Source organism: Miniopterus natalensis, chromosome 4 (assembly GCF_054644295.1).
Source record: "Miniopterus natalensis isolate mMinNat1 chromosome 4, mMinNat1.hap1, whole genome shotgun sequence".
Taxonomy (NCBI): domain Eukaryota; kingdom Metazoa; phylum Chordata; class Mammalia; order Chiroptera; family Miniopteridae; genus Miniopterus; species Miniopterus natalensis.
Window position 1 is genome coordinate 21,478,523 of NC_142084.1, and position 70,646 is coordinate 21,549,168.

At 46.9% G+C, this 70,646-nt stretch overlaps 2 protein-coding genes across 2 annotated transcripts; both read left to right on the forward strand.

Annotated features, from left to right (window-relative positions):
• Positions 1 to 3,303: 3,303 nt before the first annotated feature.
• On the forward strand, positions 3,304 to 27,033 carry VDAC1 (voltage dependent anion channel 1). Its single transcript, XM_087816383.1, has 9 exons — positions 3,304 to 3,318; positions 13,117 to 13,189; positions 13,705 to 13,754; positions 14,417 to 14,569; positions 14,661 to 14,713; positions 20,369 to 20,596; positions 23,413 to 23,563; positions 25,310 to 25,367; positions 26,095 to 27,033. Exons 2-9 carry the CDS (start codon positions 13,123 to 13,125, stop codon positions 26,184 to 26,186), a joined length of 852 nt encoding a protein of 283 aa, XP_087672509.1. The 5' UTR covers positions 3,304 to 3,318; positions 13,117 to 13,122; the 3' UTR covers positions 26,187 to 27,033.
• A 2,669-nt stretch (positions 27,034 to 29,702) lies between these two features.
• C4H5orf15 (chromosome 4 C5orf15 homolog) lies at positions 29,703 to 43,404 on the forward strand. Its single transcript, XM_016197560.2, has 3 exons — positions 29,703 to 29,852; positions 39,394 to 39,926; positions 41,938 to 43,404. Exons 1-3 carry the CDS (start codon positions 29,714 to 29,716, stop codon positions 42,067 to 42,069), a joined length of 804 nt encoding a protein of 267 aa, XP_016053046.2. The 5' UTR covers positions 29,703 to 29,713; the 3' UTR covers positions 42,070 to 43,404.
• Positions 43,405 to 70,646: the final 27,242 nt, after the last annotated feature.

The window sequence follows — 70,646 nt, forward strand, 5'->3', positions numbered from 1 at the left end:
CAATTCCCGGTCAGGGCACATGCCGGGGTTGCGGGCTCAATCCCCAGTTGGGGAGCGTGCAGGAGGCAGCCGATCAATGACTCATTATTGATGTTTCTATCTCTCCCTCTCCCTTCCTTTCTCTGAAATCAATAAAAAATATATTAAAAAAAAAAAAAGAAGTCACCCTGAGCCCTGGCCAGGTAGCTCAGCTGGTTAGAATGTTGTCCTAATATGCCAAGGTTGCGGGTTCGATCCCTGATCAGGGCATATACAAAAATCAACCAATGAATGCATACGTAAGTGGAACAATAAATCGATGTTTCTCTCTCTCTCTCTCCCCCCTACTTCTACTCTCTCAAGTTAATAAAAAATTTAAAAAGAAAAAAATCATGTTGAGGTACATCCGGTCTTGAAAAGTATGGAAAGTGTTTCAACTTAGGCTCTTAGAAAGGTGACTGGCTGCTTTCCATCTAGATATCTATAGTAGAAGCCCCATGGCTGTAAGTCAGACATAAGAAAGGACTTCCCTAAAATGAAACACTCTTACACTGTTTGGCCATCCCAGAATTAAAAGACAAATCTCATCTTCCCCAGATGTTTTATATTGTCTTGCTTGAAGGGAGAGCAGAACTGAGTTAGGACCTGGAAGAAAACCTAATCCAGTCTGGACTATGTAAAAAGGAAACTCTTCAGCTCGGACAGCTGGAAAGCACAGAGGGTGGCCTGCGGCATGACTAGATTTAGACGATGTCCCCGGAACCTGGTAGAGTCAGCTCCAACAAAGTTTGTGGACTGAGAAGGGGAGAAAGGTCATTCCCTCAAAGAAAAACGGTTAGACCTGACCTGCGTTTCTTAATTCACATTTACAAGAGAGGCCCTGGCTGGTGTGGCTCAGTTGGTTAAGCATGGTCCTGTGCATGGAAAGGTTGCAGGTTGGATTCCTAGTCAGGGCACACGCCCAGGCTGAGGGTTCAACCCCTGGTCAGGGTGCTTTTGGGAGGCAACACATAAATGTTTCTCTCTCACATCCATGTATCTCTCTCTCTGCCCCTTTCCTCTCTCTCTCTTAAAAAGTCAATTAAAAAAAGTGTTAAAAAACTTTACGAGAGGACCTGATCGGAGGTCTCAGTTCAGGTGCCAACCCCCAGCCCAACCAGCTGTGGCAGAGGGAGTGGAGGTGGGGCTGGGGTGGGGTGGGTAAGCCTAGTATGGCTGTTGCCTCAGCTCAGCTCCTCTTTCAGGGTTGCTGGGGGGAGGTCAACACTAGGGCGTGAGGGCTTCCACGTCCCAGTTGGTTTCTTCACCATTTTCTGAGTGCTTACTTGCTATGTGACCCATTTTAAACTCACAACCCTCTGAAGTTGAAGCTGAGGCCTGTTGCCCAGGGTCACACAGCCACTAAGTGACTCAAAGGGTGCTCAGGTGATTAATCTGGAAGGAGCACCTTGGGGAATCTCAGAAGGGACTAGAGGAGGGTGGGCAGGGGGAATTATCCCCACATTGGGGGGCGTGAAAGGGAGGTTGGCAGGGAGGTGCTGGAGGGGAGGGAGCACCTTGAACATTTGGTTCAAGCGCCACACACACCTGGGCTTCACTGACCCCGGGCATGGCATCTGCTTCTAGCTCCAGTGAGGTTTCTAGAGCTCCATGGTCCGTCAGAGCCACCTGGTCCTGCCCTGCCTCCTCGAGGTCCTGGTCCTCCTAAACTCGTGGGTGACTCAGTAGTTTCCCTGCCCCATCCTCTCCAGGAGTGGGCCTTTGTGTGCCCAGTGGGGATGGCCAGGTTGGGAAGCCCAGAGTCCCCAGTCAGGCATGGAGCAGCTCATGGGCCTGAGGAGAGCTCTGGCCTCCCTCCTCCACTCTTCAGGATTGGGGGGGGGGGTCTCTTCCTCACATTTTCAATCAGACCTGAGCCCTCTACAGGGCCTAGGGCACCCTGTCTGCAACCCCCTCCCCCATAAGCTCCCTTCTTCCTCAACACCCTGTCCTCTCCTGGAACACCAGTTGCCACTTTCCCATTTAAGCTGCCACCTCTTTCCAGCAGCCCGCCCTGATCGCCTCTTCACAGGCCCCAGTTGCCCAGTCCTTCCATTTGTGCCACAGCTGGCTGTGAGCTCCCGTCCTGTTTCTGTTTCTGCGGCCCCCGAGCCCCCTCTACCAGGCCCTAGACGCCTCAGGCCTTGGAAAACGCAGGCTGAAGGCGAAGGATATGCAGAGTCTTTATCCAGGCACGAAGTCATCACTTCTTGAAGTTGGCTTGGAAAAGTCAGCCTGGGGTGGGCCTGGCGCGGGATGCCCTCGATGCGATCATCACCTGCTTAGGCCGTCGGGTGACTCCATGTTCTTTAGCGGAGCTCCGCGGGGAGTCAGGGCCGGGGTCCCCGAGGCCCCGCTCCCCCCCCCCCCGCACGCGGGAGGGAACCTGTGGTTCCTGGGCGCGCCGTGAGACCCTTTAGACAACCTTGCAAAACACAATTTTTTCACTTTTCAGTTGCTCCGAAAATGGCTGCTAGCAGCTTCGCTACCGGGGAAAACTGCTGAAGCGGAGGTGCGGCCGGAGGAAGGGTCGGCGACGCCGGATACATGGTGTCAAGAGCGCAGGAGCAACAGGCGTGGCCGCTACTTTGTATCCGCGCCGCCTGGGAGCCCGATTCAGTGCCCCGCGCGGGCTTTGCCGGGGTCGGGGTCACCGCATGCACCCGGCTAGGCCCCCGCGGCCCAGCGCCGCATCAGCTGCGGGGGGAGAGGGGCTGTGCCAGTCGCGAGGCCGAGCAGGAGCCCCGGGACCCCGTGGCCTGCATCAGCGCGGGGCATCCCGGGGCCGCCGCTCAGCAACCCGAACACTTCCCGCCTCCGATGCTTCAGCCCCAGGGGATTTCCAGCAGAGGCTGCCCGGCTCCCGCGCCCCGCGCGCGCCCGTGTCCCAGCGCACGCACATCCGTGCGCTTACCAGCCCCGCCGCCCCGTGTCCGGGCGCACGCACACCCGCGCGCTTATCACCCCGCCACCCCGCGTCCCGGCGCACGCATACCCGCGCGCTTATCACCCCGCCACCCCGCGGCCGGGCGCACGCACACCCACGCGCTTGCCAGCCCCGCCACCCCGTGGCCGGGCGCACGCAGCGCGGCTGGGGAGCGGAACCCGGACCCGGGCCGGGCCTGGGCGGTGTCCGGGGCGGGCCCCGGGGCGGAGCTCGCTGGGCCGGGCGCGCAGGGTCGGGGCGGGTCCGCGCCGCCGCCGTCGGCGCCGCCCCGCCCTCGGCCCCGCCACTCGCCTGGTTCCTCGCGCCGCGGCCCCGCCGTGCCCGCCGCTGAGCCCTGCGCCGCCGCCGCTGAGGTAGGCGCCGCGGAGAGGGGCCGGAGCTCTGCCTGCGTCCGGGGCCGGACGCCGGGCCCCGGGGGAGCTGAGGGGAGGAGACGGGGAAGCGCGGGCGAGGGCGAGGGCCAGGGAGGGAGCGGGGCGGCCCCGCGGGCCTGCGGGGTGAGCGGCGGGCGCGCGGAGCAGGCCGCGGGGCGGGTGGCGGACGGGCCCGGGTGGGAGAGCGGGAGGCCGGACGTCGGCGGCGCCTGGGCCGGGCCCGAGCCCGCGGGGACGCGCCGGCGGAGGCGCACGGGCCCCGCGTGGAGGCCCAGCCGGCTGCAGGTCTAGGTGACCTTCTCCGCCGGCGCCCTCTGGCCCTCGATCCAGTCGGCGCGGGCCAGGCTGGCACCCGCCCGCCACCCACGCGCGCCGGGCCGAGCCCTCGGGCCGGCGCGGGCCACTTTGTCGCTGGGGGGTGAGCTCCTGGGACCACCGTGGCCCCGGCGCCCCGGCCCCTCGCGCTCTGTCCCGCCCGTGCCCGGGGGAGCGGGCACCTTGCGCTGTCGGCGCGTGCCAGCGCCATCGGGCGGAGCGGGAGGCTGAGCCGACTTAGGCCACAGGGGCCGCGCCAGGGCCGGTGCTGGGGTAGGAGCTGGGGCCCGGGCAGGAGGTGAGGCCTGGAGAAGGGAGGCCCCGCGGAGTGATGTAGCCCCTCTGTCCTCAGGAACGATTCCTGTTTCTGTCCCTCATTCATTAACCAAATGCGGCGGTGCTTTTACCAAACTGGTTCAGAGCCCTTTGCATGCGAGGCCCGCGCCCTGGTGACTTGTCCAAGGTCACACAGCCGGGAGGACACCACGACTCAGTTTTTCCATACGTGGAGTGGGGGTAATTGCACCTCTTCTTCCTTGGCTTTTTTGGGAAGAATAAAATGAATTGATGAACGTGAAACCTTCAGAACAGCGCCTGGCAAGGAGAGGGCCTCGTCAGAAGCCATGACACTTAGCCTGGAGGCTTTTTTTGGGAGGTTCTGGCCCATCCCTAGTAGGTGGTTTGCTCCACGTGGTGCTCTGGACAGGGTTCAGTAAACATCGTGCCAGTTGCCCTGGCTGGTGTGGCTCAGTTGGTTGAGCGTTGCCCAGTGCACCCAGTGGTTGCCCTCCCCCTGGTTGGATTCCTGGTCAGGGCACATACCCAGGTTGTGGGTTCGAGCCAGCTCAGGGTGTGTGCCAGAGGCAACCCATTGATGTTTCTCTCTCACATCTATGTTTCTCTCTCTTTCCCTTTCTCTCTCAAAAAAAAAAATAAAATAAAAAAGTTAAACATTAAAACAACAATAGCAACAAAAAAATGTAGTCCCTGTTATAGTAAATGTTAGGTATTATTAAGCGTTTGTGTGCCAGGTATTGAGTAATTTTCAGGATATCCAGGAAAAATCCTTTTAAGTTTATAGACAGACAGGGTCAGGCTGGAGCAGGAAGTTCAATGTGGGTGCTAAGACCTGGACTAAGCCTAGGCCTGTTCCATCTGAGGCCCTCATCCCCTTGACCAATTCTCTCCAGAGGAGATAGGGAAATGGGTTCCTTTGCCTAATGTGCTGTTGGCAAGGCCAGGGCAGACTGCCGAGGCCTGTCTTATTTCTCTCTACCCCAGCTCTGGACTGAGTTCCTACACCGGCAGGCTTAAACCCTCTGCAGCTTTGTTTTCAGTGCTTGGGGTGGTGCCACCTGGCACACAGTAGGCACTTGAGAAGGGTCTGTGGGATAAATACAGTTGCTTTTTATCTGTGAGTTGACTTACCCTTATTGACAGGATAGTTCCAGAACATGGCTTATAGTAGGTGCTCATTAAGTATTTGTGGAATTGTTGAATGGGCATTTTTAGTGGCTGCAGGTCCAGGCCATAGTCCATGGATCCTAGATATCCTTTTTGAGGGACACACACAGCTCACTTCCAGAAAATAGCCTTGTGGAGCAGAGAGTCCCACAAACAGTATTTAAAGAGCTGCAACAGTGTGTACAGCCCTAGAGCAGTGAGAAGCAAAACTGTTCCTTATTTGAAGTAACTGCTCTGAACATGTTATCTTCATTCTGTGACTTCCCAAGTCCTGTAGAAAACTTGTTGAACTGGTGTTTCTGGGCTTTCAGGGGAGGGTAACATGGGTGCATGGGAATTCTCCTAAAGGCCTTGGGCCTGGTACCTCTTCCCTCTCTGAGTACTTCTGCTGGAGTTGACCTGAATAAAGAGCTTGACCCTGGGGAAGGGGGTGCTGCTTTCAGTTGATTACTGTACTTAGTTTTATTTCTGCTATTCCATAGGCACAAACATAGGGGCTCAGGAGTTGCTGGTGGGCCTCTCTGGTCCTGCTGAACACTAGGCAGATGTGGATAGTGCCCTCCAAGTTGGTGGTAATGGGCTACCTTCACCCCCAACTTTACTGGTAAAATGCTCCTGAGGCACTGACATCCACTTTGCCCTTGATGGCATTTCTCAGGATGTGACATCTTTGGTGGTAGTGACAGAGAGGCATGCAGGTGGCTGAGAGCCAGCCAAGCCTGAAGGCAGACCCTCAGTGCTCAGAGGGTCTGTGGCCTTGGGCTGCCCCCGGACTGCTCTGGTAGCCACCGAAGAAAGGTGAGCAATGGGCTCCTCAGCTGGGCCTGAGAACAATGCTCCATTTCCCTGCTTGCTCTCGGGGCTGAGGGTGAATGGGCATCTAGGCCCTTTAACCAGAGCTGTGCTGGCATTCCAGAGAGCAGATTGAGCTCACCACACAGCTCCGACATGAGTCACAGGGTCTCATGTGCAGGTCAGGTCACTTTTCCTGTTTCTTAGTTTCTCCTCTGTAAAAGTGTGATCTTCATCATCAGCGTCATTGTTTATTGAGGGCCTGCTCAGCAGTGCTCTGAGGGCTTGTGTGACTTTGAATCCACCATCTTACAAGCCTTAGGGGAGAGAGATTATTGTTTTCATTTCACAGGCCAGGAGGCTTGAGCACAGAGAAGTGAGGTAAGCATTCGAGGTCACACAGCTCAGCAGCAGTGGAGCTGGGATTCAGGGCCCCTCTGGCTCCAGTGCTAGTGCTCTCACGCCCCAGTTGTCATTCCAGGGACCATTGGGAGGAGCTAATACATGTGAATGCCTTTTGAAAAGTAGAATTAATTTGCTATTCAGGGAGGAAGTTATTCTTTTACACTGATCAGAGTGGGCGTGCCCATAGCTGCGTGTAGGCTAGCTGTCAGAGCACAGCTGTCGGTGGAGTCACCCTTATTTGTTGGAAGGTCAGTGGTACTGGGTGTCTATCAGAAGGGTCGGTTTTCCTGGGATGAGGTGGGAGGCATTTTTCCAGGACCTGGCTGGGCGGTATTCAGCTAAACAATACCTCATTATGGTCGGGGAGGACTCTGGTTCAGGGTGACCTTTTGGCATCCTGCACAGCAGCCCTAATTATAATAAGAAATATATAAAATAAAATACCTGTGTTTGTTGTATGCCTCTCAGGTACCACCCACTGTGCTAACTGCTTTATATTAATCTAATTTAGTCCCCACAGTGATGCTGAGTGGGGTACTCTTTCCCCATATTAGAGCTGAAGAAAAATTGAGGTGCAGGTCTAGGTGACCTTCTCTGGCAGTGCCCTCTGGCCCTCGATCCAGCCAGTGTGGGTGGGGCAGGGAGGTGCCGCTAGGTTGGGACTTGCCTGTGGTCACATCTGGAGAGTGGTAGATTGCAATTGGAACTCAGGGCTGCTTGACTCCGGAGCCCACCTGCCCAAGCATTGTTGATTTTAATCCTGGTGAGTCAAACCAGGTGTGAGGCTCCAGGGAACCTGAGGTGCCTGAGATCAGGCCGGAGCCCTGGGTGCGCCTGGGACCCAGACCCTGGCATGCTGCCTGCCAGCCCAGGCCTTGTCTTGATGGGTGGGTGGGCAGGCTGCCCCCTAGTCGGCTACATTTTCTTGAGGCTTGTGGAAGGCTGTGCTGGTGGTGGCCCAGCTCCCAGTGTGTTTTAAAATAGAAGCAACAGCTTTGCTTCCCTGCCTGAGACTGATGTGGAAGGGGGAGGGGAAGACAGCTGCACCGAGAACACAGACCTGCTCCCAGGCAGTGTGGGGTGGAGTATGTGGGGAGGCTCCCGATGGTGTTGACCCCACAGATTGGCTTTCAGAGCTGGGCTAGCCTCCTGCTGGGGAAGTTGCTTTTCCTGGTCTCCAGAATTAGGGGGAGGCACTGATCCCTAGTTGGTCTGATGTTCCTCCTATAGGCTGGTGCAGTTCTGCCCTGACAAACCACCCGGAATAACAGTGTTAGAGAAACAGCAGAGCCAAAGGCTTTCCTACAGTTCTCCCTTCCCAAGGGGAATTTAGGATGGTGATGGTGATGGCGATGATTGCCTTGTTGGTCCAGGTCCTTGCAGGAATCAGATACGCATACAGGGTGTAAAAAAACAAAAACAAAAAAACCCCATAACTATGGGATCCTTTGAGAAGGTGTGGGTAGAAGGTGGGGGCACCAGACAAAGGGTGTGGCCCCAGGGGTCCTTTGGAACTAGGAGGGGCCTCTGGGCAGGAGCTGTGAGCTTGGGTGGAGGAAAGTAGTCACTGCCTACCCCGGGTCCAGCAGGGAGGGAGCCTGGGGCTGATGAGTGCCCTCACCTCACTCCCATATTTTGCTGATGCCTCCTGTTGGCCAAACCCCACCATAGCCCATTGATAACAGTTCGTAATGACCAGGTGTGGGGGCACAGAGCAGGGTGAGGAGGAAAGTGGATCGGGAGGGCCAAGCAAAGACCATCCACAATAGAGGATTGTGGTTACCGCTACTGTTTACTGAGTGCTCACTGTGTGCTGGACCCTCCTGCGTGCTCTACCTATTAACTCAGTCCTTGTAGCGACCCGGTAGAAAGGTACTATCGTTAGACCCAATTTATAGATGAGCAGAACGCGACCCTGAGAATGTAAGTTATAAGCGGCTTGTCCGGCGTGACACAGCTGGGAAAGGCCGGCACTGGGTAGAACCCCTGGAGGCTCCTACCCCTTCCAGCAGTCACTGTGTCCTGCTGCCCAGGTACCCTGATGGGCTGGGAAATGCTGTGGCAGGGTGGCTCCTGGTGTTTGTCCTAGCCCTGGGAGACCCTTGCTCTTGAAGACATTGTCTTTCAACCCATTGGGTGTTACCTGTGTTCAGAAGCCTTCTGACTGAGCTTTGGGGACCGTGGCTGCCCTGCTCCCTGGGCCGCCCGTGGCAGTGGCTGTTGGCCCTTTGAGGGCACCAAGGCCCCGCTGCCTGGGTCTTCCCGAGGGCCCTCTGCCGAGAAAAGAGGGTACTCCAAGTGGGGTGCTCCGCGCAGGGAGTGAGCCCAGTTTTCTCGGTGGCACCTGCAGGCTGCCCTGCCTGTTTGTTGGGCCTCGAAAGGCTGAGAGGGAGGGAAGGAGGCTCTTGGACAAGGGCCTCAGGCGAGTCCCGTGCACACTAACGTCAGGTCAGGGTGGCCAAAGCCACAGGTGGTCACCTGGGAGTGGAACGTGCCCCGTGCTGGCCTTGCCTCTTGACCCTGCCATCCCATTGGGGTTTGAATCTGTCCTCGCGTCCGGCGTCGACACCTTTTGGGCCGCTTTTCCTCCTGGCTAAGGCAGCATGGCTCAATTTCAGACACATTGGTTGGAGTTTTAAATTTTCTGTCCTTCATTTGAAAAAAAATCAACATATACAAACAACTACTGAAGTAGAATGAAAAGTGAAAATCCCATTTAACTCCATCCTGCCTTCAACGCTCTTTCCGTTCCGGAAGCAGCTCTGAGGCAGCCACCTTAGCGGATTGGCTCGGACCCGTCCACGGGGCCTCCCACTCACTCACAAGTGCAGAAGGATGTGTATGTGGAAAGGTTTTCCTCCAATTCCATGGAACTGCAAGCGACTTGCTTTTTTCATTAACTATAGCGCAGGTAGCTTTCTGCGCCACCACATATAAATTCACCTCATTCATTTGGCAGGTATCTTAATTTTTATTAATTCATTTGCCTGTTGATGGACATCTAGGTTGCTTCTGGGTTGTGTTACAAATAAAACTGCAGCGAGCATTCTTGTGTACCCATCTTTGGTTGCCTTGGGGACTATGGTGGGTGAGTCCCTAGCAAGAGAATTGCCCCTAGGGTTAATACATTGCCTCCATTAAGGGGCACTGCCAGCAGTCGGCTCCGGAAGGGCTGTCCTGTCCCTAGTACTCCAACTTGGCATGAACGGGAGTGACCATTTCCCACACCAATGGTTGATATTTCACTTACATTTTTGCTAATCTGTTGGTTGAGGGACCTTCACAAACACAGGTGTTTCCGTCACTCTAAAGTGGCTCCCCCAGGCCCTTAGAATAAAGTCCATGCTTGGTTCTGCGGTCCGAGTGGCGGTGCCCACTTCTGCAGGCACTTGGTCGCCTTAGTTCAGCTCTCCTCAGGCCAAGGTGGGGGCAGGGGTGCCCCTCGCGGGTCTCCCCACCCCCTATCCAGGTGGCGCTGCAGTGGGAGCTCCTGCTTCCTGGCTACATGGCCATCTACTTGTCGGATACTTAGTTTCTGTTTTTTTCCTACTAAAAAAACACTTGGATGCTCATGTGCGTTTAATCATTAAACAGACATTTGCAATAAATACCTACTATGTGCCGGGCCTTGGCAACTTTGTACACATAGCTTTTTCCATGTTTTGGATACATTTATGCACGACAGGCTCTAGGATGCTTTGAGTTCAAGGGTGTGATTTTGGGGTAGCTGTGCATTTGTGGGGGTACTAGGGGGCTGGGAGCAGAGCAGCTGTCACTGCCATGCAGCTGCCAAGTCAGGGAGGATGTCCCCCCGGGATGGAGGTTATGTAAGTGTTATGCAGACCATGCTGGGTGATATACTATCTCTGCCCTCTGAGCTTCCAGTATGGGCTGGATTTTCATTCCTGAGCTGGAGTGGATCTTGCATAATTGTTCAAGGTCAGCCAGGGAATGGTTGGGTAGGTAGGCTGGCAGGCAGTGGAGGGGAACCAGGGACTCCTGTCTCCTGGCATGATTTATTGGTCCTTCTCAAAGTCATCAGTGCCTGCAGCCAGGTCTGCTCAGCTGGCCCTGCCCATCCCTCACTTCCCACGTATCCTTAAGGGGGAACTGTGCTCCTAAGGTTGTGCCTTGAAGCCATCACCCAGGCACAGACCTGGGTCCGGCCGTCCCCAGACAGCCTTCTGATTTCCATCTGTCCAAGGCTGCCTGCTTTGCCCAGGTTGAGTCCCTGCTTCAGGCTCAGCCTCTGGAGGCCGGGCTTCTGAAGACACGTGGTGGATGCTGCGGGGGACGGATGGTAAGCTGATTGGGGCGGTAAGCTGATTGGGGCGGAGGGAGGGCCCAGGGCCAGGGTTCAGCCTCCTGGCAGGCAGGGAATCAGATCAGAAAGCAGAGGGTTGAACTCTCTTTCCCTCCAGCACTCGCCTGAAAGACACGGATGGAATCATTATTTCTACAATAAAATTTGGTTTTGAAGCAGGTGCTGAGGACTGTGTAAAACGGGCATTTTTCTGGCTGGTGTTTGCAGTTGTGAAAAAGCTGAGCTTCTCTGAGAGGCAGAGCGGCCTCAGGCCTTGCCTTAGATGAATGCGGCCGGAGATGGGGTGGGGAGAGAGGAAGACTGCACAAAGGGGCGGGAAGCTACACAGGGCAGTGGGGGGCCAGGGCCTTCGTGAAGGGGAGTCATCCTCCTGCCACCTTGGTGGGTGTTACCTGGTCCAGGAGTGGGTTTGGTGCTGAGCTGGAGCCACGAGGAGAGCCTGGCCTTATCCGAGCCCCCCCTCTGCTATCCAACTCCCTTGTCCTTAGAGGGTGATCTCCTTAGTGGCCCTGTCCTTAGGTGATGTTTGCTGTGCTTGGAGTGTTTTTTTGACAGGTGGCTTTGCCTGTTCGGTTCGGGGGATTAGTGATGTGAGGGCATTTGGGGAACATGAAATGATGAGTGTTTTGCCTTTTCTCCGGGGGGTGGGGGGGACACGGACCTGTCCCGATGCGAAAGCCGCTGTGTCTGGTGAGGCTGGTCCTGGAGCCAGGGGAGGGTGCTTGGGAAGGCCCTGGCCTGCGGGGTGCAGGGAGGTCTTAGCTGACCCAGAGATAATGCCTCTGGACTTCTCTCCCCCCCCCCCCCCCAGGGCTGAGTTTGGGGCCCAGCTGGGGAGGAGCGATGCTCTGTCTGCTGAAACCTGTTAGTGCTGCTGAGGGTGGAGAGGGCTCTGGGAGGCTTGCTGAGATGTGCCCAGGGTGGCTTCATTGCTTCTGGGAGGGGGCCATGCTGAGGCCTATGCCTTAGCCTGGGGGTACTTTGGAGGACCTGGGGGCTGGTTTCCTGGTCTGCCCCTGGGATCTTCCCCCGTGTTCTTTGTGCCCTGACCCTAATGCGGACTGAGCTGCCCATGGTCCCGGAGCGGTCATGTGTAAGAAAGGACAGCAACAAAAATAGGATAGTGTAAACAGCTCGCTGCTGCTCCCTGCTCTGATGCAAAAGTGGGTTGGGACGGAATTAGCAAAACCTCTGAAAGGAGTAAAATAGGACCCGGACCACAATTTTATAATGTAAAATTGTGGAAGTTTCCAGTTGTTTCTTTTACAAAGTGCTCATTGGTTTTGTGAGCTCCCCGCAATGTCTTTGAAGTTCGCTTTGGCCAGGAATGGGACTATGACCGTGATATTGTTCCCCACCCCCGGGATCCCTTGGGCCACTTCTCAGTGGGATCCCCCTTACCAGGAACATGCCACTTAGGTGTTAATTTGCGCGTATGTGACTGAGATGGGGTGTATGCAGTCAGTGTGGTAATTTAGGTATGCTGTATTTTACAAGTTAATGGAACCAGCCTCTGGTTAATTGAATTCCTGGCTAAAGACTGGAGATGGAGACATGCAGAAGATGATGCTGGCTGTCTTTAGGCTTTTAATTCTGTGTCCATGTGTCCAAGCAGAGCCTCCTAGGGACGCAGCGTGATTTTCGAGGCAAGGACTGTTTGAGTTACTTGCCTTCCGTGAGTACCGAGGTGCTTAATAAATGCTTGTCGACTGACTTAGTGACATGCAACAATCCCAAGTAGCGCCTTGATAGTTGGTTTTAAAAAAATGAAGTCACACTGGAGCTCAATAAATGTTTGTTTGAATTAAAATATTTGGGGGAGATGTGCCTGCATTGCCTTTCGCGTGAAGAGCTGCCTGATCAGTTGGGTTTACTCTGTTCCCTGTGAGGAGTGTGATGCTCTCAAAGTGGGTTCCCCTGAAATGCAAAAGTTTTGTGAACAGTTGGGTCCATTCTGGCACACGCTAGGTGCACCGTAAATATGTGTTGGAATTAATGAAAGCAGACCCATATGGAAAATAGGTTGTCATGGGAAGCTCTGATTTCTATTCCGTGCATTCAGTGCCCTAGCAGTCGAAATTTTGTAAGACGATACCTTGTGTTGGCAAGAGTCCTGCAGCTCAGTAAAGTAGCTGGCTCATGGGAATGTGTCTTTGACAATTAATTCATTCAGCAAATACTTACTGACTCCTGCTATATGCTGGGCCCGTGCTCGGTCCTGGGCTGCCAAGGAGAGGAGATCTAAAGTCAGGCTGACCTGCTGTCAACAAAAACTTACTGGGTGTCTCAAGCTCTGGCCACAGAAAGCAGCACAAGACAGCAAGGGCTTCTCTGCCCACACCTGAGAGGACAGGGTACCTGGAGTTCGGTGCTGATGCTTTTTACTTGTTAATTATACCTAATAATTTTTTTTATTGATGGAAAACTAATTTCTATAATTAGCAGTGTATTTATTCCAGTGGTTCTTTTTATTGCAGCAGAAGATGGCCGTGCCTCCCACGTATATTGATCTTGGCAAACCCGCCAGGGACGTCTTCACCAAGGGCTACGGTGAGTGTTGCGTGGCGTGGCCTTGCAGCCCACAGGCTGGATTGGCATGCCTGGGGTTTTGCCCATCCACAGGTTGAGAGACCTGAGTCAGTCAGCTCTCCGAACTTGCACATCAGGGAAAAAAAGATAAGCTTTCTGCGGCTTGGAAAGCAGTTTTATCCACGCACCCAGCAGGGGCGGGTTGATGAGATGCCGCAGAGAAGTGGCCGTGCGGTCGTCCCCCCAGCTGTGGAGAGCTCCACGGAGGCTGCCACGTGGAGCGCGAGTTATAAATGTGGCCCATCCGTAGGCAGGTGCCAGGCTGTCGGGCGCTTGTTTCTCAGTCCCTGCTGGCAGCGCGGGTGGGGGCCGGGCGTGTGCCTGTTCTGTCTGCCCCCGCGCCCGGGCCGCGGAGCTCTGTGCCCGGGCCGCGGAGCTCTGTACTCGGGCCATTTTGAAATAGCGTAAGGGAGACAGAGATGCTACTCTCCCGTCACTTAGCTGACCTAATAACAGTTACCATCTTCTTTCTTTAGGGTTTGGCTTAATAAAACTTGATTTGAAAACAAAATCTGAGAATGGACTGGTAAGTTTTCTGACCCTCGTGGAGCATGGGTATTTATCGTAGATCGACGAATGACTGCCGTGTCCTGGGTGGCAGGGTCAAAGGAAGGGACCGTTTCGTTTGTGGCAGTTGGTAGCAGTTGCATTTATTGCATCCTCCGTGGGACGCGTGGCCCAGGGGAACCACCCTAACAGGTCCTCCGTTCAACAGCTGTTAATACTCATAGGTATATGGGGGCAGGTGTCAGTTTTATTTGCCCTTGTGTTTCTTATTTCAGAATCGATCTGTAGTCAGTGCCACATAATTATTTTTTAAAAAAAGCCTTCGTAGTGTGTTTTAGGTGGTGCATGTGGTGGTTGGGAGGAAGACGTTTTGGGGTTCAGTGACTGCAGCGTCGGCTTTAGCTCAGTGCTGCTTCTCTGCCCCGGGCTGGAGGCCGGATGGAGGGAGCGGTGCCTCCCTGTGCACGCTCAGGAGTTACAGGGGAGGAAGGACCCTGTCTGCTCATAAAGAATTCCCCATGCAGAGTCCTTTAGCCCCCTGTTCTTGAAATATCTAAATGAATGATAGAATGAGCTCTTGCCCCACACATTCAGGGAAAAGGGAAGTGCGGCCTGTTTAGGGTGGAAGGATGCAGAGTTAGGTGCCGGCATGCAGGCTGTGACCCCCCCTCCCCCTTAAAGGAATTTACAAGCTCAGGCTCAGCCAACACTGAGACCACCAAAGTGACGGGCAGCCTGGAAACCAAGTACCGGTGGACTGAGTATGGCCTGACGTTTACGGAGAAGTGGAACACCGACAACACGCTGGGCACGGAGATCACCGTGGAAGATCAGGTAATGGTCCCCGCGGAGAGGCCGTTGCGTTGATTCACATCCGCCGGCCGGCCTTGTACTAAACCTGCCGGCAAATGTCTTTTCTGTCCAGCTTGCACGTGGACTGAAGCTGACCTTTGACTCGTCCTTCTCGCCGAACACCGGGTAAGGATCCCGCCCGTTTTCTCTGCGGGGACGGCAGGCAGTGTTTTGTAGTGAGATTCTGCGCTGCGCTGTCTCGGCCTCGGCTGCCGCGTCTCTGGCCCGGTCACGCTCCGGTGCGTGCGAGTGCGGCTGCCGGTGGGGAAGTGGCCGAGGCTGTGGGGCAGCCGGTGACGTTTGCAAGCAGGGACTAGCTGGTCTCTGGTGCCAGCCCCATTTTTCAGGCTCGGGGGGGCCCTTTCCCCGGCTTCCTAGGGACACAGGGTGTGTGGCCTTAACTGTAAGGTGGCTCCTGAGGTTACACTTTTTTTGCCCCAGGCTTTCCAGCCACAACAAACAAATGAGGCTTGATGTGTCCTGGGTGCATCGGGAGGCAGGATGCTGTGCTGGTCTGCCTCGCCTGCCGGGAGCTTTTCCCAGTGGCTCCAAGGAAGTGTTCTCTTCTAGATCACAGTCTTGTTTTCTTCTGCTCAGAGCAGCGGCTCTCCCAAACCTGGGACCCTTCAGTCCGCAGGCTGACACTCTAACCAATGAGCCAAACCGGCTAGCGTGCCATCTTTATTTATTTTTTTAATATACATTTTAATTTATTATTTTTTGAAAAATTTATTGATTTTTTTTGAGAGAGAGGAAGGGAGAGGGAGAGCTAGAGAGAAACACTGATGTGAGAGTAAAACATCCATTGGCTGCCTCCTGCACACCCCCCTCCTGGAGATGGAGCCTGCAACCCGGGCATGTGCCCTGACTGGGAAATGAACTGGCAGCCTTTTGGTGCATGGGAAGATGCCCAGCCAATGAGCCACACAGGCCAGGGCTTTCCGTTTCATTTTATTTCTCCCTTCTTCCTTTTTCCCCTCTGACAAGTTTTTTTTTTTTTTAATATTAAGTTTATTGGGGTGACATTAGTTAGTAAGATTATTTAGGTTTCAAGGGTACATTTCTGGGATACGTAACCTATATATTGCATTGTGTGTCCACCTCTCAAAGTCAAATCATCTTCTGTCACCATATATTTGGCTCCCTTTACCCTTTACTACCCCATAACCGCCGGACAAGTGATTATTAGAGAGAGGATCTCCTGAGTTCAGACCCTGTACTGGCCCTGGCTGGTGTGGCTCACTGGCTAGAGCGTCGGGACGCACACTGAAGGGTCGCAGGTTTGATTCCCGGTCAAGGGCATGTTCCTGGGTTGCAGGTTCTATCCCTGGCCAGGTTGGGGCATGTGTGGGAGGCAACCAATTGATGTCCCTCTCTTATATCTCCCTCCCTCCCTCCCTCCCTCCCTCCTTCCCTCCCTCCCTCCCTCCCTCCCTCCCTCCCTCCCTCCCTCCCTTCCTCTTCCTTCCTCCCTCTGTCTCTCCCTCCCTTTCATTCTCTCTAAAAATCAACAGAAAAAATATCCTTGGGTGAGGGTTAACCAAAAAACCCCCCAAAAACCAAAAACAGACCCTGTACTGGGTGCAGGGTGGACAGGGGTCCTGCCTCTGGAGGTTACAGTCTTTTTATCACTTGGTTATGGATGACCTAAAGACCACTGGCCAGGAGCTGAATTGACTCTTGCCCTCATCTTTGCTGGAGTTTTCCTGCTGGAGTATTGCCTTCCTGCTTGTCCGCTTCCTGCCCAGGCACCCTGCCGTGATGGGAGACGTTATCCAGAGAGAGCCTCTGCTGGGATGAGGGGCTGCTGGATGCGCCCACATGCTTGGCGTTGCTGCTTCGGACTTTGCCCGTTGCCCTGGGTGGCACACTAAGGAATTTATAAGGGATTTCCCACTACCTTTCGGAGGTTTGCAGAGAAGTGTTTGGGTCCTGCAGTAATACACATAGAAGGAAAGGTTTTTTTTATTTAACCTTTTATTTGGAAATATTTTGTATTTAACATATACAAAAGTGTGGCACAAACAGGGCCTAGAGTTTTCTTATATCCTTCCCCCAGCTTCTCCTAATATTAGCGTCTTACACAACTACGGTGATCAGAACCAGGAAGTTATGTCGCTGTCAGACTGCTAACTGATCTCTTGTCCTACCTGGTGTCTTATTTGTAGTCCGTGATCCAGTTTAGGGAACTGCATTGCATTTAGTTGTCAAGTCTCCCTTGTCTCCTCTAATCTGGAACAGTCTTTCTTTGTCTTTCATGACCTTGACACTTTCAAAGAGGACTGGCCTGTTATTTTGTTGATTTCTCCAACTTGGATTTGTCTGATGTTTCCTCATGGTTAAGCTGAGGTTTTGCAGTTTTGACAACCTTTGAAGCTCTGTTGTGTTGTGTCCGTTGTGGTGCATGATGCCAGGAGGTATATGTCCGTCAATATGCCTCACTACCGGTGACATTGACTTTCATCACTTGGTTAAAATGGTGTTTGCCAGGTTTCTCTATAAAGCTACTGTTTTTCTCTTTGTAAATAATAAGTATCTTGTGGGGAGATACTTTGAGACTATGCAAATATTCTGTTTCTTATACTTTGACTCACAAACATTAGTATCCATTGGTGGTGCTTGCCTGCAACAGTTACCATTGGCCAAAGGTGATTTCCTGTTACCATCATTCCTTCTACATTTTTAAATTGGGATTCTACTGTGAGGAAGAGCTTTTCTTTTCCATTTATTTATTTTACCAATTGTTTAGTTGTGTCAATATGGCTTCATGGATATTTATTCTATGAGTTATAATCCATTACAATAATTCGTTTTCTTGCTCATATTGCCCCCAGATCTGGCCATGGGGAGCACCTTCAGGTTGGCATCCTGTGTGTTTTTGACAAGACTGTCATTTTTTCGAGCACTTCTTCAGAAGATGTTCAGTTTTAGCTTCTTCTTGCTCTTCCCTACTCCTGCTATCGGCCATTTCTCCAAAAAGCCTTGGTTTCTTGTCTTGAAGAAGGGTGTTTTAAAACCACGATTGGGTGCAAGGCGTACATATTCTACTGGGCATTTGAGGAAAGTTTGGATGACTTGATGGAGATTGGAAATGAAAGCTGGCCTTCCAAAGCCACTGAGGGGGATAGTCTGGGAAAATATCCTGCTTCCATAAGGAGCTGAGTAGAGACCGTGTCTGGATGAGGCTGCAGACTTCATCGAGGGACCAGCACCCACACTGAGTGCCTAACACAGATAAAGCCAGCTTGTTAACCACAAATCAGAGTCATGACTCTCTCAGGTGCTTGTCAAATTAGCACCATTGTTTAAATAGCTAGCAGTGGAATGCTACATTAGATCAGAAACCTGGAGAGAAACCTGAGCCACTGCCCCAGCACCGCCATTCTCTGGGGACCTTGTGTCCTTGGCCAGAACCCAGTGAGACACTGTGGAGGTGCCGGGTACACTGTCCGGGGCAGCTGGTGCGCGCCAGTGGTCAGAGGCCCTGCCACAGGTGTTGCACTTTGTGGTCAACAACAGCTTTTCACCTCGTTGCTACAAGATGCCCACTTTTTACACTTATTGGGCTCCCTCTCTTAATAAACGTCAGCCTCTGAGCAGCTGTCTTTCCATCAATCATCCTACCCCGCCTGGTGCCAATTAGATGCTTGGCCAAAACCCAGGCTTCTTCCTGCAAAGAGCAGGCAGGCCAAAATTGGCTTGAGTTTTCTTACTGAGAGATAATTGGTCTTCCTTCAAAGCTTGTGAAAATGTGCAGAAGCAACTTGAACAAAAGTCACAGGTTTCGGTGTCACTTGGGAAGGGTGCTGGCTTTATTTTCAACTGTGACCTCTGGAATTCTTGTCTCACTAAGGACTTGGGATGGTTGACCTTCACATTTTTTATTATGAAAAATTTCAAACATAACAACAGAATGCAGAAAAGTATATTAAACTCTCATCATGTTCCTGTCATCCAGCTTTAATAATTATCAACCCATGGCCAATCATGTTTTATTTATACATCCATAACTAATCCCTCCCACCTGCAGATTATTTTGAAGTAAATAACATATCATGTAATTTCATTTGTAAATATAAGATTCCTTTTTACAAAAGCATAACCATAATATTACATTGTAAAAAAAAAAAAATCACAATTCCTTAATACTGGCAAATCTCTGTTTAAATTGCATGATTTCATGGAAAATTTTTTTATAGAATAAAAAATTGTCCATGCAAAATTGCAAAAATTGGTTGATATGGCTTAAATCTCTTAATTGGTTCTCTAGCCTCTAAAGCTGACTAATGTGTGTGGTTTTTTTGTTATGAATTCACGGCTTATATTTGATATGTATCAATCCATTGCTGATATTATTTTTAATGATGCTCCCATTGCCCCATGTTTGAAGCCCTTGGGAGGCCCTTCAGGTTAGCTGTCAAGTTCTTTTGCCCCAGTCCCAGTACATAGTCTTTGAAACTTTGATAGATGCCTCAAGCTCACCGTGCACATTTCCTGCCCTGACCTATAATCAACTATTTCTCGGAGGAGCACTGGTTCCTTTGAGGAGGGAATGATATTTAGGACCCACAGGCTGGGTGCTGGGGAAGCGTCAATCTCAGTGTGAATGCAGCTGGGTGGACAGGGCTGTGCAGCCCGTGGGCCTCTGAACAGATCTGGTTTCTCCTCTGGTCTCTGCTGAGAATGCAGCTTGCTGTCCTTGGGAGATGCCCATTTTGTAGCTCAGTGACAGAAAGGATCAGGTGTAAATAGTCTAAATATTATTTGATAGATGTGATCATGTCTCCAATGTTGACTTTTGGTAAAAGGCATGGTGATAATATATTTGCAGGTGACACAACTCACCTACCCTTCCTGAGGAATGCTGGGTCTGAATCAAAAGCAGGGGAGGCCCTGATCTGGTCATACAAGTCTGGGCTCTTCCTGGCCCCTGTGACGGCAGGGCCCTAGGTTCCGTATCCGTACCAAGTTCTCGTAAATACCTACTCATCGGGATCTCGTGACTGCTGATTGAAGGCTGTCTAACTGTTGTATTTACTTGGACAAGATCTAGTGTTTGTTACTTTTTCACAAAGTAGGAAGATGACCATCTCCTTACGAGCTGCTGTTCAGATGGTGCTTTCATGACCAATATATCTTTACCACAGTCTTGGAAACCAGCAGAATGCATCTGTTTCCTAATTACATGGTGGCGCCCTACCTAGTAAATGCCTGTGTAGCGCAGGCCACTACACGAAACGCAGGGAAAGTGGACAGTGAAAGAAAATGACTTCGTGCTGTTCTCAAGCTTGAGCGCTCACTTCGTTATTGTCCATTGCTGCAGCCCGGATTTGGTGGAGGGGAGGCTGTGTTCTGCCTCTTGTGGCAGCAGCTGCTTATGCTTAAGGGAGATTTGGGACCCTGACTGTGCCCACCCTGCTCCCTATTTATTTATTTGTTATTTTTCACCCGAGGATATTTTTTCCATTGCTTTTCAGAGAGAGTGGGGGCGGGGAAGAGAGAGAGGGATGTCGATGTGAGAGAGATACTTTGATTGGTTGCCTCCCATACGCGCCCTGGCTGGGGCTGGGGATCAGGTCTGCAACCGAGGTACATGCCCTTGGCTGGAATCGAACCCGGACCCTTCAGTCTGTGGGCCAACGCTCTAACCACTGAGCCAAATCAGCTAGGGCCCACCTCCCTATTTAAACTGGGATTCTTTTTTTAAATTTTGCATTTTTTGGCATGGTTGTCTCCCGGTGAGTTAGCTTCTGACTTTTAATACAATTTCTTTTCCTTCAGGAAGAAAAATGCTAAAATCAAGACAGGGTACAAGCGGGAGCACATCAACCTGGGCTGCGACGTGGATTTTGACATCGCCGGGCCTTCGATCCGGGGCGCTCTGGTGCTGGGTTATGAGGGCTGGCTGGCTGGCTACCAGATGAATTTTGAGACTGCGAAGTCTCGAGTGACCCAGAGCAACTTTGCAGTTGGCTACAAGACGGATGAATTTCAGCTTCACACTAATGTGTAAGTGTATGTGAGTGTGGGTGTGCGAGTGTGTGCAGCAGGCGGATTGTTCTTCATGGTTGCTTCTATGCTCAGTTTTTTATTTTTATATATCTTTATTGATTTCAGAGGGAGGAAAGGAGAGGGAGAGAGAGAGATAGAAACACCAATGGTGAGAGAGGCATTGGAGATCGAGCCCTCAACCCGGGCATGTGCCCTGACCAGGAATCGAACCTAGATCTCCTGGATCCTAGGTTGATGCTCAACTGCTGAGCCACACCCGGCTGGGCGAAGCTCAGTTTTTAATCGCTGTAAAGTGAGTTTGTTGGAATCAGATAAGCCAAATGGACTGCTATTGTTTTCCTACTTCCCACCTACCCATTTCCCGGAGTGACTTCGGTTCTTTGTGTTCTATGAATAGTAAATGCTGTCCCTGGTACACACAGAATGACTGACCAATGACAGGAAGGGCGTGATGTCAGTCCAGAGTAGTGTCCCTTCCCTGCAGCTTTATGGACATTGGAGGTCCTTTCCATTTTAGTTAACAAAATGGGGGGAAAGGTGCAGCTCTCTCTCTTTCTCTGTATGTTGCCTGTGAGGATCAGCTTGCTGTGCTTAATGGAACCTAGACACGGGAGACAAGATAGGAGATGATTTTCTCAGTTAAATACAGAGTGTCCTCTCTGTATGGCGGAGCACCGAAAAGTTTATTAACTCCTGCACAGTGTAGTGAAGGGAAGAGAAAATCATGGGTTAGGTTAGAGAGAGCCCCTTGTCATCAAACTTGAGAGTTGGAGTGCCGATTTACGTTAAGGGAAACAAAAATTTCATCCATAAAATCCCGGTGGACATGAGGAGCTAACCTGTGGCACAAGTGGGTGCAACTTTACCAAATTTCTTTCTTTCCACTAGAGGTCACTAAAGAAGAGACTTCTGAAACTTAAAGACAAGTAAATGGTATTAGTGTCTAAACGAATCACATTTCTATTAATAAGTTTTTTGAGGAAATTTCTATAAGTAACAGAATATAATAAAGGAATATCATTAACAAATTTTGAGTCTTTTAAAACTAAAAAGTCACAGGAAAACTATAGAGATGGACAGTCTAGTGGTTTGGGCCATAGATAAGGTTGTGATACAAAGGGGTGGCACAAGGGAGTTTGGGTGGCGGAACTGTTCTGTATCCTGATTATGGTGGTGGTCACATGAGTCTGTACATGGGATAAAACTCATAGAAATGTACACCAATGAAGAGGTAAAAAGGTTATAGAAATTCAAAAAAGATAGCACATAAAAAGTCATAGGAAAATACCACAAGCATAGAAGTGTTTTTTAATTTAGAGTTTTGGCTGGAATGGAAAGTGCTCCTTGGTTTGGGATTGGGAATTGGCACCAGTTTAGGAAGGACAATGGTTGTTTGCTGTTTTCCCCATATACCTGAGCTTCAAGATTTTAAGAAGTGCGCATGGTTTATTTTGGGACTTGGCATGGAATCAGCTGACACAACTAATTTGGGTTGCCCTGTGCTTGCAGAGGCCCAGATGTGTAACAGATGCTCTTTGTGTTTCTTAGAGATGAATTTGAATGAGTTCCCTTTCTTTATGGTTTTGAGAGCTCAGTAAGGGAAGGCTGTGTTTTAGCATATATAGAAAAATCTGACTCTTTTAAAAAAACACATTTCAGCCCAAGAAAATATCCCCATTTGAGTTATACCAAACCCTCTCAAATCTGTTTCTTTTGATGAGCTGGTGTTTTGTAGCATGCTCGGACTTCCTGAAGTTGGGATTCCCCGCGAGTCAGGCGGTGCTTGTAGTTTCTGGAAGTACTGTGTCTATCTGGCGGAATTTCAGGGGAAAACATACGAATTTAAAATATATTTAATGAGCACCTACTTTAGGGAGAGTGTATTGGTGAGAAGCAGAGTTTGCCGTGAAAGATCAACAATTTGTTCTTGGGTCAATGGGTTCTGAGCTCTGGATTCAAAGCACATGGGTCCTGCTTTAACTGTTTCCAATGCCATTTCCACTGAAAACACCCAAATGATGAAGCAGAACTTTGACAATGTTTATGTTGAAAATGTCAGGGAGGGGAAGGGCCTATTCCCAGAGGCTGGAGTCAATAGGATGTGCTTAGAAGAGAGGGAGGAGTCTGGTCAGCTGGTTTTGTTCCATTTTGAAAGACCAGAAACATTTTGTAAGTAGCAAGTAGCTCTTTTTCAAGTCCCACCAGGATTGTAGATGTTGCCCCATGGACCAACAGTATGCACAGGCGGACCAGTCTGAATCATAGGTTAAGCTCTTTTGTAATCGCTTCTCCTCCAAGAGGCTGGCTCAGTTCAGGCTGTGTCCCCCAGCTGTGGCTCTAGCTGGTGGTGCTAAAGGCTGTAACCTGACTTCTGAGGAACACTGGCCATTACTGGCTGTGTTCTTGTCTCATTTGCTTCCCCTCCCTGACCATTTTTATGATAGAAGCATTTATAAAAGTAATCACATTAGCAGCAGAAGAAAGAAATCACTCAGAATCCCGATGCCCTAGTTGCTGCATCTATTTTTAAAGACCATTTTGGAAGCAAACTTCAAGTTCAGTGCGGCCTGAGTAGTTGACTAAGCTGCCTTTGGGTGTCCCTAGTGATGGTTGAAATAGCTGTACCTTCCTCTGAACCTCCCGACTCTGGTGTCTCTTCCATTCCGATCAGGCTTCCTGTAATTTGGTACCTGTTTTGTGATGGGGCGAGTCCTTTGACAACATCCCCTGCCCTCTGTTTGACTGGGGCAGCTCCGCCCCACTCCAGCCGGTCTTCCCCGACGGCTTGGCATCTGTGATGTGCTTATTTGCAGAAACGACGGGACAGAGTTTGGTGGCTCCATTTATCAGAAGGTCAATAAGAAGTTGGAGACCGCCGTTAACCTCGCCTGGACAGCAGGAAACAGTAACACTCGCTTTGGAATAGCAGCCAAGTATCAGATCGACCCTGACGCTTGCTTCTCGGTGGGTGCCTTTGGAGTCATGCATCACCCTGGCCCTGCCTCACCCTTAGGTTGGAGCCGTTCCCAGCTGCTGGAGCTCCATGCTTTGACTAGAGGTTTTCTCACTGTGAAAGAGTTTGAAATAAGGAAACCACTAATAGTGATAGTACCTATTATGGATGCCAGGTGCTGTGTGGAGCCCCTGGATATGTGGATTATTGTATTTAATTCTTATACAACCCATTTGAAGTAGGTGCCTTTAAAAAAAAAAATCATCCTGTCTTGGTTATCACAAATGAGGAACTGGAAGCTTAGAGAAGTTGAGTAAGTAATCCTTCTCGGCCTTTTGGCTAAGATCAAGTGAGAAGTTGAGTAACTTGCCCAAGGGCAGACATTGGGTAAGTGTTGGGGCCTGGATTTGACCCAGGCTGGCTCACTAAGGTGTCTCCTTCTCTAACCAGTTCCTGTTCCATGTTGCAGACTGTAAAGGGGGTTCCCTCGAACGCTAAGGTTTTAAGTGTTTATTTCCCCCCTCATTTGCCCTTCACTTGTCCAGCTCCTGTATTACACATTAGTAAGACAGGCCCTGGTTGGGCAGTTGGCATCTTACCTTGCATACGCTGTAGCATTGCTCGTGGGCTCTTAGGTTGCTGCAGAGTTTTCACATTAAGTCCTGTTGAGCTCAGTCTCTGTTGTCATAGGGCACTGCCGGCTGCACCCCTTTTGGGCTGCAGTGAGGAAATCACAAGTTGCAGGATGGTTTCTGGGCTGCTGTGTGTAATTTATGGACAGCCCATTTTAAGTCTCCTGAAAGAGGAACTGAATTTGGCTCCCTTTGTGTTAGGCATGTAAAAATAAAGGAAAAGGGACCTTGTTCTTTGGATGATATGAGCAAAAAGGAGCAGCTAGACGGGGCACTGACTGCCAGGGGGCCTTCTTTTCCCCTGCTCTGCTCTTTCTGATGGGAGATGTCAGGTCTGAAAATAGCATTCGAGCAGGAAAACATGCACCATGGCAGCCCAGCTTTTCTCAGGACTCGGTGTTCTCGAGGCTTGAGCTTGCTTTGCTCCTGACCCCTTCTCATTTCACAGAAAGGGGTCAGGGAGAGGCCTGGATTTCCCTACAACTCATGCAGAAGAATGAAGGCAAAATTATTATGGACTCAACTGCTTTACTGAACTTAATTATTAATCAACATTCACTGAGTGCTGAAATTTAGGTGATTGGCTAAGTCCTTCTCTTGTTCCAGTATCCATTTTAAACTCAGGCTTGTCAGTGCTGAACTTTCTTCATGTCATTATGATTTTTGCTTCTCTTTTTCATGAAGAGAAATTTTTTTTTTTTAAGAAAAATTCTAATAGTATCCAAAAAGTAAAAAGTCTCAAGACCCCGTCTCACATTTGCTGTTTTCCCTTACCCCAACAAATAAATCTTCAAGAAATCTTCCATAGAAGAGAGCCTTTTATCTCTCTGCCCATAAATGAAAGTGTCCTCACCTGTTATAACTTGAATACAGACCAATTCAGTATAAATGAAATTGGGCATTTGTACCATCAGGAGTCAAATGTAAATAATAACTTCCTTTTAATTGAAAATCGTGTTGACTCTTTGAGTTTCCCTTCTGAGACCAATCTCCCAAATTTGATATATTTCATCGTGAATTTAATGAGTCCCATAAACAGAGTAGTCATGACAAAAGAGAACTTGATTCTGAAGTTCAAAGTTGGCTGATTAAAAAGTTCTTATTTATTCTGTTTTCCTTTACTAGGCTAAAGTGAACAACTCCAGCCTGATAGGGTTAGGATACACTCAGACACTAAAGCCAGGTATGTGTTGCTTGTATGTGAAATTAGTTCTTTGTCTTAAAAAACATCGTGGTTCTTGTTTGCTGCTTTATGTTAATGCTTATAAAGTGCCTGTACAGTACATTGTAAATGAGTGTCTGTAAAATTTTATAATGAAATGTTTATCAGGGTGTGCAGTGATTATGAAACATCTGGAGAATAGTAGTAGTAGTCAGTAGGAGAGAGGAAGAGCAAAGCTCACGTTACATTTTTGGTTATTTTCTTTCACTGCCCCCCCCCCCCCCGTGTACATAGTGCTTGATACTAATTTCCAGCAAGTTCTTAAAACTAGCCCATAAGTCATCCCCATGGTAAAACTGGTTTGCAGGTTCCCTCTGCAGTTGGCTAGGCCAGTCCCTGGAGCTAATACCACCTTGGGGTTATTTGGATAAGTTGGGCCCTTGAACCCTGGAAATCTAAGATTATGTGATGTCAGAATCAAGCCATTGTAGGGAAAATCTCAGTGGTGGGCGCACGTGTTGTGAATGTGAGTGTAAGATCTCGGTGGTGATTCGTGGTTGGGGCTACCTATTAATTAGTCACATGGCATTACTAAGTAACAGGGCTTGCAGGGCCATGTGGTTTTGCCCCTGATCACACAGCCAGAACAGGGTTTGACTTTGGTGTGGTTTTGTTAGGATGCTCCAGCGTTCCTCTGTGTTTTCACTTCTCTTTTCTTCATCCCTCCCCATGATTTCTCTGCCTGCAGGTATCAAACTGACACTGTCAGCTCTGCTGGATGGCAAGAACGTCAATGCTGGTGGCCACAAGCTTGGTCTAGGACTGGAATTTCAAGCATAAACGAAGACTGTACAGTCGTTTAATTTTAAACTGTTTTGCAGCATAGCTACCTTCAGAATATAGTGTACCTTTTAATGTTGTATGTCTGGGATGCAAGTATTGCTAAATACCATGTTAGACCTCCAGGTTAAAGATGATTCAGCTTTAAGGTGTTACCCTTTCAGAGGTACAGAAGAAACCCAATTCCCAAACAGGTCCTTTCAGCTGTTGACATGGGGCAACGTGGCAGCCCTTAGAGATGTCAGGTTTCTTTTTTATCTAGAAATGGCTGCAAGTGGAAGCTGATGACTTGTAAGCACTTTGTAAATTTGTATTGCTTAAATGTATGAAATTATGACTTCATGAGTATTGAATCTTGATTTCCTACCCTAACTGAGAGAGGCTCACTGTTTGATGGTGTGTTCAAACTCATCTGACAGGACTTTTTTAGACAGATCTTCATGACCTGGTTCCACCCCGGTCCATCACCTCTTCTGCATCAAAAGTAGTCTGCAGGGTGTGGTAGTTTCTTTTGTGCCATTTTGGGGTGGAGAAGGTGGATGTGATGAAGCCAATAATTCAGGACTTAATTCCCTCTCATGTTGTGGTTTTTTGCCCTTGCACCAGAGTATGAAATAGCTTCTAAGAGCTCCAGCTGCAAGCTGGGAAGAGTCTGTGACTGTAATCACATGGTGACAACACTCAGAACCTAAATTAGACTTCTGTTGTATTCTCGCCACTCGGTTTATTTTTTAGCAGTTTAATGGGTACATTTTAGAGTCTTCCATTGTGTGGAATTAGATCATCCCTTTCAAATGCTGTAATTAACATCACTTAAAATAAAACTTGAATAAAATATTGAAACCTTGTCCTTCTTCTGTTGTCTTTATTAATAAAAAGTGTAAATAAACAGGGCATTTGGTATTATTCTTTGGCCCCTTGGTTGGTGTGTGTGTGTGTGTGAGAGAGATTTTTAGTTTTCCATTGCCGCATAACAAATTACCACAAATTTAGTGGCTAAAACAACATTTATTTATTTCACAGATCTACAGGTCAGAAATCCAAGCATGGTGTGGCCAGGCTCTTTGTGAAGATTCTCACAATGCTGAAGTTAGGATGTCAGCCAGGCTGTGTTCTTACCTGGAGCTTAGGGTCCTCTTCCAGGCTCACATGATTGTGGCAGAATTCAGTTCCTTTTGGTTGTAGGATAGTGGTTCCTATTTCCTTGCTGGCCATCAGCAAGGGGCCTCTCTCAGTGAATGGAGGCCACCTGCATGCCTTGCCATGTGGTCTCTTCCATCTTCAAAGCTGGAACAGAAACTGTCAAATCCCTCTCACACTTCAGATCTCCAGGAATAGCCCCACCCCCCTTTAAAAATAATTTTTATTTTTATTGAGATGTAATTGACATAACATTAGTTGCAGGTGTACTACATAATATTCAATATTTGTATATATTGCAAAATCATCTCCACAATAAGTCTCGTTAACACCTATTACCTCACAGTTATAATTTTTTCTTCTGATAAGAACTTAAGATCTCTTAGCAACTTTCAAATGTACAACACAGTATCATTAATTATGGTTTCCATGTTGTATATTACATCCCCATAATTTATAACTGCACTAACCCTTTCAAGGGCTCACCTGATTAGATCATGGAACAGCCTAACCACAGGAGTGATATATTCACAGATCCCTCCCACATTCAAGGTCAGGGGGTCATAAAAAGGCATGGGTCATTGGGGGCTGTTTTAGAATTTTGCCGTAAGTTTATAATTTTAAAAATAACATAGTGGAAGTTTCAAACATTCACAAAATAGGATAGTAACACCCTACATATACATCTAATTTCAACAAATATGAACTTTTTTTTCTGTCCAATGATACATTTTTCAGGCAAAGTTCCTTTTTACGGATATCTGGAAGTAATTGCAAACAAGTTTCAGGTTTGTTTCCAGCATTTTGTGTAACCACACCAAACCTCCTGGCCTCAGTATTTGTCACATTCTTCATCAGGTTCATAATGACGTGCAGCTGTTTCAAAGTGAACTTTGTTGAATTTGTCCATAGATTATGGCACATAATGAATACTGGGCACATCTCATCAGATGCCAGGTACGGTATTGGTATTTTGAAATGTACAAAGGGCCCTCTGAGTATGAGAGACTACTTTCCTCCCATTCTCAATTAAGTATCTGCCTGTTGTATGCAGCATGACAACATCATATAAAATGCTTTGAGTTGATGACAGCTCACCAGTGAGAGGACTGAAACAATCTGGGGACAAACGGACAAAGTGGACAAAGGAGAGGATTGAGGTGTGTTTGTTATAGAAAAAGGCCTGTTTAAATCTGAGTCTCCCAACAAACAGACGCTAGAATTGAGATCCTTATTCATTAAATTTGAATGGTGGTTTCTGTGCTCGCAGAAGGGAGGGCTCCAGGGGAATTTGGGATGACTTGTACCCTGAAAGCTTTGCAGCAAGGGCACCATTCAGTCTATGTGGGCTTGCGGTGGGCTTAGGGAAACGAACAGATGAATGGCTTCTCAGTTTTCTTAACCATGTAGTGGTTAAGGGCTGTCACCAGGGCCAGATAAATGTTACGGGAAACCAGATTCAGGAGAACACAGGCCCTTGTCTCTTCAGAGGCCGCTCAGCTGGGCCTGGGGGATAGCTGCAGTCTTCTGGGGGAATCACCGGCCCAGGGCGGCGAAGCTGTGGGCACAACAAATGTCTCACTTCATGCAGATTGATCTAATGGAAACTTTTATTATTTGAAGCCTATAGATGTTTATGAAGGAAACAGTCACAGAGCAGACAGACCGAAGCACCGTGCCCTGCAGGGCCTTAAGGCAACTCCCTGGAAGGTTCTCAATCTGCATTTTCACATCCTGGGAATTTTCTTTTAAGCGACAACATTTAAAAAATAGAAACTTATTGCAGGAAACGTGGAAGCTTTTTGCACCTCCATTTCCTAGGCCGCTTCCCCGCTTTCCCCCCAGAATCCTTTTCCCACCGTATACAGTGTCTATTTTACACTACAGTCTCCCTCACAAGAAAACAAACTCCGCAGAAGCAGGGATTTGTTTTGTTTACTGCTGTATACTGAAATAAGAGATCCAGGATTATGGGTAAAGATAAAAGAAAGAAAGCATTTACCTATAATCCCACCCTCCGGCCGCGGCCACTGTTAACGCGCTCCCTTCGCCACTGTCCTGTCCCCTAGGGACCGGTCTGGTCCACAGTTACTCTTCCTTCACAAACGTTTATTCGCTGCACGCTATCCCGTGAAGCGGGGGGCAGGGACAGGCTCGCGCCTGACCCCTCCACCCCCCCATCACCCCCTTACCCCGCCGCCGAGGGGGCGCTTCCCTTCCGCCCAGCTCCCGCCGCCCTTCCTCTCACTTCCCTTCCCAGGGCCCTGCGCCACTCTGCAACGTCATCACGCCGGGACGTAGGGGCCTGGGGCGGGGATGCCTTACGCAATGCCTGACGTCATGACGCAGAGCCTAGCTACGGCGCAGGTTCCGGGCTTGAGTCCGTTATGGCCGCTGTCTCCCTGAGGAGAATGAGCGGAGCCGCGCAAGCGAAGCTGCCGCCCCGGCCGGGCATCCAGGTCCCCGGGGGTTTGGAGCGGCCGCTGGTCCTGACGCTCCTGCTCGCGTCCGCCACCCTGTCCAGTGGTAAAGCGGGCGCGGCGGCAGGGCGGTCGGGGGCGACCCGCGGAGCCAGGGAGAGGGCGCTTCCGAGTGTCCGGAGCAGAAGGCGAGGTCTAGGTGGCGCAGGGGCTCTGCCGGCCCGAGGAGGGAGAGTAGGCTGTCTGAAGGGGTCTAAGGACGTGGGGTCTGTGCGAGGCCTGAGAAGTGGGGATGAGAGCAGCAGGGACCCGGGGCGCAGGGAGCGGAGTGTGCAGATGGGCGTGGAGGGAGGAGTGGTGGCTCGGTCTAGGCTTGAAGAACGGGGGCAATGGCGGTGGTGGGGGGCGTCTCCAGAGTTCCTTGGAGGGGGTAGGTAGTTAGGCGGGTATCGAAGAGGAGGCGGCCGAGGAGATGGCCGAGGTTAGGAGGTGTGGTGTCTATACAGGGTCTCAGGGTGGGGCGGGGGCACCCAGGGGTCATCCAGGACCAAGGTGGGCAGGAGCAGGGACCAGACTGAGCTGATGGAGTGGCTCGGAGAGCAAAAGTGAAAGGGACAGAGCTCTCTTCGGACACTGGCACTGTGAGGTCTGCTTCTGGAGTTTGGTGCAAAAACCAGAATACAGGGGCTTGGGAGGAGGAGAGGAGCGCCCGGAGAAGGGGGATTCTTTTCAACACGGCCCCCTTCCCCGAGTCCTGGGCTGACAGGACAAGCCTGCTTTATTGTAATGGATCCACAGGATTTAAGCACTTCATTAAAAATTTTTTTTTATTACTTTTACTGAGGTGTAATTGACATATAACATTATATTAGTTTCAGGTGTACAACATAATGATTCTATGTTTGCATGCACTTCAAACTGATCACTACAGTCAGTCAAGTTACCATATGTTCTCATACATAGTTACAAAATTTTTTTCTTGTATTGAGAACTTTTAAGATTTACTCACATAACAAGTTGCAAATATGCAATACAGTATTACTAACTATAGTTACCATGCTGTACAGTACCTCCCTGTGACTTATTTTATAACTGGAAGTTTGTACCTTTTGACTCTCTTTACCAACCTCCCGTCCCCCCCCAACCATCAGTCTGTTCTTTGTATCTGAGCTTGGCCTTTTTTCTTTGTCTTGTCTTGCTTTGATTTGTTTTGTTTTTTCAGATTCCACATATAAGTGAAATCATATGTTATTTGTCTTTGTCTGCATAGTGCCCTCAAGTTCCATACATGTCCCAAATGGCAAGATTCCTATATATTTTTTTTTTATGGCTGAGTAATATTCCATGTTTATATATCTAACATCCTTATTCATTCATCCATTGATGGGCGCTTAGGTTGTTTCTCTATCTTGACTATTATAAATAATGCTGCATGATTAAGTATTTATTTTCTTAGAAATGTTACATTGTGAATCAAGATATTGAAGGTTTCACTGAGAAATGAGGAAACACGTAAACCAGGGCCTGAAGCTTAGGGGGAACAAGTCCACTAGTAAGAACTTATAGTGATTAAACAGTATTTTTTGTAGTAGTTCCTTTTTTCTTTCAGGTTAAGACACAATCCTGCTTTTCTCCCTAAATCTTTGAGTTTTCAGATGGAAAACTGAAAGGGATAGTGTTCTTCTGTTTGCCAACGAGGCTGTCTAGCCATTCATTCTCCTACTGAAGTGCTGTGGTTACTAGGGTTCCCAGCAGCACTGAGTGTAGGGCGACTGGACACCCCCGCCCCCAGGAGTGTTTGTAAGTGTGTGGAGAAGGACTGTGGTCCGTTTTCCCAAGGCCCTTCCATCATTAGTAAAATACAATGAGGATTTCCCTGGCTGATGTAGATAGTTAACTGTGTTCCTAAAGCACTTAAGTAGCATGATTATTTTGGTCGTTTAGTCTTCTAAGAAAAACTGACATGTTACTTACATTTCTTGTTAAAATGCTTAAGATGCCTGGTTTGGGGGATATATGGCTAGTAGCTGTAGTTTCAGAAACAACTTTTCCCCCTAAGAGACAGTTGAAAATCTTGTGAGGGGAAGCTTAGAGAATTACTAGGTGTCCTTTGCGTAGGTTTTTATTTATTAGAGTTCCAGAAATATTGTTCCAACTATAGTGGGGCATCTCAGGGATTTTCTTTCTTTTTAAAATTAAATATATATACTTTAAATCAGATTTTTCCCCACTGAAAATAACTTAAATGAAAACTACAATATATGCTTTTAATAGGGAAGCAGCTTGATTGCAGTATAATGTAGCATTTATAAAGCTTTGGCTAAATATTACTGTTTTTATAAGCATGCCTTATGGTAGAGTTGATTTCAAAGTATTACTCTTGTAATAAGAAAATTAAAGTCTAGATAGAATGTACTGAATTCAAGTAAGCATAGGAAGTTAGAAAGTTACCACATCAGGTTTATTTAAACTTATTCCATATTAGGTTTCTTAAGATTTCAGTGGTTGGGTATATTCTTGGCAATCTGTAAGAATTTTTAAGTTTTATGTTTTTGTTTTGATAAGGCGTAAAATATTAATATAAATATTATTTTGGATCACTGGATGATCACCTTATGTCCAAGTCTTACCATGCCATTTCAAAAGTGTCTGTTTTTTCATTTGCCCTTGTGTTGCTCCCAAATGATCACCTAACTTTAATGTGTAATGTATTTAATTTTTTAAGGTAAAATGTGTGAATGGATTCTCAGGGTTCTGTGCATTCTTGTTTGAGAAATATATAGTTTGTTTTAAAAAAATTATTTTTAGCAGATTTATTATTTATTTATTTATTTATTTATTTATTTATTTATTTATTTATTTATTTATTTTAATAGAGAGGAAGCAGGGGAAAGAGAGAGAAACATTGATTTGTTATTCTACTTATTTATTCATTCATTGGTCGCTTCTTGCATGTGCCCTGACTGGGGATTGGACCCACAACCTTGGAGTATCGGGACAATGCTCTAACCAACTGAATTACCAGTCAGGACGATATCGTTTATTTTAAGGCAGTTTTGAAAAGAGACTAGTAGGAGAGAATTAAATTTAGGAAGTTTTATTTTTAAAATGTTAAATTTTAACTAGAGAGGTAATATCAAATAGGAAAGGGTAGAAATGGAACATTTAGAAGTCTAAAAGAATATGCATATGTTTGTAGAAGCTCAACAATTAAATCCATAAAGCCAGAATTATCCCTTTGTTTTGAATACTCTTATCTGACTGGATCGACTTCTCTGTTTTGAAGGAGTAGAGGTCCAAGAGGTTGATCTAATTTGCATCAGGTGTTTTAGGTGAATTCTTAGTTTGTCTTCTTGTGTATTACTTCCAAGTTTTTAGTCCTTGAATAATACAGATTAATTATCCTCCTACTTGGTGCTGGGTATTGGAGTTACAACAACAAATGGGATTACAGTGGAGATATCCTTAGAAGAATGAGTGAGATTTTGCCTGGCCGAGAACTCTGGGAAAAGCTTTTCAGAGGTTACAGTCGATAAAAGATGCAACTTGGGAAGTGATGTGATGAGAGTTGGGTCAAGAACATGGTCGCTAAATACAGTGGTACCTCGGCTTTCGAATGCAATCGGTTCCCGAAGACCGTTCAAGTTCTGAAACGTTCGAAAACCAAGGGATCGACAGCCGACAGCTAGGCCTCAGGATCTTACCCTCAGCAGAAGTCGTGTGGCATGTCCGACTTCCCAGGTGTGTTCGAAAACCGAAGCATTTCCTCCGGGTTTACAGTGTTCGTAAACCGAAATGTTCGTTAACCGAAATGTTCGTCAATGGAGACGTTGGAAAACTGAGGCACCACTGTACTGAATGCCTGCTTTCCGTCAAGTAGGTCTTGGGGACAGAGTAGTTAGGGAGATTAGTAAGAGATAATGAGATTGAAGTAGTGGGGGTCAGATCATGTAGGATCTTGTGGGCTGTTGTAAAGACTTGGAATTTCATTTTTGAGAGAAATGGAGAGCTCCCAGAGATTAAAAAAAATTTTTTTTCCAGATACAGTTTACATTCAGTATTGCTTTGTATTAGTTACAGGTATACAGCATAGTAGTTAGACAATCATATACTTTACAGAGTGATTCCCCCTGGTATTTCCAGTACGCAGCTGGCACTGTGCATTGTTATTACAGTATTATTCACTGTGCTCGATGCTGTACTGGGAGAGCTCCCAGAGGTCTTTAAGCAGAGGAGTAACATCTTCCTACTTAACATCAGCCACGATAACTCTGGCTGTTGTGAAGAGTGGACAGTAGTGGTTAGGATAGAAGCAGGCTGATCATTTAGAAGGCCGCTGTAGAAATCCAGGTGAGATGATGGTGACTTGGACTAGATGTTAGTAGTGGAGGAGTGAAAAGACTTCAAATTCTGCATATATTTTGAAGGCAGGGTAACAGATTGGATGTGGGTATTAAGAAAATGATGAGTCCAAGGTTTTTGGCTTGAGTAACTAGAAAAATGGAGTTTCCATTAAGCAAGAAGGAGAGTATAGGTAGAACAAGTTTTTGTTTTTGTTTTTTCTTTTTGGAGTGGGAAGTAAAAGTGCATTTTTAAGTTAAACTTTTTTTTTTTTTAAATAACTGTAGATTCACTTGCAGTTGCAAGAAATAATACAGAGATCCTGTATACTGTTTACCTGGTTTTCACCATTGGTAACATCTTGCAAAACTGTAGTATAATATCACAGTCAGCACACTGACATTGATATAGTCAAGATACAAAGCATTTCAATCACCATAAGGACCTCTTGTGTTGCCCTTTATAGTTCCCCCACTTCCCTTCTATCCACACTCACTCCTGAAATCCTGGCAACCACTAATCTGTTTTTTGGTTTTATAATTTTGTCATTTTGAGAATGATTTTTTGTGATTGGCTTTTTTACCTAGCGTAATTCTCTGGAGACTCATCCAAGTTGTTTCACATGTCAGTAGTTGTTCCTTTTTATTGCTGAATAATATTCTGTGGCATGGATGTGTACTACATTTATTTAAACGTTCATCTGTGGGGGGACATCTGTGTTGTTTCCAGTTTTTGGCTATTATGAATAAAGCTGCTATAAACATTCAGATTTTTGTGTGAACATAGGTTTTGATTTCCCTGGGATAAATGCCCAGGAGTGCAATTGCTGGGTTATATGGTAGTTGCACATTTAGTTTTTTAAGAAATTGCCAAACTGTTATCTGGCATAGCTGTCCTATTTTACATTACCACTTGCAATATATGAGTGATTTAGTTTCTTTGCATCCTTGCCAGCATTTGCTATTGTCACTTTTTTTCTTTAAAGGGCTCACAGTTTTGTTTTTTGAAAATGTTTTTATTGATTTTAAAGAGAGAAGAAGGAAAAGGGGAGAGAGAGAGAAACATGGAAATGTTGATGTGAGAGAGAAACATCAATCGGTTGCCTCCTGTATGCACCCCAATCGAACCTCTAACCTGCGCAAGTGCCCTGACTGGGAATTGAACCGGCAACCTTTTGGTGCATAGGATGACACTCAGCCAACTGAGCCACACTGCCCAGGGCATATATTGCTGATTTCTGTTTGTTAATATTTTGTTAATGATTTTTACATCCATGTTCATGAAAGATATCAGTCTTTAGTTTTCTTTTTCTGTAGTATCAGGATAATATTAGCTTCATAAAATGCATCGAGAAATGTTCCCTCCTTTTCTATTCTATGGAAGAGATTGTGTAGAACTGGTGTTAATTCTTCTTTAAACATTTGGTAGAATTCTCTAGCGGACCATCTGGGCCAAGGTATTTATTTTTGGGGAGTTTTAAAATTAAGAATTTAATTTCCTTAATAGTTACAGGGCTATTCAAATAATGTGTTTCATATTGGGTGAGCTGTGGTAGTTTGTGTTTTTAAGACTCTGGTCTTACTTAAACTTTCTCTTTTTTTATGACATTGTTCTGGCAGGGGAGGGAGGGTTGCTTCATATTACTGCCAGATAGAGGTAGAAATCTTCATTTGTTACTTTTGGGCAAGGGTGGGAGTTCTGGCTCCCCTCATGGTCTCCACCGACATAATGGTGGGGTGGCCTTGTTACTGCTGGGAAATGGTTAAAGTCTTGACTGGTCACTAGGCCTCCTCTGACACTGTCCCATTGTGAAGCGGCAGGTGCACCTCATTACAGGCTGGGGAGGGTGGACATTTAAGTTCCCTCCATGACCTTTGCTGGTGTGAATGTGAGTGGTGTTTACCTGGAGTAGAGTGGTCATTGTCTAAAAGTCTTCTTTCTTGCTAGGCTGCCTCTCTTCTGATCTGGCTAGAGAGAGTAGGCTTTTTGTGGGCCCCTTTTTGTCTCTACCTCTTGGTGTTTCCAGGTTGCTGCTGCCTTCTTCAGCGCCAAGTCTGCAATACCTGAAATAAAAAGAAAATCCAGGGAAGTCACCACTGGGTCATTTCTGAGGCCCTAAGGTCTCTAACACTTTGCCTATTCTCTTCACCTTTCAGAGTCTTCTTATGTTATGTATGTTGTGCAGGATTTTAGCTGTATTTAGCGGGAGGAATAGGGAAGAGTATGTTTACTCCATCTTCCTGGAGGCCAGAATCAGAATTCATTTTGGACGTGTTAATTTGAAGGTCAGACATGTAAGAGGAGATTTCAAGTAGGCAGTTGGATTTATGAGTCTTGAGTCTGGTAGTTCATGGAAGTTCTCTTCTGATCATTTCATTTTTCTCAGAGAAATTAGGAAGTGATGTCATCAGTTGAAAGTGAAGACAACAAAGAAGGTGTTGGAAGTTTGAGGACAGAGGAAAATGCAAATGGTCTCCTAAGGGAGCAGTAGGGTGGGTGGACTAGGAAAATATGGTGTAATTGTCAACAGCATTACATGTACACTTGAATTTTTGGCATTGAATTTAAGTGAAATAATAACAATGGCATGGTTGTATATTTATTTTCAGCCATGCTCAGCTGCTTGGTGCAGATGGGAACTAGTCAGAGAATTTGATTTAACTTGGGATGTAACCTCACCAGATAAGTGGGACAAAGTGAGCAAGCAAGGGGGAAGGGAATTGAAGGTGTATGTGAGAGGGATAGTGGCTGGCCACAGAATTGAATCTGGGTAAAGAGCGACAAGAATGTATTGGGCAAGGGACTAAAAAGGTGGTAGGATCAGAGAATTGTGGTCCTGATGGATTCAGAATACCAGGGATGAATTCGAAGGATAGGAGGTCATGTCAGTGAGTGGGATGCATGAAATTGAGATTCTGGAAGAGTTGTGATGATAGATAATGACCGTTGACAGTGAGAAGTTAGGGTAAGGGGCAGGGATGGCCCATAAGAAGAGAGGAGGTCAAAGATTTTGAAATCAAGACCAGGAGTATTTCGGCCCAGCCGTCATGGCTCAGCAGTTGAGCATCGACCTATGATCCAGGAGATTGCAGTTTGGTTCCCGGTCAGGGCACATGCCCAGGTTTCCGGCTCGATCCCCAGTCAGGGGCATGCAGGAGACAGCCGATCAGTGACTCTCTCATCATTGATGTTTCTGTCTCTCTCTCCCCTCTTCCTCTCTCTGAAATCAATAAAGATATATTTAAAAAAAAGAAAAAAATACAGAAGTATTTGGGTAGAGTGAACTCAAGCCAGAAGCTAAAATCATTGAGAATAAGGGATCCTAATGGGGAATTTTTGGACAATGGTTAGTGGGTGATAGCTGATGACAGGAGAATGAAGGCTGGGGGCGTTTAGGGAGGGAAGTGGGAGAATGGTCTGGAAGGGGCTCCACCCATTCTCCCGTAGAATAGTTCTCCCTCCTCTATACTCAGTGTACAAGGATGTGGGAGAAAAAAGAACTATTAATTAATAGGGCTGCAGGGAAAGTATGTCCTTAAGGGAGATTCAGGTTTCAGTTATTAAAAAAGTGAAAGGTGAAAGAAGGGATTTGCTGGTGAGTGACTGAATTCTAGAGCGCAAGGTGGAGGGGTTTGTGGACGCGGAGGGGGTGGGAGATGGGGACAAGTTATAATCATTCCCACCCCTTTCAGCTGTGTCCTTTCAATGTGCATGACTGTTCCAAAGGTCAAGCATAGAAAAAGAATTGTTTTGAAAATCAAGTCTAGTTTGTTGGCTCCCAGTTTTAAAATTTTATTTTAAAACATGTTTTCCCACACTTTGTCAGGAAAATTAAATGTATCAGAGAAACAACAATTTGTAAATGCCTGAATCATAACTAAGTTGAGGTGATAAATGTCAAAATCTTTTAAGAAATTTCCTGTTAATAGTTTTCTGAATAATGCACTCAGTTGTAGTCCCTGTTTGTTTCTTTTCTTCTAGTGAAAAATTTGAAGGAACCAACTGTTGCAACTGTTTCAGGAGAGTTTTACTAATCACTCAGTTTTTTACTAATTTATTAAATTTTCTGAGATTCTAGTCAGTCCAATTTTTTCTATATGAAATGGATGATACACAAACCAGAATGTATTCACATAGACAAAGAGTTTTCTGTTAGGTTGTTCATTTGTGTGCATGCACACCTGGTTTTGAAAGCCCAGGAACGATTTGGTTTAATCTTAGTCCTATAAACTATTTTCCTTTACTTTGATAGACTTAAAAATATTATGTGAGTATTTTTAGATCTCATGTGACATTTTTAAAAAAGTATAATGGATATTCTTGAAGTTGTTCAACAGATACTACATTAGATTGTAAATTAGAAACACTGTTAAGTTTCAGCAGGCATGCCTCTGAACTTGTGGTATATAGAGTTACTTCTGTAAATAATTTAACTTTTACTTTAGTAAATCATGCTGAGTGGGTAGGGGCATAGGGAAATAAGAGCTTGTATGTATTTGGTGTCATTCCCATGCCCAGATTGCCTTCCTTAATCTTTAAAATAGTCTAGTTCACACTTTGTTTTAAGCTCCGGTTTCCAATATTTTTCCTTTAGGAGTTTTCCCTTTCTTCTTCCTAAGAATACTTAAAAAAAATAAATAAATTGGGGAGGTGGGGATCTTCCAGTTCTAGTAGCACTTAGAAATGCTGTCTACATTAGCTTCTCTTGAATTTGTTGTATTGTGTTGAAAGTACTTACGTTCAGATTTCTTTTTATTATATTTATTGGGGTGACATTGGTTAATAGGATCATATAGGTTTCTTTCACAAGAGCTGTATATTGTACTGTGTGCCCAGCACCCAAATTTCATATCTAGTTTGTGATCTACTTGAGCTAGGATCAGCCACTGCTTTTCTGTTCTGGGCATGGGGTGGAGTCTGGCTGGGCAAAGATTACTGAAGTCCAGTCCGTTCGTGAAATGAAAACAGAGGGGTTGGGTGAGAGCTGTGCTTAGACTTTGCCAGTGTGACCTAAAGTCAAAGTCCCCTTTATTCTTTGTTTTTTTCTTTTGTTGGCTGGGTAGGTCTTCCTTGCTGCTTAAGTTGTTACTGTCTGGCAAGGCAGTTGTTATCTGATGAATAATTGACTGACTGAAGAAAACTAACTGATTGCTGCCTATTGAAGCTTATTAACTGAATCTCAAGAGCAAGATATAGGAATTTAGCAAAGAGAAATGCTTAGTAAAAAATTTAAGTTAAAATGCTTCTAGCTTAATAGATATAAAGCCAGAGATTTCCATTTAATGCTTTTTATTCACTTATTTTAGCACTATTACCAGCTGCTAACTCACTGAGCGAGACTGTACCCGAGGAAGATGTTTCTACTCCAAATGTGAGTGCTGTTTTAACAGATGAAAAACAAACCAAACCTCCTATTTCCCAAACCAGCACTACTCTCCTTCCCACAACTAGTACAGAGAAAAGCGGAAGGGCATCGGTCTCCCCTCATCCCTCACCTACTGCTTATTTGTCCCAAGCGGAAGCTGATAACAATGAAGATCCTAGCATAGAAGAGGAGGATCTTCTCACCCTGAATAGTTCTCCTTCCACTGCCAAAGATACTCTGGACAATGGTGATTATGGAGAACCAGACTATGACTGGACCACCAACCCCAGGGAGGATGAGTCCAGTGAGACGTTGGAAGAAAACAGGGGCTACATGGAAATTGAACAGTCAGTGAGATCATTTAAGACCCCATCCTCAAATATAGAAGAGGAAGATAGCCATTTCTTTTTTCATCTTATTATTTTTGCTTTTTGCATTGCTGTTATTTACATTACATATCACAACAAAAGAAAGGTAAGTTTGGGTTTTTCAGCCTCTTTAGTTGCCTTTTAATATCTGAGTTGTACTTCTTATTAATGCTTCTGATGATTCAGGGTTTTTTCTTTAGTCAAGTTTAAAATGGTAAAATATTGAGATGCCTAATCAGTTTATAAATCTGTGGTATATTTTAACAAATTATAGTCAGAATTCTTTACTACATGTGTTTCTAAGAAAGGAAATAAAATTATTTTTTAATGAGCAAAAGCCAAAAACCCTGTGATTAAAAAAATTTTTCTTTAAAAAATTTACTGATTTTAGAGAGAGAGAGGAAGGGAGAGTGGGTGTGAGAGAGATTTGTTGTTCTATTTATTGATGCACTCATTGGTTGCTTCTTGTATGTGTCCTGACTGGAGATCAAACCCACAACCTTGGTGTATCAGGATGATGCTCTAACCAACTGAGCTACCCCGCCAGGGCAAAATGCCGCGATTAAAAAAAGTAAAAGGTTTTATATCTTAATTTAACATTGCTATTTCAGTGGGAATACTTGTGGAGAAAGATTGTTAATTTAGTACTTTTAATTAATCAAGCATTTAACTTAGTGATTTTTTAATAACTTTTCCCCTGGTTGTAAAAGTTTATTTTAGGGAATTCAGAAAACAAGGAAAAGTATAGAAATGAAAATTTAGGCTTCCACCCAAAGCTGAGTATTAGTAACATTTTGGTGTATTTCTGGTCTGCAAATGCATATGCAATTCAGACATATATGTGTATATTATAATTTTTAATTTTATTTTTTGTATGTTATAATTTTTAAATGAATTTGATCTCATGTAGAGTTCTGTATTGTGCTTTCTACCTAACGAATAATAAGCATTTTCCATTATTATTAATATTCTTTAAAAACAAGATTTAATAGCTACATATTTTGTTTGAACATTTAGATGATTTCCAATATTTGGTTCAGAAATAATGTTGTGATGAACATTTCTGTACTGAAATTGGTTTGTTAGATTCCATGAGGCAAAGGAGGAATAAAGAGGACTGAATGACCCTTGCTGGGTTGCTTGGTTGAAGTGTCGTCCTTACACCAAAAGATGGTGGGTGTGATTCCTGGTCAGGGCATACACCTAGGTGGTGGGTTTGATCTGGTTGGGGCGCATATGGATGTGTACAGGAGGCATCCTGTTGATGTTTTCCTCTCACATCGATGTTTCCCTCTCTCTCTCTCTCTCTTCCCCTCCCTTCCTTCCTCTCTCTAAAAAGCAATAAACATATCGTAACATATCCTCGGGTAAGATTAAAAATTTTTTTTTTTTTTTTTTGAAAAAGAGGACTGGATGGATAACTTAGTGTAAGGGTGCATCTTGGCACTCTTAGTCTCAGAGCTGAACAGTTAAGCTTTTCAAATACTTAAAGGGAGATCCAACACGCAATGTCCTTTTAATACTTACTGGTCAGGAAGTCTCAGATTTTGACTTTATTGTAACTTGCTTTGTGATTCCTGGCAAGCCACCTTTCCCTTTGGGACCTTGATTTTCTCACCTGAGAAATGACAAAACTAGACCAGATAATTTCAAAATGCCTTCCAGCATTGAGAATCAGTGATCCTAAAATCCTTTTGGTTATTTGTGGTTTAGTGGTCTATCACTAGCTTTGTAAATATTTGTAGGTGGACAAAATTTTGAATGCCAGGGATATTCTATCTCACTGTTTAATGTTGGGCCATCTCTGTTATAAACACCTTAGGGGACTTGTTAAATAGGTAGGTTCTTGGACTCCAGTGCAGACTACTAACTCACTCATCTCTGAAGAGAGAGCCCAGGAATCAGTCTTTAACAAGCACTCTGTGTACATTAAAATCTGAGAAGCACTGTCTGGCCTTGTTTACAAGATGGAAAACAAAATAGCATTTTTGCTGTTGTTGATATTTTACTTTTCGTATTTGGGAACCTAGGGAAAAGGTATTTCACTTGTTATAAAAACTTTTAGCATCTCCTCCATTTTTTCTCATAAATGTCTAATTTATTTTTTCTTATTCCAGATTTTCCTTCTGGTTCAAAGCAGGAAATGGCGTGATGGTCTTTGTTCCAAAACAGTGGAATATCATCGTCTAGACCAGAATGTTAATGAGGCAATGCCTTCTCTGAAGATTACCAATGATTATATTTTTTAAAGAAGTGTGATTTGAGTTTGCTTATTATGTAATTTTATTTGCTTGACTTTTTATATGATATAGTGAAGATTTTTGCCATAGGCAATTGATATTAAATGAGAGGTGGGTCTCTCTTTATTTTGCCTTGGTGCTTTGGAAATTAAATGCCACAAACAAGGAGTATATAATTTTTTATCTACACTTTCAGAGGTGAATTCAATCAGTTGGCCAAAATGTGGAGCATTACCTGTTACTTTTTATTGTTTTAGATTTCTTTATTGTACTTCTGGAAGTATTAGTGATGCTACTTTTAAAAGATCCCAAACTTGTAACTAAATTCTAACATATCTGGTACTGCTGACTCAGATTCTAGTTCTGCCATCCAAATACTTTTTTTTAAGGATACATTTGTTTGTGCTCTCAAACTGTAATCTACAAGGATGTATGTAATAATACTTTGCATATAAGTAAAGTATTATTTTTCTTCTCCAGGAAAATTGCTTTGGATATTTTTAGATAATTTAAACATAATTTAAGATAATGATACTACTCAATCTGACCACAATTTTAGGTCAATTAATAAATGTGTCTAGAAATTCTGGCAATAGAATAGAGACTGCAGTTTGCAGTGGACATAGGTAAAATGTTACAGAAATAACACTTTTGGTTTGAATTACTGAATTAAATTTAGAGGTAGAAATTGTGGTAAAATATTAAATACATGTACAATTGCTTTTAGTTAGCAATTGATTATAGCATGGGTTCTTCCAAGCTTTCAAGCAAGGGGCAGAGTTTAAAATTATATCAGATTTTTTCACTTTATTATTTTGTAGTAAGTTTGAATAAATTTTAGGGGCCATTATCGCTTAAGTAATATTATATATAGGTCTTTCAAATTAAAATTAAATCTGAATGAAGTTGTATACATAAAGAATATATGTGTACACTGATGTTTTCTCCCACTGTACTTTTTTTTTTAAACAGCAACTGGAAATTATTACTGTATTTTATTTCAGCCTATTGTAAAGAACTGATCAGTGTGTAAATATGTGATTTGAACCATGTTTGATTTACAAGTGTCACTACCAACTTTTTAGAAAAGATAATCCCTAATGTATGTCAAACACCCACTCAAAAAGCCAGGGTGATCGAGTGGGCGTGTGCTTTGTGTAGAGATAGGAGGAGCAGGGCAGTCCATCACTTCTCTCAGTGGACAATTTACTGTTCTAATAGGGAAGGGAAGCACAATGGAAATACACCTGAGCTGTTTTATTGCAGTAATTTTTTTCATATCTGAAATTGTATTAATATTTTGAATAAGATTTTAAAAAATAAATGGCAAAGATATCAATCCATGATTTTATAAATGTGTTTCATTTTAATGATGGCATGGGGTCCTTCATTTGGATAGGGTTAGTGCTGTGTCTGGGGGGAAGCTAAACTGACTAGCTTGCTTTTGTTTGTTTTAACAGTAGAACTCCGCCTCTACAAATTCCACTTACTTTCAAATCTTACTTTAGGTCCAATTTACCGCTAAGTACTAAAGTTGGAATCTATAGCAAAATAGGATTGCAAAGAAAAATAAAGCAGTTAAATCAATGTGTGCTTTCTGGCGTGCTGGCCTCCCTGTTGTCTCCCTGTTGAAGGCTCCCCCATCCTGGCAGATCATCCCCAAGTGGATCTAGGTTTTTGGGTTCTTCCTGATGGCACAGTCTTTGCTACTCAAGTCCCAGTGCTCAAATCAGGTAGCTTCTGACTTTTAGGAATCAGTTCATTGATTTAAAATGCTCCCAGAGTCATGCAGAGGCACCTGAGCTGTTGGTCTATAAATACATAATTTAGACATATATGTTATAATTTTTAAATGAATTTGATCTCATACAGAGTTTTTTGTTTTTAGCAGTACAGAGGTCTTTTATGTTTTTACACATATCATGCCATGAATTTATAGGAATTGGGTTCCAGCAGCTCAGGCTCCTTTCATCGGTTCTGTAAAGTGTGCTTCTTGGCTGGAGCAGGCTGGGGCTTCAGCTGAACCCAGGCACCTTTCTCTTTGGCTTCCTTTTTTTCCTGATCATTTTCCTTTACGCGTTTCAGGAAGCTGTCTCAGCTCTGAGAGTGCTTAACATGCTCAATATCTACATTAAGTCTCTTGGCAAGAATCTTGCCCTTAACCTGTTTACAGCAATGCCCTCTGCATGCTGGGTGACTCTGTAGACTCTTCCAGTTTTGCCATGGTAACATCTGTGGGGCATTTGTTTTTGAACAGTGCCTGTTCCCTTGATGTCTACAGTATCACCTTTCTTGCAAATTTGCATGCATGTGACCAAAGGAACAACTCATGTTTTCTAAAAGACCTAGAGACCCTATAGCAGGTGCCTCTCCTCTTTCCCTTTGTGTTAGTCATTTTGGTGAATTACTGGAAAATGTCATTTCTGGCTGAAAGGTCATATAGAGCTTTGTATTTTGCTTTTTATCTAACAAATCATGAACATTTTCCATATTGTTAATAGTCTTTTAAAACATATAATAGTTATGTGTTTTATTTAGCTGTTTTCCTGTTGACTGTTTAGATGGTTTCCAATTTTTGGTACAGCAATAATATTGTGTGAACATTTCTGTACTGGAATCGGTCTGTTGGATTCCATGAGGCAAAGGAAGCATAAATAGGACCTAATGGCACAAGTAAGACCCACATTTGAGTATCCTACTCACGTGTGGTATTGTCTGCCCCCTTCTGTGTCACTTTCTGCATAGACCAGGAGTTCTGCACCAGATGTTGGTACTAAGGGTGTAAAGGTTACCCTTTAACTCCTGTTTCTGTATCTTATTTGAAAAGGAATGTGTTGAAGCTTGTGAGGCACAGACACTTAGAATTTGTTAAGGCAGGCATATCTTGGCTGGGGTTTTGATTTTAGATGTGAACTCTCGAGGGTGAGTGCAAGCACTTTTGTGGGGTACAGGAGGCCCTCTCCTTGTTATGTCCTGTGGAGTGTCAGTTTGAGAACAGAGACTGGCTCTGACTCATCTCTAGCCCTATATACAGCACTGCCTGGCACCTACTAGGCCCCTTAAAAGGATTCAGTGACATTTGTGAAATTAGATGCAGAGAAAACCAAGGCAAATCAGGCTCTGCACTGGCTCATGTAGTCGGCATAGCCTAATTCTACTAACGTCTGGGACCTAGAACTGCATGCAGGATGTGGTGTGTCCGCTTTGTCTGAACATCCACAGTCCCACATGAAGCAAAAGCCCACATTGTGTGAGAGCTCACCCTTCCCCCAAATCCAGGCTCCATCCGAGCAGCTGCTGCCCATGAGGCAGAGGGGGCGGAGAAGCTCACTGCTCTCACAGCTGCCAAAGCGTTTCAGTCCTCCCTGGCACCTCTGGCTGACTGCCTGTCGCCTTTTCTCAGCCTTGCCTGCTGGTGCAATGGTTTACTGCCCGTCTGGGCTCAGCAGTAAGTTGCTTTTAGGCTGCTGAGCACGCCTTGCTTCTGGAGGAGCAAGGACAGAGGCAGGGCTGGGCGCCGAGGTTCGCTTTCAGGTGTCCACAGGCTGCCGTTACTGCAGCATTGCACTAAAAGCAAAACACCTGGGCTCCCTGCACGCAGGCCCTGCGCTGCGAGCTGGGGATGGCAGTGGGTCAAGACAGACGCGCGCTCTGTCCCCATGGTGCCCACCCTCAGGCAGAGAAGAAAACGAATTAAGCGATCACAGTGAGGTGTGATGAATGTTCATATGCCAGAAACTGGATTTCACTTTCATTTCTTCATGGTAAAGGTAATTTAGACTTATGACAATAGCAGCCAACACCAGTGAGAGCTGAGGATGGACGGGCACTTACTGTGCTCTGGGCGCCCACCAGCCCAGTATAGATGGTCCCTGGCTTAAGATGCTTTGACTTGTGATTTTTTGACTTGATGATGGTGTGAAAGTGATACAGATTGAGTGGAAAATGTACTTAGAATTTTGAATTATGATCTTTTCTCAAGCTAGGGGCAGCGAGCTGCTGCTCCCAGCCAGATATGCAATCACCAGGGTAAACAACCAATATCCTACAGTGTATATTCATCGTGTGAGATGATTTTGCCCAACTGTAGACTGATGTAAGTGTTCTGAGCACCTTTAAGGTAGATGAGGTGTGTCAGGAGGTCAGGTATATTAAATGCGTTTTCTACTTACGACATTTTTAACTTACAATGGGTTTATTGGGACGCAACCCCATCATAAATTGAGGAGTATCTATTACCCCATTTCTCAGGTAAGGAAACAAGTCTACAGAGTTAAACAACTTGCCTGAGGTCATGTAGCTGATCAGAGGGAGCTGGGATTTGAATTAAGGTAAGGTCTAACTCTAGATTTCCTTTTCTTTATGAGACAGCTACAGAAAAGTAAGAGGAAAAATTATCCAAAGGGTCTCTCCCCTTAGGCCCTAAACATGGAGGTATATCATCTTTTTCTTCCTTTTAAAATTGCTTTTATTATGAATATAACAACACACTATATGAAAATGCATCAAACAAATGTGCAGCTTAATAAATTATCTTAATAAATCACAGAGCAAATGCTCGTGTGGCTATCGCCCAGGCAGAGAAATCAGACTTTGCCGGTGCTCCAAGCTCCCCTTCCCAACCACTACCCACTCCCTCCCTCCATTGTCACCTTTACAGGAATCACTACCTCCCTTTTTAGATTTACTGCCTAAGTATATACCCCTAACACTCTAACTTAGTACGTTTTGGGCTTTTATACACATTGAATCATAGTGTGCGCTGTATGACTGGCTCCTTTCATCATAGATTATGATAGTGAGATTCCTCATAGTTCAGTGTGTAGCTGTGGCTCATTTGTTTTCATTGCTGTTTGGTATTTGATTGTAAAAATAAACTGTGTTATATTTTTCTAGTCTATTATTGATGGACATTTGAGTTATTTCAGTTTCAGACTGTTATGGATGATACTGTTAGGAACATTCTTACACAGATACGTGTCTTTTGTTGCTTGTAGAAGGGCTTGCATTTCTGGTGGGTATATATACCCAAGAGTTGAGTGGTTGGATGCATACTTGAACAGCGAATGCCAAACAATGTTCTCAAGTGATTGAACCGATTCATGCTTCCTAGCAGTGGATGAGAGCTCCTGTTGCCCCACATCCTTGCTAACACTTGGCATTGTTAGTGTTCTTAATTTTAGCTAATCTGGTGGATATATGGTGGTATCTCATTGTGGTTGGACTTGGCATTTCCCTGATGATTAATCGTATTGATCAATTTTTCATATTTATTGGACATTTGAATGTCCTTTTTTGTGAAGTGCTTGTTCAAGTCTTTTGCTTAGTTTTCTATTAGAGTGTCTGTCTTTTTCTTACTGTTTTGTGGGAGTTCTCTATGATGGATGTAAGCCCTTAGTTGGTTATATATGTGACACATTGCTTGTCTGGTTTGCTTTGACACTCTTAACAGTGTCTTTTGATGAACAAAAGTTCTTAACATTTTTTTTGAGGAAATTGGAGCTCTCTTTATTGAGATACTTCACATAGGTAAATTCATAGGTTTTAAGTGTTCAGTTCAATCAGCTTTGACAATTGTATATATTTGTGTGACCACCATCCTGAACAACACATATGATATTTCCATCACCCCAGAAAGTCCCCAAATGCTTCTTTCCAGGCACTTCTTCACCCACCTTTGAGAGGAACCACTCTCTGATTTCTGTCATCATAGATTAGTCTGCCTGTTCTAGAATTTCATATAGATGGAATTAAAAGTATGTATTTTCTTGTGTCTGACTTTTGGTCAACATATGGTTTTACTTTTGATTTTAGATTCACTCATATTGTTGCATTATCAGCAGTTTATTACTTTTTATTGCTTAGTAACATTCATTGAACCAATAGACCACAATTTATTCATTCTATTGATGGACATTTGTATTCTTTCTAGATATGTGCATATATATACACATATATATATCTGGATTTAATGTCTATTACATATGTATTAAATATATTAATTATACATTTTAATTTAATACTATTTTATAAATAAATATATACTAAACTTTTAATTTTAAAATAATTATAGATTAATATGCAACCATAAGAAATAATACAGAGACTCTATGTATCCTTTACCCAATTTCCCTTGATAACATTTTGCAAAACTGTAGTACATTTTGCAAAACTGTATAACAATCAGGAGAGCATTTCCATCACCACCAGGATCCCACTAGTTGCCTACTTCCCTCCCACCCTCAGTCCCTCCTTAACCCTTGGCAACCACTGATCTGTTCTCCATTTGTATTATTTGGTCACCTTAAGAATGTTATATAAATGGAATCATAAAGCACACAACCTTTTGAGATTTGTTTTTTCATTCAGCATAATCCTCTGGAGTTCACTCAGTTTTTCATACAGGTGGTTGCAAGTATCAGTAGTTCCTTCCTTTTCACTGCTGGGTAATATTCCAAGCCTGGAGGTACCACATGTTCTTCAATCATCCATTTCTTCAAGGATGTCTGGGTTGTTTCCAGTTTTTAACTATTATGAATAAAGCTACTGTAAACACTTATGTACAGATTTTTGTATGAACGTCTTCAGTTCTCTAGGATAAATGTCGAGGGTGCCATTGCTGGATTATATGGTAGGTGCATATTTAGTTTTAAAGAAAGTGCTACAGTGTTTTCCACAGTGACTGTACTATTTTACATTCCTACCAGCCACATGGGAGTGATCCAGTTTCTCTGCATCCTTGCTAACATTTAGCGTTGTCATTTTTCCCTTTAACCGTTCTGGTAGGTGTGTAGTGATGTTTTACTATCGTTTCAATTTGTATTTCCCTAGTAGAATGATGCGCATCTTTTTCATGACTTGTCATCTGTATATCCTCTTTGGTAAAATGTCTCTTCATGTCTTTTGCCTATATTGTAATTGGAAAGTTTGCTTTTTGGCTGTTATTTTGTAAAAGACTTTTAGTGTGGTAAAATATAAATAATTATTGTAGCCATTTTAAGAGTACACTTCAGTGGCATTAATTACATTCACACTGTTGTGCAACTATCACCACTAACTGTTTCCAACATGTTTTCATCACCCCAACAGAAACTCTGCAATCATTAAGCAATAACCTCCTTTCCCACACCCCGCGTAACCTCTAATCTTTCCGTCTCTATGAATTGGCCTATTCTAGATATTTCACATAAGTGGAATCGGTCAATATTTTTTTGGGTCTGGCTTATTTCACTTAGCATGATATTTTCCTATTGTAGCATGTATCAGAACTTCATTCCTTTTTGTGGATGAGTAATATTCCATTGCATGTATATACCACATTTTGTTTATCCATTCATTTATACGGTCACTTAGGTTGTCTCCTTTTTGGTTATTGTAAATATTGCTGCAACTAACATTGGCATACAAATATCTGTTCTAGTCTTCATTTTCAATACTTTTGGGTATATACCTAGGAGTGGAACTTTTGTCATATGGTAATGCTGTGTTTAGCTTTTTGAGGAATTGTCAAACTACCATAGTAGCTGCATCATTTTTATATTCCCACCAGCAACGTAAGAAGGTTGGTTCTAACTCCACATCTTTGCTAACACTTATATTCATTCATTCATTCATTCATTCATTCATTCATTCATTCATTCATTCATGTCCTGATAGGTGTGAAGTGGTATCTTGCTGTGGTTTCCATTTGAATTTCCCTAATGACTGATTTCTCACGTGCTTCACAATCACCTCTTCTATTTTTGGAAGAGTTAGAGAAGGACTGATGTTAATTAGTCTTTAATTGTTTGGTAGAATTCACCAGTAAAGTCATTTGGTCCTGAACTTTTTCTTTGTTTTTATTACTGATTCAGTTTCTTTACTTGTATGCTATATGTATTACATACTGTATTCTTAAAATAAGTTAGAAAAAGGAAATGTTATTAAGAAAATCATAAGGAAGAGAAAATACATTTACAGTATTTATTGAAAAAATCCATTTATAAGTGGACCTATAAAGTTCAAACCCATGTTATTCAAGGGTCAACTGCAGTTAGATCATGCTTTTTAAAATCCATTCTGCCAATCTCTGCCTTTTCACTTACTTGGAGAGCTTAATCCATTTACATTTAAAATAATTACTGATAAGAAAGGACTTCTGCCATTTTGCTGTTTGTTTTCTGTATGTCTTATACTTCCTTTGTCCCTCATTTCTTCATTACTATCATCTTTTGTGTTTAGATTTTTTTTGGTAGTGAACCATCTTGATTCCATTCTCATTTCCTCTGTATTCTCTAGATATTTTCTTTGTGATTAACACGGGTGTTACATTTAACATCCTACACTTATAACAGTTTATTTTAAAACTCTGCTCTTATATAGCTACAGCCTCCTCCCCTTTATGTTGTTGTTGTTACAAATAACATTTTTATGTATTGTGTGTCCAATAGTATAGCTTTATAATTATTTTTTATGTATTTATCCTTAAAATCCTGTAGGAAATAAAAAGTAGAGTTATAAACCAAAAATATAATGATACTTACTTTTATATTTACCCATGTGTTTACCTTAGCAGAATTCTTTATTTCTTCATATGGCTTGTGTTACTATCTCTTGTCCTTTTATTTCAATCTGAAGAACTCCCTTTGACATCCTTGTAGGGCATGTCTAATAGTACTCAGCTTTTGTTTTTCTGGGAATATCTTAATTTCTCTCTAATTTTTGAAGGACAATTTTGCTGGATTTAGAATTATTGGTTGACAAGTTTTTCTTTCAGCACTTTATATATATATAAATTTAAATATATAAATATGTCTTCTGACTTCCTGAGGATCTCTTGTATGTGATGAGTTGTTTCTCTTCCTGCTTTCCAGAGTCCCTCTTTGACTTTGTTGTTCAAGGGTTTGATTATAACATGTCTTAGTGTGGATCTCTGAGTTTATCCTACTTGGAGTTTATGGAGCTTCTTGGATTTTTAGATTTATGTTTTTTGTTAAATTTGGGAAGCTTTTGGTTATTCTTTCTTCAAATATCTCTTTCTGCCCTTTCCCTTCTCTTCTTCTGGGATTTCCACAATGTATATGTTGACCTGCTTGTCCTACAGGATCCTTAGACTCTGCTCATTTAATTTCTTTCTTCCTGCTCTTTAGACTTGATAATTTCAGCAGTCCTGTCTTCAGGTTTGCTGATTTTATTCCTGCCTGCCCAAACCTGATATTGAGTCCCTCTAGTGAATTTCAGTTATACTTTTCAACTGAAGAATTTCTGGATGTCTCAGCTAAGTGCCAGGAGTATTAATGTGGTATTAACATGTGTTAATGAGATTTCTTTACTTTGGCAGGGTCATAACATTAATTTCCCTCAGCGCTTTTGCTCTCAACCCAGTAGCAGCTACTATCTGGCAAGCCTTAGGTGGTCTCTTCCTATGCTATGTGTAACCTAGACATCAGCCACAGATTTATAAGAAACCCCTACATTGACCTATTGGGCCACCTATCTGCACAGCTCTCTTCTCTCCGATACCCTGCCTTTCAGATTATAGCTGCTCTAAACTCTGACTTCCTCAGCTCTGGTACTGCTATGCTCTAATTGGAGTCCAGCTCCTTTAAACATGACTAGGAAATTGTCCTCAATCACAGAGCTGGGTGGTTGAGTGATTGTGCTGCTTATCTCTTGAATTTCCCTTCTCTCCAGGGATCATAGTCTTCTACTACCCACTGTCCTTGCCTGAATAGTTGTCACATATAAATGTACCAGTCATATATACATATATATGCATGTGTGTATATATGTAGTATGTGTGTGTATGTATATTTTAGTTTTTATAGTTGTTTATGATGGGAGGGCCAGACTGGTGCCAGCTACTCCATCATAGAGGCAGAAGTTTCCCTCTTTTTATCTTGATGAAGTGGATTATGTGTTGGAAAAGATGTTGAAACAGGCAGAGCCAGCCACTCTCCCCGAGCCCCTGCTTTTGTCAGGTTTCTATGAGTAATAGAGAAATCACTTGTTAGGCTCTGCAAGTGCATAGGTGTGATTTCTTGCATCCCCCTGTCCTTAGTATACTTCAAATGAAGGGACTTTTACTACATGAGCACTGATGGCAAGACTCTCTTGGATCATGGAAGTCATTTACCTTATTGTTTCCGACAAAGAATATGTTTGTTTCCCATTAAAAACCCAGTTTTGCCTGTATTAGCCTGCCCTTTTGCATCAAGGAAGTTAGAAAGGTTGCCCTGTTACCTGGTTGATGGTGGATGGGAACATAACACTTTCAAAGGTCTATCTGGATTCTTTGCTGCTGTAAGTCATTAGCACATGGACCAGACTCCTGGCCATGGGCCTGCAGGCAGAAAGCCGTGTTGCAGCAGAGGACACACAAGAGATGTCTTTGTCTTTTACCCCATTAGGAAGGAGGCACGGCCAAGCCAAACACCCAAACAGAGAAGTTACTCTGAGACATGCTATGCCTATAAAGGAATCTGAAGCTTGGCATCTCACCCTGTTCCAGAAGCCCACAGGCAACTCATTCATTCAGTAGATATTTAATGATTAACTATACTGAGCGAGGTCCTGTGTTGGGTTCTGGGCATAGAGGGCGAGGGGAAGATTCGTCAAGGACACGATGTTTGAACTGGCTCCTAGGGCTGGATCTTGGTTCCAAAGAAAACTGAGGAAAGAAATTTCAATGAGCTAATCTTTTCCATATTTTTATTAGAATAGAAGAACCTACAAACTGAATTTATTTTCTGGAAAAGGACCCAGAGATTTCATCTTGGAGGCTGGGCAGTTTCAAGGGGAGCCTCTGGCCTTGTCTAACCCACCCGCACACACTTGGAACAGGCGCTCTGAGAGCCCACACCTCGTGTCCCCACAGAGAAGACGTGAACGGGCTCTGGCCTCTCTGGAGGGCCGAGGCCCCTGGTTATCTTCCTCCTCTCTCCAGAGATGGATGTCTGAGCTCGAGGCGGCCTGCCCCACGCTGCAGGACTCCAGGCCAGGGTTACCCGGGGGTGGGACTCTCTCTTCCTGTCCTCCTGGCACCCTCAGTCTGGGCAGCAGGAAAGGGGAATTTCTATTTGGGGTGCTGTGGGCTCGCTCCGGAGCAGGGAGACTGATGGCCGGGTGAGCATTTGAGGGTCTGTGTGCTCTTTGGATAAGTGAACCCATTACCCTCAAATAGAGGTTTCCTCTGAAAACTCAGTTTCTGTCGAAGGGAGGTCTGTGCAGGGCCTAATGGCCCTAAGACTTCAGAGACTTTCTAGGTTTCCAAAGATGATGTCTGGTTTCTTTTTTGTTAGTTCTACAAATACACCTCTGACTTTTCTGTCATGTTCTTGTGAGCCCTCTGGCTTAGGGGCCTGGAGTCAAAGCCTAAGGGAAGGCAGGCAAGGCTGTTCCCTGCTGGGTGCATTTTCGGGTTCCTCTGTCACATTGGTGGATAAAGCCTCCAGTCTGGGGTCAGGTGCCATCTAGGACCAGGGATGTGAACACATTCCCTGTCCTGGTTTCCCCACCCTCTCTACCCTGCCCACCAGGCAGCCCAGCCCTTCCTCCCTTTTATCTGTGGTCGCTGGCATGGTGGGGATGCTCACGTGCCAGTGTCCTTCCGAGGGCAGGCTTAGGTTTTTGAGGAAACAGATTTTTATTTTGAGGGAGGATAAGTCTTTGATGTGATGATCAGAATTAATTTATTTAAAAAGAAAAGAAAAACAGGTCTAGAAAAGATACCATGGAAGAGGTTCTCTAAGTGGGTATACAGGCGCTACATGGGTGCTGTGTTCTGTGGTTGGAATGGCATTGGCGGACCAGGAGGCCGGAGCCCGCCCTGGGTCGCGGGGGACGTCTAGTCACCACCACCGTTAGTGGTCAGAAGTCAGAGCTGCGACGTTGCCAGGCGATGGCCACCGTGCCTGCTCTTTCTCTCCTCTCAGGAGAGTGGGTGTGAATGCCAGTCAGGAAAGGGGAAGCTTCTCTGTGAGCTGCTCTGTTGTACAAAACAAGTAATCCGTGTGTTAGTACTAACCAAGGCTCACCAGGGAGTGATGGGACCGAGGCTTAGAAACGGTGCTTTCGACTCTCCAGGAATGTACCAGAAGGAACAGAGGAGCGGGGGGGGGGGGGGGGGGGGGGGGGGAGGGAGGAGTTCACAGATATTTCTGAATCAAGTGAAACAAACAAACACCCCCCCCAGTAGGTAAATAAATGAAGAAAATACATGAAGACGTGAGCCAGTATTAGCCAAACGTATCCAAAGCCTTCCGATAGCCCAGACTTTGAGGAGAGGTTTTCGTGATGCGTAAACTGCTCTAAGTTTCCTTCTCATCCTGATTCCTTCTGATTCCTTCTCATTCTCCTGGGACAGTGAGAGGAAGCTTTTCTATAATTGGCCCTTGAAACATTATTACCATCACTCCGTGGCCTCCTTACAGCTTATTTTTAATTACAAGGTCTATTGCATTGTTAAATTATTAACTCTCACAATTCCTTATCTTGGCATTTTCTTATCTTGATGAAAATGAAACCAGCAAGGCCAGGTTAGCTCACTTGAGGTTTTGGTTGGCCGGCTTATCTTAAGCTGGACCAGGTCAGCAAGTGTGTGCAGTAGGGGCAGGGGCAGGGTTGAGGACCGTCTGTCAGTGCAACTGGGGCTGAGAGAACTTGGCACCCACAGGGGCTTGTGCTGGGGCAGATGGAAGGGGGAGGTGGGCTGCTGTGGCTTCTTCCCCTCTGACCTTGAAGAAGGGCCCTGTGCTCAGGGCTCACACTTTGAGAAGCTGTTTTCCTTGGGGGAGAGAGACAGCCCCAGGCAGAGTCAGGAGGTGGAGCCACCCCTCTACCTCCCTCGTGTGTCCCAGCTCTGCCCGGCTCTTCAACCCCCTTGTGCTCTTTCGGAGCCCCTTCTTCCCTGATCCCTCTCAGCCCACACTGATCTCCTGTGGTGCTCACTGCATGGCAACACTGGCCACGACACCACCTAAACAATAATGAAAACTAGCATGTATTGAGTGCTTACTGTATACCTGGTGCCTTGCAGATGTCCACCGATGCTGGACATAGCTGGCCTCAGCGTCATGCTGCCTTCTGGCCAGCAGGGGGTAGTGTGACTACACCATAAAGGGCACCCTCCTTCAGCCTGGCTCTCAGGAAAAGGGAAGCTTCAGCGTTTCTGCGGATCCTGGAAGAACACTAACTGAAAATGCGAATTAATTTGTACTTTTTGAATTGCTAAAGCATATGCATGATAAACTAATTCAAACAGTACAAAATGGTAAATAGTGAAAACCAAGTCTCCATCCCACTTCGTCTCCCCTGATATAATCGCTGTCTGTGTATCCTTCTAGAGACAATCCGTGCGTGTAGAATCATATATGCAAATATGACACATTGTTGAAATGGGCTCTCTACCTAAGTTTCACCTGAGGTCCTCAAAGATGCAAGTCTAGCAAGAAGAGCATCGGGAAGATGGCTTGGATAGCTTGGATGTGGCCTCTGGAGTTGGGGGGGCTGGTGTCAGATATACACCTGGAGAGTCTAAACATGAGATATAGTGGGGTAGATGGGAAGAGAAGAGGAGAGGAGGGGAGGGGAGGGGAAGGGAGGGGAGGAGAGGGGAGGGGAGGGGAGAGAGGCATTTGAAGCCAACTGCTTTTTCCAAAAGCAAGGCCAGTGATACATAAATGTTCTTATGGAGCAGATATGGACCTCAACCGTCAGAGGACTGGCCTCAAAAGATAGCCCAGAAGAGGGAGGCAACCCTAAAGACAGACAGACCCCCAAATTCCCAGAGAGTGAGGGGGAGAGAAAAGCAATAACCATCTAGAGGAAAATGCAACCAAATGCTCCAAAACTGGGGCTTCTGAAGAGTCCAAAATGGTACTCCTGAGAGGAAGGTTAAGTGAAGAGAAAACCAGCTTTCGACATCAGCTATGACCACAAACTGCCAGTGTCAAATGACACTGGTGACAGTGAAATAATATTTTTCCCGTTCTCTCCCTTCTCCATCTTCCTTCCCACGTATTCAGTGCTGTAATCAGAATATTTGGACCACAGACATTTTGGGTGATCACTACTTTACCACAACACCGAGAGAGATGCAGTAGGCGTGTAGCATGCTAATATAATACTTGGTCTACGTGACAGGAAACACTAGATCCAGTGGCCAGAACCCCAGCTTCAGTCCCCACAACGGAGAGCCACGGTCTGTTAAGCAGTCGAAACCACATGACTGAAGAGAGTTCTTGGCTCTCTTGAGAAAGAAATCTACAACAGTGTCACAAATCTATTTTGGTTGTCATTTAAAACATGAAAAAAGTGAACAATTCCACAAATATCAGTGTATGCTTCATTCCTCTCTCCAAACACTTCTCGGGGCCTTGGACAGCTTCTGCAGTACAAAGTCTGAAATTGCTTCTTTATTTCACTCCCACCTTTGACAAGGGATCGCTGAGGTCTGAGTCAGGGGTCTAGAAGAAGTTGCCTTTGTCCGGCCAGCGTGGCCCAGTTGGTTGGGCACTGTCCTGTGCACCGAAAGGTTGCCGGTTCGATTCCCGCGCTGAGTTGCGGGTTCTGTCCTAGGCGCATACAGAAGGCAACCCATAGACGTTTCTCTCTCTGTCTCCCCCTCGCTCCCCCCACTCTCCCTCTCTGTCTCTCCCTCTCCCTCCCTTCCTCTCTCTAAGCATGTCCTTAGGTGAGGGTTAAAAAAAAAAAAAAGTTGACTCCCCACCCTTCTCCTTGTTACCATGTCTACTGATGCCTATTTAATGGGTCAAAAATGAGGTCCCGGGTGTCTGTGTCAGGGTTTTGAGAACCTTATCTGGTGGCACAACTTTCACTCCGAATTAATGCCCTGCGAGGTGAGGGGGATGAGTAGACTCGTTAGGAAAGCTAACTGATGTCCTCATTGTCACCGAGCAGCATTCATTGTGTGTGTCCTTAGAATAATGTCTCCTCTACAAGCCAAATGGGAAAAATGCTCTAATGTATTTCCCCAAATTTGCTTTGCCACTATTGTAAATTACCTTGCTTAATGGACTTTGGGATTCTGTTATCTATTTGGAAACTTCCAAGTGCCTGGGGAACCAAATCAAGGGCCTTAGTCCCCAGGCAGGGAAGGCAGACTAAAAAGATTTACAACCCCATGACCACCATTATGGATGTCTGTTGTGCTTTGCAAACAACTTTCCTGTGGAATAAGTGCTTATGATGAGGCCGTGGGCACTTTTTTTAACGTCACCCTGAAATAATGACTACCAGGGCCCATAAATCCCCTCTGGAAATCAACATGCCAGGAAGGTGCTGGACAGTGATTCCACCCCCACCCCACCCCACCCCACCCCACCCCACCCCACCCCACCCCACCCCACCCCACCCCACCCCACCCGGGCTGCCTGTGAGAACCCTGCCAAGGCCCTCGGCAACCATCCTGTCACCAAGAGCAACTAAAATAATCATAATCACCACCACAACCACGGCTCACATCTGTAGGGCACCTCGCTGCTGACAGAGGGGCTCACAGGCCTTATCTCATCTGAGGAGACGTGGAAACTGAGGCCCAGAGAGGGCAGCCAGTAGCGAGGGCCAGAGACAGAGTGGAGCCCGGGCCGCCGACTCGCTTCTACTGTCCCTGCCCTCTAACCGCTGGGTTGGTTAAGTTTATGTGTCCGCTTGACTGGGCCCGGGGGCCCGGGTAATTGGGTTATCCGTTATTCTGGGTGTCTCTGGATAAGATTGACCTTTGAATCGGTAGACTGAGTAAAGCAGACTGCCCTTCCTAATGGGCCTCCTGCACTCTGCTGCAGGACCGACCAGAACAAAAGACCGACTCTGCCCTGGGAAGAGACTCCCCCTTCCTGGCAGCCTTTGAAGTGGGACATCGGCTCTGCAGATTGTGGACGCGCCGGCCTCCATAGTCATGCCAGCCGGCTCCTCACAGGCCCTCCCTCTTCGGAGCCCTAATACAACCCTTTCTCCCCACGTAGTTACAGGCCAGGCCAGGCCAGGCCAGACTGCTGGTCCCCGAGCTGTGGCACAGGCCTGAGCCGCGGGGTGCAAAACAGGCTAAAATCGGTCGTGAGAGTAAAGGTTTTTTTTTTTAAAAAGTAATTAAAAAATTTATTTTTAATTGCGATAAAATACACCTAGCATAAAAGTTACCATCTTGACCATTGTTAAGTGTACAGTTTAGTAGTGTTAAGTACAGGGCTGGGCAGATGGAGGTGTACAGTTGTGATTATGTGAAACAGAGTTTATTCTTCTTATTTATTAATTATTGTATTATTTCTTCTTATTATTAATGTACTATTGCCCACCCCTATATAGTTCCATTATTGTGTAAAGCTTTGATTTAAACTGAACTAGATAGGGCTTTTTAAAATATGTTTTTACTGATTTTAGAGAGAGGGGAAAGGGGAGGGAGAGAGATAGACATTGATCGGCTGCCTCCTGACACCCTCCTACTGGGGACTGAGCTCGCAACCCAGGCATGTGCCCTGCCTGGCATCCAACCAGTGACCTTCTGGTACATGGGACGACAACCAACCAACTGAGCCACACCGCCAGGGCTAGATAGGACTTTTTAATACCTAAAGATGAACTCATCCTTACAGCAAGAAGTAACCCCAAAAGTTTTGGGATTTGCCCGAGATGGCTGAAGGAGCACTGTGCCCACCCCCCAACTCTTATTGAGCTTCTGATCCATGCCCCAGAAGCAGCATTTTATAAATAGCCATGTTGACAGCACCTTAACTATAGCACCCCTGGGAGCTTAATTATCGAGTGGTAGAGCTGTAAGGACCATCTGGGGTGTGACTGCTGGGGTGTGACTGCCAGCGTCAGGTCCCCCAGGCCTCCATGCTCTGAGCCTGACAACCAGGACTACTGGCCTGGAGGAGCAGGGCAGGAGCCCCCAGGGGGCAGCCTTTGGCTACACATGGAGAAGCACCCCAGCTCCCTCTTGTGGCCTCACCCAGCCCCCCCATCTCTCTTGTGATCAGCGATACACCTCTGGGTCCTCTATGTTGACCAGCTTTTCTCAGAGACCATGAGGTAGCAGAGGCCATGGCTGGGACAGTCTGGGGAAGAGCCGGCTCCCAGGGTCAGGTCCGGGACCCTGCTTGGAGGATTCCACCTGAGCAGTTCAGCCCCAGGCGCCCAGCATCCAGGTCGGGGGCTTCTGGCTCTGGCCCGCTCTCAGCACCCCAGCTCCCACCTTGTTTCCACACTGTGGCCACAGGGACCTCACAAGCACCAAGCCTGGACTCTGCACAGCGCCCCTCTCCCTGCCCAGAGCGCCCTCCCCTTCCGCTCCTCTAACTGGGCCCTCTACACGCCCTTCATGCCCCAGCCTAAATTGTGCAGATGGCCTTTCTCTGACAACCGCACCCCTGCCCTGGCCGAGGGTGGGACCCTGGTGCACTTTTGCAAGGTACTGTTGGCTGAATGTCTGCCGCCTCTGTGAGACCACCTCCCTGCAAGGCAGCTGCGGAGGGGCGAGGCCTCCTGGGGAGCGGTGCGGGAAGGGGGGGCATGCAGGCTGTCCAGGCCTCAGGAGGGGGAAGTAAGGCTCCCAGGTGTGCCAGGCACATGCCTCGCTCCCCCTAGAGACACGGTGCCTGGCCTGGTGCCGGGGGCAGGGGCCCCTTTGACCTGAGCCTCACATTCACAATCACCCCTTCACATCTAGACCTCAGCAGTTATTCCGAATGAAGTTTTAATGCTAAGAGCTGTAATTTGTTAAATGTAAGCCTTTGAAACACGCCACAGGCTTCAGAGCTCTACCTTGGCATGCCTCTGGCTTTTAATCTATCAGGGGCCTGGGAAAGCAGAAGCGGTCCAGACCTCTTGGCCGTGGGCAGCCCGGCTGTGAGGGCCATTCTTGGGGACAGAGCCCCACGCCCAGTCCCGAGCTGCACACATTCGCTGACTCTGGCGGCTCCACCCAGGCCCCAGGCCCCCCTTGCTGAGAGGACCTGGGGCTGTTTCTACCAGCTCTTATTCATCCCATTGGTGAGGGAGGGAGGAAGGGAGGGAGGGAGGGAGGGAGGGAGGGAGGGAGGGAGGGAGGGAGGGAGGGAGGGAGGGATTCCCACCCTGGGGTGCTGGGGATGGCCGAACACACAGCATCAGTCACTGGACCGATGAGAGTGGCAGCAACTTATGGGTCACATGCACTCACGGCCTGGGGAAGGAGGGCGCGGCATTGCCACGCGGGGCCACACAGGGCAGGTGGGAACGGAGCGAGCAGGGGGCAGTGGGACAGGCTGGGTAGCATCAGGAGGCGAGGCGCCCCGGCTGCCGTGGGAGGACGCGATTGGCTTATTTGGATAACTCCGTGGACCGGCAGGGAGCCAAAGCCCCTACTCAGGAACAAGCAGGGCCTGCGCCGGGTCCCTGCGCCTAGGCGGCTGCCGGCTGGGGGACCTTCGCCGTGGCAGCCGAGTGCGGAGGGGAGCTTATGCTTAGGCCATTCGGGGCCCTCCTGCTTCACCAGGTGCTGGGTAGCACATAATATTAGGCACTGATTTTAGGCCTCAAAGAACAGGAGGTAATGCACTTAGAGCTCCACAGGCTGAGGCCGAGCAGCCAGCACCGCGCTCTAGCAGCTCAGCGAGAGCTTGGAGGGGCTGGTGGGGGCTGCCAGGGCGGGGCGAGCCACCCAGGAGGACAAATGAAGGTTTTCCTCTTTTCGCCATGTTCCTGTGGGTACTTCTTTTTCTTTTTAAAAATAGGTTTTATTGATTTTAGAGAGAGAAGGGAGAGGGAGAGAGAAACATCGATCAGTTGCTTCCCGTATGCACCCTGACCGGGGATCGAACCCACAACCGGGGTATGTGTCCCGACTGGGAATCGGAACCTTGACCTTTCGGTGCATGGGAAGACGCTCAACCAATTGAGCCACACTGACCAGGGCCTATGGTTACTTCTTGAGGCTGCTCCTGCTGTGTTTAAACCAAATCAAACTTACTCCCAGTAGAGGATGGCCCCATACGTTGGGGTGTCTTTGGGCCAGGGGTGCTAAGGCTAGGAGCCCAGACACTGGGAAGGCACATTGATCCTGGTAGGTGCAGGCTCCGGCTCCTGGGAGGCGGGAAGCCCCATAGAGTGTCCTCTGTTTTCCCTGTCCCCCAGCATCTCATCCCTCAAGCCCTGACACTCTGGACCCCCAGGGAGAATGGAGGCATGTGTGCCTGGCAGAGATCCATTCTTGATGCCATATTAGGGGCGACCAGGGAAGACCAAGGACATTAAGGTCCTTCCTGAATATTCCACTCTGTACAGGACCCCCAAGAATATTGCACGACTCTAGGTAGGGAAAGAGGCCTCCCCAAAACCTGACGCATGTTGGATTTCTCGTCACCTTTGGTGGGTGAGTGGCGTGCTCGTGAAACAATGCACGCTCATTTTTTTTTCTAAGTAATTTGTCCTAGAAAATTTGGGAAATATGGGAAAGTGCAGGGATAAGCAACCTGACTCAGAACCCCAGTACCCAGAAGGAAATGCCACTGCCATCAGCTGTCTTTCCCTCCAGTCACACTTCGTGCGTTTTTAGATGTGGGTACGTCCAGCTTCCAGGAAGGGGATCCACTGTAGAGCGTTTTGCTCACAGTCTTTGATTTAACAACAATACTTCAGAGTGGGTCCGTAATCATATAACCTCTTCTCCTATTTGGGGTTATTTGGATTGTTTCCAGCTTTTGGCTATTGTTAGCAACGCTGCAGTAAATATCTCTGCATATCAATCTTTATGTGTGTCTCTGGTAAAGTGATTTGTCAAGTGTCACCATGCAAACACTTGTGAGTAGAGGAGGCCTCCCGACCCAGAGGTCCAAAGCCAGAGGCAAACATGATTTCAGATCTCTCTTCCATTTAGTGAGGGTGGTCAGAGCGGGTGCTAGGTTAGTCTAGACTTCTCTTTACCCATGTGATCTTGCCCAAATCTTCCCTGCAGCCTTTTAAGGTGAACCTATTCCTGCCCCCAGTCGACAGATGAGGGAATTGAGGCATAGATAGGGGCCAATGAGTTGTCCAAGGCCACAGGGGCAGTAAGTGGCATCGCTGGAACTTAAAGACAAAAAACCAAAAGCAAGTGGCCCACTTAGTGCAGAGAGGGGGCTCTGACCTGAGTGCAGATCGGTTGGTCTCGGGGTTGCTGGCTCCCGCCCACCCCGGCACCGCCGCACGGCGCTTCTCCACGGCCCGCATTTCGTAGCTCCCATCTTCCCGGTGGGTGTTCAGAACGCTCCCAGTTCAGGACTGTTGAGCCTGACACTTCCTCTGCATTCATTTAGGTCACTGCAGCTGTCTACCTCTACCTGCCACATCTGAAGCTGCGAGAAGGAACCGTGAAAATGCCACTGGAGCAGGATGTCGCGCTCTCAGTGGGGGGCCTGCTGTGACTCACTGCTGGGCTCTGAGCCTCTGGAAACATTCCTCTTGGCAAGGGGGTCCCTGTGGCTAGTGGCGCTTTGTGAGCCCAGGGCTCTGCCTGAGCTACCCCCAGAAGACAGGGCACCCCGAGGTGCTTCTGGAGGCCCCTCCCCACCTGCTGTGGTCTCCCAGGGGACCAGGCCGCCACAGCCTCCTCTACAGATGCTCTGAGGAGGGCAATCTAGACTTTGGGTGGCACTCGTAAGTCCTCAGTCACCATCATAGACTCTGGGCTCTCCTCGATCCCAGGATCCTGCAAAGCTCCTGGGCTACCTTTCTGGAACATTCCTCCTGACAGAGTTTGAGGTGCCGATGAGGAAAAAGCAGAGTGAGACCACGACGCTGGAGAGTGTGTGCGTGGGAGGTGTTGAATTGTGCCCCCCCCAAAAGATATGTTAGAGTCCTAACCCTTGCTACTTCAGAATGCGGTATTTTTTGGAAATAATTTGCAGATGTAGTTAGTTAAGATGAGGTAATGCTGGATTAGGGTTGGCCCTAAATCCAAAGATCTGTGTTCTTATGAGTGGGTCATGTGAGTACACACAGGGGAGATATCCGTGTGACAATGGAGACAGAGATTGGAGTGATGTGGCTTCAAACCAAGGAACACCAGGGATTGCTGGCAACCACCGGAAGCCAGAGGGGGCGAGAAGGAGTCCCCCCCAGAGCCTCCGGAGGGAGTGCGGCCCTGCCGACACTTTGATTTTGGACTTCTAGCCTCCTGGGCACTGAGAGAATGTCTGTTGTTTTAAGCCATCATTTGTGGTACTTGGTTATGGCCCCAGGACACTAATGCAGGGGTGAATTGGGGTGCTTGGCCCACCTGAGGCGCTCCCATTCCTAGAGGCTGGGAAGGTCTCCACGAGAGAGGAAGGAAGTGTTTTGAGAGCAGATTTCTCTACCTAAAAGTCCAAACAAAAGCACACAAACTCAAAGCATGGCCTCTGAGCTTGCACTCTTGGCCGTCTTCACGCTCTCTCCCTGGGGTCTCCCCATTCTTTCAGGTTCACTGACCTGCGTGGGCCTGGTGGTCCCCATCTGAGGTCCGAGGACTGGTCTGGCAGAGAAGTTTTCATAGTTATGGGATCAGTGCTGGGACTGGACTTGGTATGTCCAAACCCTAGAGTATAAAGTAATTTTCTTTAAATTACCTTAAAAGGTTTCTGACTAGAATTTTGTCTTTATATCAATACAGGGGATTCCATATCACTTTCTACAAGCTCTCCCCCTTTTTTGTTTTTTTAACCAGAAAGTAAAAATAGTTACACATAGAGAGTCACAGTAGAATGGGGAACTACCCGAGTCTCATGTTCTTTCCTTTCTCTCTCGGTCTCAAAGGGAGCTTGCGGACTGGGAGCTTGGCCAGGGGAGGCAAGTCCAGGTCATTTGTACCCATGAGGAAGAAAGCTGGGCTGGGTCTATGGGGACTCAGCTGCCACCCTCAAAGCCTCAGCCAGCTGAGTTAAAGCATATTTGGTGGGGAGAACTCCCCTCCCTGAAGCCTGACAGCGACCTGAATGATGTGGCTCAGAGTAAATGCTTTCATCTCCCCCTTTTTACTTGTGTTATTTGCCATATTTGAAAACCTTTCAATCCCCTTTAGAGGTCAGACCTTATTGGTATCGACACCATTTATTTACTCGATGGTGGTATTAAGTCTGCTCACTCCGAACTGTAAGCTCCAGGAGGGCAGGGTTTCTCCCCCTTTTCTCTGCTGCATCCCCAGTGCCTAGAACATAGCAGGTGCTCAGAAAATATTTATCGAACCAATAAATTAGAAAAAGGTTGTTGCCTTATAGAGACGCATTCTGACTGTGAGCCCAAATCCAAGTGGAAGGGGTCAGGGAGGGCACATATTCTTTTTGTTGAAAAAACAAATAATCGAAACCGTATACTTATAGTGCCTTTACTTTCTTCAAAGTACCATCCCAGACCTAGGGTGGGTGGAGCAGGCGATGTGATCACTGTGTGACTGATGGGGAAACTGAGGCTGCTTGGGGTGAAATGACATGCCCACGAATGACACAGGGCTGGGGCAGGACTGGGGCAGGGGCTGCTGTCTGCGGGGAGTTCATCCATGCCTTGTAGCCTGGATCAGTTAAGAGTGTAAAAATAGTTCTTATTAATTTTGACAGTGAAAAGAAAACAGCTGGCTCATCCAGTGTTTCCCAAAATGTGTTCTAAGAACTTTAGGCCCTCAAGAAGCTTTGCGACAAGCTTGAACTCTGGTCCCTCTCATAGAGGACATGAGGGAATATGTCACACTTACCTGTCAGGGTCTCTGAGCAGCCCTGCAGGAAGGGGGCCCACTGAACTTCCTTGAGCACTGTTTCCCTCCCTCCCTCTGCCTTCCCTTCATTTCTAGTAATAAATAAACATCCTGCAGTGGACAACCTGCTCCCCTTGGGCGCTTTGGTTTCTTCCTAGGAGAGGGGTCCTCGCTCTCCGCCTGCAGATGGGCACAGGGAGGGGAGGAGGCACAGGGCAGACCGGTGGCTAGAGCCTCCGGCCTGGCAAGGATCCTCCTGGGCTTCGTGCTGGGTGCTCCTCTGGGGCAGGGTGGCTGGGCCCCCTGGCAGGGTGGGTGCCTTAGGTAGCTGGGAGCATGTGCAATCCTACGGGGAAGAGCCAACTCCTGAGGGGCAGTAGCAGTCTGGGTGTTAGTTATTGTCTCCTGAATAGCAGGGCCCTCCCCGCCCCGCCCCGCAGCTCCCGGGGCCTGCGGACATCGCCCCCTCGGTGCAGACTCGCTCACGCTTGTTTGATGCTTCTCCAAAGAGCTCCATCTGCTCCCTGCACCATCCCTGACAGGTGGCCAGCGCAGCTCTCCGAAGCCCCCCAACACCAGGCAGCATCTTCCACAGCACGGACTTGGCTTTTATGTCATATTTCTATCTCCCTGTCGTGCATTTGTCACCACGGCAGGCATTTGTATGAAAATGGAATCCGTGTTTGCAGGGGCTCATCTGCTCAGGCTGCCTGGTGAGGAGGCACTGGGGGGCAATCCCTCCAGCCAGACCCCCCCGCCCGGCTCCCTCGGCCTCCCACGTGAGGCTTTTCTGGCCTCTGAGAGTTGGGGCTGCCATCCAGCCGGGATTTACGGCCGGAGCGGGCCTCCCTGGGCCACAGGAGCATCTGCTTCAGAATTGAAACAGTGTCGCTCGGTCTCCAAGCGTATGTCCAGATCGGAGCCTGGGCCCCCGGGGCTGCGTGTGCTGGGCTGGGCTGGGGGCTGGGCAGCCTGCTGGGCTGGGAAGGGCTGGTGGGGAGGCCTGGGGCCAGGGGGCTGTAAACAGGCCACAGGGTTAGACGTGAGCAGCAATCTCTGTTGCTGTGCACGTGAGCAGGGGACCTTCACCTCCATTTGGTGTTTTCAGGATGGGTGTTATGGACTGAATGTTTGTTTCTCCCCCAAATCTGTTAGTGGAAGGCCCTTCGCCGGCAATGTGATGGTATTTGGAGGCGGGGCCTTTGCTAGGTGGTTAGGTTTAGGTGAAGTCATGACGGTGGGGCCCCTATGAGATTAGTGCCCAATAAGATGGGACGTCAGAGCTTTCTGTCTCCACCATGTGAGGACCCAGGGAGAAGGAGCCCATTCATAAACCAGGGAGAGAGCTCTCACCAGAACCCAGCCATGCTGGCACCTTGATCTCAGGCTCCCATGAGAAATGTTTGCTGCTTAAGCCGCCCGGCCTCGGGTCTTCTGAGAGCAGCCCGAGCTGACTAAGACAGTGTGAAACTTCGGCTTGCTGCAGGGGCAGGTTTACCTGCTCCAGGTCACACAGCCCTGGTCTTGCAGCTCCAAATTCCAAACTCCTTGCCTTGCACCAGTGGGATGTGGGTCAGGAAATCCCAAGGAAGGCTAGGCTGGGGTGGAGCACCGAAAGGGTGGGATAGGGTTGGCCCACCCTGAAGATGGGGGCCTACTCTGCCCTGTGGTTGGGGCAGGCTCTGCCTGGGGAACCTACCCTTCTTCACTCTTAGTCTGTGTTGTTCAGAAGGGCCTCCCCCCACCCCACCTCCAGGAAGGCGTTAGGCCCAGCCTGGCCAAGTCAGCAAATGCCTTTTGAGCACCTGCTGTGTGGCAGGCGCTATTTAGGTGATGGGGATGTAGCAAAACAGGCAAATATCCATGACCCTGGGGAGTTTACCTTCTAATGGAGGAAGAAGGACAATAAATGAAACAAATAAGCAAAACATTGTATTAGGAGATTAAGAATGGTTGGGGGGGGAATAAGGGTGAGCAGAGGATATAGGGTGTATATCAAGTGGGAATTAGAATGGGTGACAGGCTGAGAAGGTGACATTTGAGTAAAGACTGAAGGAGTTGAGAGAAAAGCCCTTCGGAAGAGTGGTAGAGAGTGGCCTGACAGGGGCACAGTGGGTGCAAAGTCCCTGAGGCAGGAGCAGGCTTGAGGACTAGCTGGGAAAGGGAGGAAAGAGAGAGGATTCAGAGGTGGGGGCAGAGGTTGGACTTTGGTTTTGCTCAGAGGGAGATGGGAAGTTCCTGGAGGGTTCTGAGTGGAGAAGTGATGGCATCTCACCACGTCTGACAGGAGCACTCTCTGTGTTGAGAATGCACGGTGGGGACAAGGGTGGAAGCAGGGAGGCCCATTAGGGGCCTGGTGCAGTATAATCCAGGAGAGAGATGGCAGTGGTTGGCTTGGACCAGGAGGAGGTAGCAGAAGAGTCACATTTTAAAGTATTTGCCGTCCATTTGGATGTAGAATGAGCAAGAAGGAAGTGCAGATGCTTTTGGCATAAGCAACCGAAGAATGGATTTGCACTAAGAAGTGGGCATGTGTAGGGAAAACAAACTTGCAGCAAAAAGACAGGATTTCCATCTAGGACACAGGAGGTTTGTGATGTCTTAGAAACCCAAGTGAGGCTGGCGAGCGAGCCTGGGCCCCGGGGTGAGTCTGGCTGGAGACACAAAGTTGGAAGGTCAGCAGATGGAGGGCGTTTAGTCACGAGACTGGCTGATATCACAAGTGGATGACTGTTGGTGGCAAAAAGGACAGGCCCAAATCTTGTGTGCTGAGCTAGTGGTGTTAAACAGTGGGAGAGGTGACGAGGAATTGACAAAGATTCGAAACAGGAGCCGCCAGGGAGGTGGCAGGAGGACCAGGAGGGCGCGTGCGTTTGGCGCCAGCATCCGGTCTTGCTGGAAGCTCAGACAAGAGTCTCAAGGAGAGGCCGCCGGGTTTTCATTCCTTGGGCCACAGTGCTTGGTTCAGGCACATGACCCAAGTCAGTCTAACTGGAGTACATTCCAGGCTCTTACTGGGATCTCAGAATAAAAAGCAACTGTCTTCATGGTGTTTAGCTGGGGGATGAGCCTGGGCTGTTGGCAGCCACTTGACCCACCCGAGTGAACAGCCAGCGCCGAGTCAAACCCCGAGCGAGACGCAGAGGGAGACAGAGCCCCAGTGACATCATTTCTGCCCTTGATCCGACCGTGCCTGAAACCCCTAGACTTTTAGATTCCCAGTTTTGCTTGTCAGTTTGAACTGGATTTCTGTCATTTGTAACCAAAAGCGTTCTGACCCAAGCTGTCCAGCCCCCCTACTCGGGGGCAAGGACACCACCCACGTGGATACCATCCCCCACTGCCAATTTGAGGCTCCTCCCTCCCCCAAATTGAACCCTGCCGGGTTCCATGTGGCACTGAGTCTTCTTTCCATAGGGACATCTTACAATAGTCACAATGGTCACCTTTATCTGAGGCTGGAGCAAAGGGGACTGAGGAAAAAACAGTGCAGACTCGCCAGAGAGGAGTTTTTGTTTGTTGGGTGCTTTATTAATTGCTTTCAAAAATTATTTTAAAAAGTACTATTTAAAAAATTTTTTAAGTGTTTATGAATTTAAAATGCTTATTATTTATTATTGTGATTTGCTTTACTTATTTCTTTTTAAAGAGGGGGGATGACAGGACTGTGACAGTGCTTTTCACCCCAAAGGCCGTGAGAGAGGTGAACCCAAGGGGCTGAGGCTCCAGGGAGAGTGGGAAGGGGGATTAGGGAGATGAGTTGCTGACCCCAGGAATGGCAGGGTGATGGGTTCAAGAGAAGGAGACATTTATGAGTTGTGCCGTGTTGACCTGATGGGTTGAGGGGAGAACGGAGTCAAGGAGGACTCCTGGTTTGTTGTGTTTTTTTTTCTTACTACAGTAACTGGGTGGACAGTGGAGAGCCACTGAGTCAGAGAAAGGGCTGAGAGAGACCAGGCTCCCTCCCTGTATTACCAATCTCTTGCTCTGTTTACATGTTTGCTCTTGAAGGACATTTTCCCTCTATGCCTTGAAGCCACTTAATTCATTAGTTCTTCATCTTTTATGTCCTATTTCATTATGTTATAATCTTCACAGTTGTTAATTTGCATTTCATTTCCTGCAGTGACAAAAAACACACAAAACCCTAACCATGAAAAATGTTATTGTAAATATTAATACAAGTCACAAATGATCACCATCCAGACCCCTATTTCACATGGCAGCACCTCCCTTTGTTTGAGGCTGGGAGGGTGGGGTAATGACCAAAATCAAGAGCTCTGCGTGCCCCAAGGGCTGAAAGAGGCACAACCAGTCAAAAACCCTGAGATACGATAAAAAGAGGGAGAAAAAAAAAAACGGCACTGGAAGACAGCCACAACCCGCTTTTGCACCTAGTGTCACTCCTGACCCAGACCCCACACTGCCTGCACCTGAGCGTCTCAGAGGCCAGAGAGGGACAGAGGGCTGCCCCCATGCCCCACGGGGGGGGGGGGGGGGGGAGGAGAGCTGAGGTGAGGTTCCCCCTGGAGGGCAACCAGGGAGAAGATAGGAGGTGGCTCTGGGAGGGAAGGTGAGGGTAGGTAGAGGATGATCCGCTGCACGTATTCCAGCCCCAAGCCCCTAAATTCCTCCCTCCTGGCCAGAACAGGACTCTTGCTCTGTGACTCTTTAAGGAAAATTGCAGTGCAGGGTCCATGCTCTGCCCTGGGGCCCAGGGATGAACGATACTTCAGCGCTGAGGCTGAGCGCAGGCGGAGCCAGGACTCTGCCCGCGGGGGCCCAGCGCTGTGCTGGGAGGTGGAGGCTGTGCCTGCCAGGCCCGCTGTGGGCCTGTGCCCCTGCCTCTGCTCTAGAGCGTACCCTGGGCCCAACTCCAACCATTGACTGCCCCCCTTCCCACATCTGACTCTAAGATGAGCCCCAGTTCTGGTCATAGACCTATCTGGACCCCACCTCTGACTAATCCCTTACCTTGGCCCCTTACTCCTGCTCCAGTTACTGATCCCAGACAGAGTCCCTAGTTCCACTCTCTTCGCCCCCGTGTAGCCTTGGTCTGGGGGGACCGCATGGATCACTCACACCCAGGTCACAGATTTATCAGATGGGGGCAGGGGCTGCAGGAAGTCCCTCCCCAGAAGCCCTCTCCCCACCACTGCACTTCCTTCTGTGTTTCTCAACTTTTGCTGGTAACTACAGTCCTCTTTTTTCTAGAAATCCTTTTCTAGTCAGCTCAGCCCTCATCCACCTCTCTGCCAAGGGCAACCTGAGGGCTGGTCCTCCATATCTTTCTGGTTGTTTGTGGTTCTCTCGTGAATGTTAGTAGCATTAGCTGTTATTAATTAGAACTTATGGGCACCAACCAATGTGCTGAATTCTTCACATACCTGAGACTGACTAATCCTCCCAAGGAGCTGGGAGAGACCAGCCAGTCCCACTGTGCAGAGGGGAGAGCAGGCTCAGAGATGCAAATGAAGTTGATCAACAACACACAGCAGGCTGGTCACAGATCTACGGTTTCAACCAGGTGCTCTAGCCCTTTCTTTTCTTTTTATTAATTTCTTCGTTTTAAAAAGTTTTAAACCCACAGAAAAGTTGGAAGAACTGTGCGGTGAGTGCCTGCGTACCCCTGCTAGTGTCTTGCCTTACCCACTTCCTTTTGTCTCTCTTTTCTTTTACCAAATTGTCCAACGATGAACTGGGAAGTTGTGATACTTGACTTCTAAATAGTTCAGCATGCATTTCTAAAGGGCATTCTGTGCACTGGGCTGTGAGATTTCTGCAGTGCCCCTCTAGCTCCGGCGGTCCCCCCACTGCCCTGTTCTTCAGAAGGTCGGCTCTTTGAGGCCTAGATGGGTGGCCTGCACTGGATCTCGCCACCCGGATTTGTGCGAGCATTTCCTTGTGG

Excerpts from the sequence above, each read along its gene's own strand:
- VDAC1 (XM_087816383.1), top strand. The coding sequence starts at position 13,123 with ATGGCCGTGCCTCCCACGTATATTGATCTTGGCAAACCCGCCAGGGAC. Across the intron at positions 14,570-14,660 it reads AGATCACCGTGGAAGATCAG|CTTGCACGTGGACTGAAGCT; the intron begins GTAATGGTCCCC and ends TTTTCTGTCCAG. Across the intron at positions 23,564-25,309 it reads ACCCTGACGCTTGCTTCTCG|GCTAAAGTGAACAACTCCAG; the intron begins GTGGGTGCCTTT and ends TTCCTTTACTAG.
- C4H5orf15 (XM_016197560.2), top strand. The coding sequence starts at position 29,714 with ATGGCCGCTGTCTCCCTGAGGAGAATGAGCGGAGCCGCGCAAGCGAAG. Across the intron at positions 29,853-39,393 it reads GTCCGCCACCCTGTCCAGTG|CACTATTACCAGCTGCTAAC; the intron begins GTAAAGCGGGCG and ends CACTTATTTTAG. Across the intron at positions 39,927-41,937 it reads CATATCACAACAAAAGAAAG|ATTTTCCTTCTGGTTCAAAG; the intron begins GTAAGTTTGGGT and ends TTCTTATTCCAG.